The sequence below is a fragment of the Macaca nemestrina genome, chromosome 11, assembly GCF_043159975.1.
Source record: "Macaca nemestrina isolate mMacNem1 chromosome 11, mMacNem.hap1, whole genome shotgun sequence".
Classification (NCBI taxonomy): domain Eukaryota; kingdom Metazoa; phylum Chordata; class Mammalia; order Primates; family Cercopithecidae; genus Macaca; species Macaca nemestrina.
Genome location: NC_092135.1, coordinates 105,013,593 through 105,085,681, shown reverse-complemented (window position 1 = coordinate 105,085,681; position 72,089 = coordinate 105,013,593). Strand labels below are relative to the sequence as shown.

Sequence of the window (72,089 nt, the reverse complement as noted above, 5' to 3'; positions counted from 1 at the left end):
GCAGTTGAGTAACTATAGATGTTGTTAGATTTAATTATTTTTAGGGCAATTCTGTGGTGGTTATGACCTTAATCTTGTGTTGTGGTTCTGTTTCTATTAGGTTGGTGCAAAAGTAATTGTGGTTTTTGCCGTTACTTTCAATGGCATTACTTTCATTACGTTCTCTTTTTTTTTTTTTTTTGCCATAACTTTCATTACTTTCTCTTCATTCTGGATGTTCCAGGACTCCAATGTTTCTCAGTACTGCACAACTTCCTATTTCTCCATTCAGCTCTCAGTCCCACAGCAGCTGTTCTCTACTAGACCTTGTTGGGTCTTGCCTTGAAAAAATCTCAGTACATTCTTGTCACGGACCTATAGTTAATCCTCACACAGACTTCTGAGACATCTGCTTTTGGAGGTCTCTCTTTTCTGGTACCCTGCCCTGCAAATTCCAGTTACTTCTGCAGCCTGAAATTTTATTTTCTGCCTTTTTAACTTGGCAAGATTGCCGCTCCACTTGGGTCCCAGTTTTCTACATTGTGGAAGGAAAGTGCTTCCCCAGCAAAAAGCTACAGAAACCTTGTTTGTTTCCCTTCTCTCAGAAATCATAATCTTTCACTACCTGTTGTTCAATGCTTGAAAACAGATGCCTCATATATTTTGACTGTATTTATACTTGTTTATGGTGGGAAGGAAGATTCATTACTAGTTATTCCCTAATGATTGGAAGCAGAAGTATGAAAATCATTTGTACCTTTAAGATATTATGACAAACCACAATGGGTTTGATAAAAACAATGAATTAGGAGCTGAAGACTGTCTCACTGACACCCTCATCCCACTCAGTCATCTGAAGATTCTGAGCTCTGATTATTGTTGGGTGTTCCAATGTCACTAAGACTGTGTGGACAAGACAGATCCCAACAGTATTTTAAATTTTTTGCACAAGTTGCCATTAATTAAAAGTTTGAGAAATTTCACATAAAAATTCGGAGTTTTTACTTTTTTTTGTAAGATGGAAAGATAAGGTGGCACTCAATGAGCATGGAAATAGTAGTCTGAAGCAGTATAGCAGTTCCCTTCTTTAGACAGGGTGTGTATTTTCTGGTCTGCCCACAGTCCCATGCCAGTTCATTTTAGTCAGTTATGTTGCCTGTCTGATCCCTGTAGCTATTTGTATGTGTGACCTCAGCATGTGGGCAGAAAATTTTACAGATAGATGGTGTCTTAGTCCATTTTGTGTTGCCATAAAGGAAAACTTGAGGCTGGGTAATTTATAAAGAGGTTTATTTGGCTCACAGTTCTGCAGACTGTAGAAGAAGCATAGTACTGGCATCTGTATCTGGTGAGGACTTCAGGCTACTTCCACTCATGGCAGAAGGTGAGGGGAGCCTATGTGTGCAGAAATCACATCGTGGGAGAGGAAGCAAGAGAGAGACAGAGAGAGACAGAGAGGTGTCCGGTTCTTTTTTTAACAGCCAGCTCTCAAAGGAAAAATATGCATGAGGAATTCACCCCCATGATTCAGACACCTCCCATTAGACCCCACCTCCAACACTGGGGATCAGATTTCAACATGAGTCTTAGAGGAGACAAACATTCAAACCATAGCTGGAAGAATGCTCAGAATGTCCAAAATGATATATTCCATCACTGCCACATTCCCCATGATAAGTTTATTGCATGAAAGCACTCAGTTTTCCTAAGCTCCTTCTGGAGATGTAATATCTCAGTAAGGAAATGAAACAAAGGAACATGGAGTAGAGATATGGAATGGAGTTAAATTTGACCAGTGTATCCTGGTCTTCATGCAGGTGGCAGTTCATTAGTAAGTGGTCAGAGGCCAGCCATGCTGTCTGCTCCCATTCTGGTTCTGAGGTTGAGATGTGTTTATGCCTTTCAGCCAACAAATCTTGCTCTTCTTTAAAACTTTCTCAGGTATTGCTTTCCTGGAAATTCAGTTTGGCCCAGCTCTGAATTGTATACCCATGGTTTTACTTGAAAACTCAAAGAAATGAAAAATGTGTTTTTTCTTATTGCTTTTGCAATAGGGAAATTGGTCTTGGTGCCTTATAATCAAAACTTTGCTTTTAAAAAATGTATTCTGTACGTGTGCATGTGTGTTTGAAGGGGTAATGGTATTAATTAACATGTTTTATTACTAGGCACTCTGCTAAGCGTTTTATATGAAAGATTTTTTCTATCTTCAACAACAATCCTGTGAAGTAAGAATGAATGTTATTCTCTTTTTACAGATCAGAAAGGAAAGTGCAGAGAGTTAAATATCTTGCCTGAGATCAAATGGCAAATAAGTAGTGAAGCTGGAATTTCAAATATCTGAATTAAAAATACCTGAACCAAGTGCTAACCAGGTTATCCCCTCTGACACTCTGAGTATAACAGTCCTGAGCAGCAGTGCCAAAGTCTGCTACAGACTGCACCACTTCTTCCTCCCCAGTCCCCCACCACTGTAGTAGGTCCTCAGGTTACACAGTCCACAGGTGTCTTTTATACCTGGAGCTGTGCAGCCTGGAGGCCCTGCTCACTTAAGTATTCTCTATGAAAAGGAACCACTTAAAGTACATGCCTTTTTACAGTAGATATCAGCAAAACATGCAGAATGAACCACAAAATGTCACAATGAAATGTGCAAATGACATGGGAAGTGAATATCATCCGCTGTGCTCTTCTCTGTGTATTGACCTCACATCTGTTAGGCTCAGAAAGCAGGAAGAACTAGGGCTTGAAAGAAAACCCTGCAAGTGTTCTCAGGGCCAAAAAGCCCTGGAAAGGACTGGCTGCAGAGACCAGGTAAACTTTGATGAATGTTGTCTCTTCTCACGCAAGGTGATAAAACATTAAAGCTGGAAGGGGCCTAGGAAGATGTTTTTCTCTAGCTCTCTCATTTTACAGATAGGGAGACTGAAGGCCAAAGATAGGATCTGATTCCCCAGCTACTAAGTTGGTGATGGCAGAGTCGAGACTTCCAGTCCAGCCCAGGTCTTGCAACTCTCCAATATAGTGCTCTGTGCATAGCACTAGGGTGATTTGGCTGGGAAGAACTTAAGGTCTGCTCAGAATATGACCCCACTCCACCTTCTGGCTGCAGAAGAAGGGAAGAGCAATGCATACAGAAAGGAGGAACTGGCAGTGGGAGAACAGTGATGATTCAATCACGAGCCAAAATACCAAGTTATTAAAAATAGAGCTAACTTTTTCCCTTCTATTACCACCCAAACTTTCATAGACATCTCCAAGCTGTCTTTAGGAACTGGAAGTCAAGGGAAACAGAGGATGCTATTTTATTTTATTGGTTACCTCTCGTACTAATCCGATGATTAGTGATAGGAAGCAGAGGAATTAACATTGTGGGGATCCTGAGGAGGACCCACTGTCTAGTCTGTATAACATTTTGTTTCAGTACTTTGACATGGCACCTGCCACTGGAAACTCTTTTATGTGTAGTGAAGTGAAGAAAATGGGTTTGCAAAGGTGAACTGATTTTCCTAAGGTTGTAGAGTTACTGATTTCAGAGGTAAGACCTAGAACTTCTGTGCATTTTCTTATTCTTTCTGCGGATATGCAATCATACATCATATATATTATATATATACACACATTTAAGGGAGACATCAGTGTGGGGAGGCAAATTTTGAGTGGTGGATAGACCTGGGTTATTGTACCCATGGACAATTACAGGCTCACTAGCTGTGTGACTATGACCAGCCACTCAGCTTCAATGGGCTTTCATTTTCTCATCTGCAAAATAATAACACAAATATCTGCCTCATGGGACTAATATAAGAATTAAGTGTTATCCTTACACTAAATAAAATGATTTGCATGTAGCAAATGTTCAAGAAATGTTACGATTTTTTCTTTGCATTGATAATCAAAATATTGAAGAGTAACAGAAATAAAAGATCTGTAATTGGTTAAGCATAATCAAGATATCAACAGAAATACCTAACCATGACTGTAGTATGCCTTCTGATCAGACTTCTCTCTGGAATAATTATTTGTTTGCCTCTTTTTTTGATTTTTCAGATATTCCTATTGGCATACAATAGACAGAATATAGCTCTTTAATCTTTCCCAACCTCTCTGTTTATCTAGAATTAGAAATCCTTTGGGTAAAATTTTGCCTATACTAATTTTGATACGCTAAGTTAGTATGTGTATGGTTCTAAAGAGAACAGTTGAAAAGAATGAAGATTATAGATAGGCCTTTATTCTAAGGGTATAGACTTTGGGAAACACTTATATCAGCCATGCTCTTAAGTTTTAGATATGGTACATAGAGATCAAACATAAATTCTACCTAAGAATAAGGATATCTCTTATGGCTTGCAACCACAGAAATGATCATAAGTGAAAGAATTTAATACATTGCCAAGAATGAATATAATGAATTGGAACCAAATTTGTAGTAGAAGACCTTTTGGTATGTGTTCCCAGCCCCTTTTCTGGGAACTGTTCACCCAAATGGGTGGACTCTTGTAGCTATTTCTGTACTGACCAACAGTTACTTTACTGGTCATAGCTGATTGGAGCAGAGATGGACACCTGCCCCAATCTGGGCCAATTAGATTCTCTGTCAGAAGTTTGGATCTAGTATGGTCATCAGTTACTTGGGGGTCTTGATGCCAGGAAGCAGTGTGATGCTAGGGCTGTGATAGAGATGTCTCTCCATGTGCAAAATGTATGAAAAGAGAGAAAAATAAAGTAGGCACATGGAGGGAAGTAGAGGCAAGGAGCACTAGTGCCACAGAAAGATTTGCAATAGCTCCCTTGGTCCCTACTGATTCTCCAGGCTCTGATTTCTTCTTTCCTAGAGATGAAGGGTTATTGAGTTCTGTGTGATACACATGGGTCCTTCCAACAAATTCTCACTTTCATGCATTGGAGTCTGTTACTTGTATCAGAGATCTCTTTAATGAGATAGGGTCTATGATGATTTAGTGGTCAAGGTTATTATTCAGCCAATCTGTATTAGAAATGTCTTGTTGGGAAGGATGAGTTTCTTATGCAGCCATACAAGGAAGCAGGGCCTCGGCCAGAACAAAGCTACAACAATCTCTTTATTTAAGTTCACCCACGGTGTATTTCTGTTTTTCCCTCCATGTACATGTATTCTCCCCAATTAAGCTAGAATCTTCTTCTGGAAGATGACTCTCCTACTCATCTTGTCATCCCCTGTAACACCTGCACTGTGATGTTATTGAATTTGCTGATGGTGTTCATGTAAAATGAAATTTTTAAAAAACTCCAACTTTCTGCTTCAATAATTTTCCATTTGGACAAAACTTCTTTTGCTTCAATTTGGAAAATAATCACATTTCTTTCTCTTGTTGTTGTAACCAATCTCTCTTCGCTGCTTTGTGTCAATGAGAAGATAGGTTTATTTAGCCAGTAATTTCCACTGCAGAAAATCTTGGGCCCAGATTGCCCTGCAAAAGCAATATGTTCTGTTTTATTTTTATATTACATTATATTTATTTTAATTGCATTCTCCATCTGGTCAAAGATGGCATTAGGCACCGTAAATGGAGAAAAGAAACAAAGAGATATCTAACTATGATAATAACTGGGATTATTATTTTAAAAAATCATCTAGGGGCACTACAACCTCCAGGCATGAGGCAAATTCCGCAGCCCTCATAGGAGAGAGCTCCAGAAGGGCTGCGGAGAGGAAGAAAGATGAAGAGAAATAGACCAGATCATGACTTGCTGTGTCCCCCCTGGGCAGCCCTCCGTGGACTCTTATACCCAGCCCAGGCCTGGAATCAGTTTTAGGACAGCACAGGGCACAGTATGAAATGATACATGTAACTCCTAAGCTATCTGGAGCACTTTTATAATTTCCAAAGTAGTTGCAGAAGGACATTAATGCACAGTTTCAATCAAATGTTTTATTAATAAACTTTCAAAGAGACCCCCACGGGAGAGGTCATTTTCTTCTCATTTCAGGAGATGTTTCTGCACAGCTCTGCTAACAATTGGAGGTCTTCCAAATGAAGCTGATGTTATTTCAATGGCTTAGTATACCAGAAACCAGATCCTAAAATCAGATGCCTGCAGTGGAAGGCTAGGCACTCAGCATTCAGGCCAGGATGCTTTATGAAGGGTTATCGGGGATGCTGAATCGTCTGTTCCGGCTTTTAAATCTGAACAAATTATGAGACTTAAGGGGAGAGTTTACACATGAAAGTTTGCCAAAAACAAGTGGGTGGTGACATTCCCCGACTGTAATCTATTCCTCCTCCCACTCGCTGCAGTCTATCACTTAGGATAGTTTATGTTTCAAAAAACAAAAACCCATTTGAAACTAGCTTGAGCAAATAATGGAATTTGTTGGTTCACATACTGATGGCTTCAAGGTATTTGGCTTCAGGTATGGTTTGAGGCAGAGACTCACCATATTCTCAGGGGCACCATGGATTTGAGAGACTTTCATCCACTTTGGGTGTCAGATCTTTTCTTCAGGTTGGTCCCAGGCTGAGGTTCCAGAAATGGCTGTATGTCTCCAAACATCACATCCTTTCCCCATGCTGATCAGAAGATGAGAAAGCATCTTTCCTTAGTCCTCACCAAGAGCTAGGAAGCATTTTCCCTCTGGAACTTCAAAGTCTCCTTGCATTTTGTTGGTTCAAATTAGATTATGTTCTCATCTCAAAGGTAATTGCGAGGCCTGGGAAGGGGTAGATGGAGTTTGCAGATCAGCTTGCGTCAATCGGAACTCACCCCTGGAACAAAGTCAGATCACTTCTATTGGGAGCGGGGCTTTTTCCCGAAGGAAATCCGGGGTGCTGTCATCATGAAAGGGGGGGAAATGGACATAGGCAATAAAATCCCAGGTATCCTCTACAATATGCAGAACCATGATGGGCAGCACCACCCACCCCTGCCCTAATGGGCTTCGTATAACGGCTTCTACTCTTGATACGAATTACAACATATTTTACAGAATAAAATAAATAAATATATATATATAAAAAACAACAAAAGGTAAAAAAGGACCACTGGGATTCATCAGGTGCTTTTTGTCCTGAGCAGTCTGAGAGGACCTGTCCCTGAAGTGGCATGCTGGAAGAAGGAAGATGATGGAATAGTTAGAATGAAGAAAGCTGCCGGGCGCGGTGGCTCAAGCCTGTAATCCCAGCACTTTGGGAGGCCGAGACGGGCGGATCACGAGGTCAGGAGATCGAGACCATCCTGGCTAACACAGTGAAACCCCGTCTCTACTAAAAAATACAAAAAACTAGCCGGGCGAGGTGGCGGGCGCCTGTAGTCCCAGCTACTCGGGAGGCTGAGGCAGGAGAATGGCGTAGACCCGGGAGGCGGAGCTTGCAGTGAGCTGAGATCCGGCCACTGCACTCCAGCCTGGGCAACAGAGCGAGACTCCGTCTCCAAAAAAAAAAAAAAAAAAGCAAGCTGTGGTAGGCTTGACGGGCACCCCACCCTTATCCCTTTCATGAGGCTGCAGGGCCCTTCCCCAGCCGCTAGAGGGCTGCTGGGGAGTTGCTAGTAACTGACGGCAGTGCCTTGCCCACCTCCCTCCCTGTCCCCCAGTCAGTTGCTGACAGACAAGGCACAAAAATCCAGCCCCTTCTCCCTGAGCTGGGGACGATCTGTGGTGTATTTGTCTTCTGATCCTCCTAGGCCTCAAGCCAAGTCTAGACTTCACCTGAAACCACCTCCTGGCTCAACCCTTTCCCTTCCTTTTGGTCCTCTCACTCCCATACAGCCATTTCCTGAAGAGCACCCCTCCATAAATCAGATCACTAGAACCTCAGGCTCTGGTTCTAGAGAATCTGGCTTTAAACAGGGACTACTTGGTAGAGAGAAAGAAAAACCAAAACATAAGCTAACAAATAAATGGAATAGAAGTCAGAGCCTTGGTTCAAGGTGGGTTTGATGAGTAATGGGTTATAAGAATCAGAAGATGCTTCAATTAATTAGGACTCTGTGGTTTCCCAGTAACAGACAGCCCTCTGAAGTGACTGAATGCAAAAAGATGATGTGTTTCAAAGCATAAGGGTGCAGGCTGGGCATAGTGGCTCATACCTACAATCCCAGCACTTTGGGAGGCTGAGGCAGGTGGATCACTTGAGGTTGGTAGTTCAAGACCAGCCTGGCCAACATAGTAAAACCCCATCTCTACTAAAGATACAAAAATTAGCTGGGTGTGGTGGTGCACGCCTGTAATCCCAGTTACTTGGGAGGCTGAGGCACAAAAATAGCTTGAACCCAGGAGGTGGAGGTTATAGTGAGCCAAAATCATGGCCCTGCACTCCAGCCTGGACAACAGAGTAAGACTCTGTCTAAAAAAAAAAAAGAAAAGAAAAAAGAATTGGGTTGCCACAGAGGACCTATGGGCTGTAGGTCAGCCGCAGTAGAAGGCCACCCACATTCTCCTCCTCTCTGTCACCTCTGCACCTGCTTCACTGTTTTCTTCACTGCCCACCAGGCCTGGTGGAGGAAAGCACAGTCACGATAAAGCTCTGAATATTTCACTCTCTTCCACTTGGGAGATTGGACTGGACTCCGTTGTCCCAATTTTTGGTTCCAGTAGAAGGAATGTTTATTGGTCCTGTGTCAAGTTAGCCCTGGACCAATCAGTCTTAGCCAGTGTAGGGTACCTGAGGGCAGTGACTTAAGCACACCCCTAGAACGACCCTGGATGGTAGATGCATCTGAAGGTGTGCTCCAAGCTAGGGAACTTGAGACTGGGCAACATGGAGATCATTCCTTGTCTATGAGAAACATCTGAGCCCCAGACCCATCCCCTGGGACACAAGCTCTATGGAGATTGAGGTCCTGAGTTTTGGGTTAAATCAAGGTTACCAGGTGGAGGTCATTTAGGGGAGGGTGTTAAGTGAAAATGCTGTATAAACTGCACGCTGTTTGCAAGCAGTTACCCATCGGGCCATATGGGTATCTTATCTGGCACCACTGGGCTATAGGTAAGGCAGATATCCTGTACAGCTCAACCACTGCTGTACTCTCTCTCTATGTAAGCCTCTAATAAAACCCTATGTCTTGTTTGCTGGTTCTAGGTCTCTTCTTTGGCCTCTTGAAGCTGGTGCCTTCCTCACTGAGGTAAACAGGAGTTTGGCACAGCAACCAGGAGCAAAGGTTTGGGGCAGATATAGCATTGTACAAACACACCCCAGAAGCCTACTCCTGTGGCCACATGAAAGAGAAGAGATGGTTCTCCAAGAAAGGCCATTGGCAGATAACATTACGGATGCCCACTATGCTAGTGAAAGTAACATGCCCCAAGGGAATGTCACTTTATGAATTCTACCACCCTGAACGTGATTTCTATCTTTGCCCTAGTCAAAACAGTTATTAATGATGAGGGCAGCATGCTGATTAGATTCAGGGGACGCTTTAAACTGGGAGAAATAGTTAATATGTTAGGTGACAGAAAAAGGACGCTGAAAGTTTGGTAGACTTTCCTAGTGCCCAAAACAATAATATCATATATAATGGGATAAAGACTCTTTAATTAGGTTAACAATTGACTTGGCAATAACAGCATGGAAGAGCCTTGACTTGACAATGATTCGTTTTTTAAAATCTAAGAATTTTAGTTGACCACGAGCTGGTTGTGGCACGACTTGGCTTTAAATAAAAGATTTGCCATCTCAGGCTGCATTTACAAGTACAGTATCCATATCAGATCAGAGTAGGGAGCAGGGAATATGGGAGAAGTTGGCTCCTTCTGTGCTCTGTGCTTGTTAGATCAAAGGTGTGTTCAGCCCTAGGGTCCATATTAAAGGCCTCAGAAATCTGAACGCAGGAGTAGAGGAATGCATATTTATTTAGCACCTACTAATTACTAGTAGGTGCTACTACTGGCACCTACTAATTACTAGGTACTACGGAGAGATTTTAAAACACAGTCCCCAGGTTAGATGAGTTGTCTAGAAATTCAATTTTATGACACCTGAAACTGAGAATGTTTTTCTGAGAGGAGAGAAGACCTCTAGAAGGAACAGGATAGCTGTGTTCAGATATATGATAGATTGTCATGTGGAGGAAAGACTAAGACTGGTCCGCGTTGTTCAAGAAGGTAAAAGAAGCACACCAAATGCCTAATAGACGGAAGCTAAGGCAGATTTATGCTGAATAAGAAAGAGTTTGCTGCAATTAGAGATGTTCTGTGTGATGAAACTGGTTTGTTACCAAGTGAGGAGTCTATGCTGCCTTTCGAAGTGTCCAAGAAGAGACAGAAGGTTAACAACCATCATACTAGCTTGCTATATGCCAGTTTCCATGATACGTGCTTTATATACACTACCTCAAATCCTTACAATAATCTGTCAAGGTAGAAAAAAATACTACTACTATTTTACAAATGAGGGACCTGAGGTCTAGAGGGGTTACATCACTTGCTTAATATCTTATTACTTGTAAGTGGCACAGCCTGAATTCAAACCCATGTCTGTGTAGTTTCAAAGTAGGGATATAGCCAAGTGAATTCCTGCCTTAGAAGGTGTATTAGTCTGTTCTCATGCTGCTAATAAAGACATACCCAAGACTGGGTAATTTATAAAGGAAAGAGGTTTAATGACTCACAGTTCTATGTGGTTGGGGAGGCCTCACAATTGTGGTAGAAGGTAAGGAGGGGCAAAGTCACATCTTACATGGTGGCAGAAAAGAGAGTGTGTGCAGGGGAACTGCCCTTTATACAACCATCACATTCATGAGACTTATTCACTGTCATGAGAACAGCACAGGAAAGACCCGCCTCCATGATTAAATTACCTCCCACCAGGTCCCTCCCACCACATGTGGAAATTATGGGAGCTACAATTCAAGATGAGATTTGGGTGGGGACCCACAGCCAAACCATATCAGAAGGAGGTTGGAGAAGACAAATAGTAAGGATTGGTATGCTAATTTTACCAGCTTACCGAGCTTCAGATTCTGCCCAGTAAAGTCCATGATCTCTGTATGGGTACAGCATACTCATAATTCTAAGTATTTTTTTGGAAGAACAAACAAGATATTCTTCTATGAGGTCAGAGTAAAAGAAAATAGATAGTAAGGATCTGCTAAACTGCAGAAATAAACAATCCCTAAATCTCAGTGGCTTAACCCAATACCACCTGCAGGGATCGGCAGGGGAGTCTTCCCATCATAGTCAGGGAGCCTGGCTGGCACAGGCTTTATCTTGCCGTGTGCTTACCTCATCACAGCAGCTGCAGACAGAAAGCATCACAAACTATGCACAGTCTCCTAACACTTTGCATGGAAGTGATGCACAACCCTTCCACTCACATTTCTTTGGACAACACCTGGTCACACCTAACTTCAAAGAAGCTGAAGAAGTACAATCATATGAGACCAGAAGTAGAAAGTCATATGGATTTGAGACACTAGTGATTTCCACAATCAAATTTTGATAGCAGTCAATATTGAGTTGATATTTAAATTATAACTATGATCATTAAGAATGTTTGAAGGAAATATTGGTGGAAAGATGGTGTGGAATGCATGCCCTGAAAATGTGGGGAATAATAAATTAGATCTCATGATACCAAATCTTCAGAAGATGAGTCACGTTAGTGGGTTCCATTCTGTGTCGTGGAATGTCCCAGACACTTTTATAACGGGTAAGGGGTGGGGCTCCAGGCTCCTTTTCTTTCCTCTCCTCAACTTTGTTCATCTGTTTTATTTGGTGTGTGGGTGCATGTTTGTGTGTGTGTGTGTTTGATGAATTTTGGTTTCTCAGCACCCAGTCTTCTCTTCTAACAACTCCCAAATTTCCATGTGAAGAATTACATCCTTCATATTGTATAAAGCCTCAAGATGTCCTGACTGCCAGCCACACAGGCTGTTGGTTTCTATGAGAAGCTCTCACCACCTAGGTACAGTTAACATGTGACCCCAGCTTAATCAGACTCTCTCCCCTTAGATTTTGACCCTCACATCAACAACTACAATGGCGAAAGAAAACGTGAAAGTTCATTCATTGCCACTTTGGTTGTTCAGTATTAAATTAGTTTTCAAAATATGGCTTTATGTTTGAACCCCAATCTAAGGAATCAAGCATTTGCCTGATGCTCAAATATCTGAATCCAGATAGTTCCTATTGACTATCTGGCAGGAATGTTATATCATTAGCCATATTTAAACTCATAAATATCAGCCATGAAGGTGGAGGAGATGGTGCTAGGATGATACAAATTAGTCATGGAAAATGGTGTCGCTGTTGCGCAGAAAGGGCGCAATCCTAAAAAGCACCTTGTTCAAAGTCAGTAAGTGTGTGAGACAATGTTCTTCCTCTTCATCACAAAGAAAATTACCTGTATATTCAAAGCCCCATGTTTACATTCTCTCTTCAATCATGTGCAAGCATTAGTATCTTTCAAGTGAATTTCCTTATGCTTTAGTTAGCTCGTTACTTTCTCTTGCCTGCAACCAAATAACCCTAAGGGTATAAAGTTTTATCAAGGTACGTTTTTGCTTTCTTGCTTGGTTTTTGCAAAGAGTTCCATGCTAAAATATTAAAGTTTGGACCAAATGATTTTAGATATTGCTTCTAGTCTTATGCTTTTAAGCTTAAAAAACAACAGAAGAAAATGCGTTTTGCAGATCTGGCAGCTGACTCAATGCAAATGTTACCACCAACAGGAACCACAAAGAAACCTAGGTCAGTAATATGATCATGTAAAAGATGTCTCAATCTCTTTCCCACCAATCTTCCTGCACTGGCCTGTGAAATTTAACTCTTTCTTAATATTTCTTAAATGACGTTTTTCTTAAATGTTTCTAAATATTTAAAAGCTGCAGGCTTGCTGCACGTTCTGGAGCTGTGTGATACGGGTTTCTCTTGTAAACCTCGCTGTATACTTCTCTCTGTGATGAAGAATAGGAACATTATCTCCTGCACTCCTGCACTTACTGACTTTGAATGAGGTGCTTTTTAGCCACGCCCTTTCTGCACAACAATGACACCATTTTCCATGAATAATTTGTATCATCCTAGTGCCACCTCTACAATCTTCCTGGCTGATATTTCTGAGTTTACATATGGCTAATGATATAACATTCCTGCCAGAATGTAGGAAATACTGGATTTAGATATTTGGGCATCAGGCAAACGCTTGATTTCTTAGATTGGGACTCAAACAAAAAGCTATCTTTGGAAAACAATTGAATACAGGAATCATAAACATCATAGTGAGCTGAGGGTAGACCATGCATTCCTCTCACTAGAGTGGGTAGTTGGTATCTCATTAGGACTGTTGCATATCTTAGAGTTCTAGCTGTGTGTTCTGTTTGGGATTCCTGTTACTGTACAGGTTGCAAAGAGTTAACATGCATTTTCTCTGTGATCTATCCAGTGTCTACTTATTTTGTTTATAGGACCTTGCTGCCTCACCATAATGTTTATAGGTTTTCTTGATGATTTCATTGCCTCTAGGGAATGTACTGCATCTCACCTCTTGCACATTACTCTTCTGTGGGAATCTGAACGTTCTGTGTCTTGCACTGCCCAGAGGAGTCTACATTCCACTCCTGCCTTCTGCTGAGTCCCCATGCTGAAAGCCCACCTGCTTCAGTAGTTCTCCAGCCTTCCCCTCTCTGCCCCCCTCACTTGATGATTATTGATGAGCTTTCTTGAGCTGCCACCACCCCATTGAATAACCCAGTTCTGCACTTGGTGAATGGTTTCCCATTCTCTGCAAAATAGGCACTTCTCCCTTCTTGTCCAGAAAGCAGTCTGGTCGCTGCTAGGAAGGCCTGGCCTCTTGGCAGAGGGCCATAGGAAGAACATCACCCCAGCACTGAAAACCAATTTTTTGGTGTGTAAATGTTTTGTTTGTTTGTCTGCTTTGTTTTCTAGCTTTAAAAACATCACTTGGCCATGGGAAAGGCAGGCATATTTTGAGTGCTATCAGCAAGGCATAGAAACACTACTTCTGTACATTCTCAACATGGATCACTCTTATAATTAGGTAAGAGAGTTGAATAAAGAGAGTTTTGCAGAAGAAAGGATTTGTGGAGACTATGGAACAAAGTTCCAGTGGAAGAGTGTGGAGGAAAGCAGAAAGCAACTAGTTTTCTAAATTAAAGGGAAACCACATACAGACTCTGGATGAGTTCAAAGGCATTTAAAGGCTGGGCTTTTTTTTTCTTTAAGCATCATTTTTGTTTGCACAGATTTCCCAAGCAATCCACCTGGCTGACTTTACTCTTCTCTCATCCATATGGAGGTCTCTGGCTAAGTCCAAGGAGCCATAAACAAAAAACTACAAATAAGAACTGTGTAAACAGAAAGTCAGGCTCCCAAGCGAGAAACGTGTCTAGTAAATGATGTGACAATACTAAGAAGTCATTGTAGCACTCCTTGCTCTGATCTTATCGAGCTCTTTCATTTCTGTCAATGTGCCTGCATAAACCAGCACCCCAGCCAACAGCCTGTTGCAGGGGAAAGACACCTGCCTAGCCTCCCTCTTGTTCCTCCATCACTTAGCCTGTCCCGAAATGTCATTGTCAGGTATTGGGAATTACAGAGTCAATCTGCCCCGCCTGTGATAGACTCCGTGTGAATACATCTCTTATGTGTATTTCACACGCACGATCTGGTCAACAGCCAGTGTTCTTTTTTCTCCTCCCTCCTCCCACCACCATCATCCACACGTGGCCATTCCCCTCACTGCCTGGTATCTGGGGCCAGCCTTACGTCTTAGGGGAGAGACTGATTTGCTTTGCTCTTCACCCTGAACCTTTCAGGAGACCTTTCATTTCCAAAGGGAAGATGCTTTATTTCTCTGTGAATTAGAATAATGAAATATTTCTTGTAAACCTGGGAATTAAAATGCAGACAATACGAGTCCTTCAGTTTCTTTTATTGGTCTTCAGAGGTGAACCTGGGAGCAGTTGTAAATATGCATCAGGGTATCTCCTGGTCTGATGGTATTGAAACTCCACTCACAGCATTGCTAAGTGTCGCTGCTGGATTTGTCTCCAAGAGCTCCCTCCCATTTCTCCCCACCCTCTACCTCACTTCCAGCTCCCTACCCTGGTTACAGTGACTTTGAAACTAGTAAGAAGCATTTTGAGGTGACACTCGAGTAGCTGTGTGGTCTGGAATGCATTATAATGTTATGTCTCAATTACAATATTCTTTGGTTGATACACAAGGCAGGCACAGCCAAGATTCAGCCTTAGGGCACACTGCCACCTCCTGGAAAGCCTCTGTGTGCGGCGCCTGCTATATCCTTCCTCCAATGCCACTGACCAGAAAACAAGCACTTGTTCATGGCCTTCTGTCTTTAGAACCCAAGATGTGGGCACACCTAGCCATCTTATCCTGCCCCTTCAAATTGGAATGTACTAATTCCTGAAGGAAATGAAAAGGTGTTGCATTGTCTTTTTTTTTTTTTTTTGAGACAGAGTCTCACTCTGTCGCCCAGAGTGGAGTCCAGTGGCATGATCTCAGCTCATTGCAACCTCCACCTCTGGGGTTCAAGTGATTCTACTGCTTCAGCCTCCCGAGTAGCTGAGATTACAGGAGCGCACCACCACACCTGGCTAATTTTTTATATTTTTGGTAGAGACGGGGTTTCACCATGTTGGCCTGGCTGGTCTCCAATTCCTGACCTCAAGTGATCTGCCCGCCTCAGCCTCCCAAAAAGCTGGGATTACAGGCGTGAGCCACCGCGCCCGGCTGCATTGTAATCTTAATTAAAAACAGGTAACTAGGTTGGGGAAGCCACTGGTGCAGAGATCTGTGATCATTACTCTCACCTTCTGCTCCCGAGGCTGGTAACAGATGCTGCTTACTGTAAATGAGTGCCTGGCACCAGTAGGATCCTGCCCTCGGGATCTCTGGAAGAAGTGCCAGCATTATTTACACCATTATGCCTAGTGTTCCATTATTGGAACGCTAAGCATGTGGAAGTTATTTATATCCCACTGCTCAAGGTCATTGCCAAGGTCTGATCTCAAAAATTCAAAAAATTGCAACCTCAGGCATAAATGGGTTAAGGAGGACCAAAGACTTGGAGCAGAAGTCACATGCACAGGCAGAGTGTTGGAGTGGAGGAAACCCTGAGTTATTCGGCCCTATTGCTCCGTGGTGATTGTTTGAGATTCCACCTTACCAGCGTGTAGAGACATCTAATGAGATATTTTGAGAAAACACCAAAGACACAGAAAAGTACCTATAGGTTTCCATTTAGACTCACAGCAAATGAAGGCCAGCACACACAACTGTGTTGTGTCTTCGAGGCACACCCTGCTGACTAGAGGAGGCTAGCTGTCAGGTTTTGACTAGAAAAGCAAAAATACATTTGGGGACATGTCAGCCTCATCATCATGAAAAAGAATGGGATAACAGATTTCTCTATCAACAGCTTTCCTTTCAAATAACAAAAATATGATTATCAGGCAAGTAAGAACATATTCTCATTAACCGAATTGATTGATTTCAATTAATTACCTGAATTGCTTAAATTCAACTAGTATCCCTTTGAGTCAGCAGTTCTTATCTTTTGAAAGGGGGTTTAGAGACTCGTTGAAAAATATTTTTAAAACGTGAAAATGTCTGTATGCTTCTTCCAGAGAAATGTATATTTTTTCTATCATTTAATGATGTCTGTGAAACCCCATCACCACTGCCAAAGTGATCTGAACAGCTCTTAATTAAAAATGCCTCTTGTAGCTAGCTTTCTCTGCAAGCCTAGGTTCAAGTTTTGGGCATCCTGGTTAATTTGGGGAGAAAAGAGGGGCCACAGGAATATTTGCAATAAGCAGATCCCTGGGTTGGGCACCTACAAGAAATGGCCAAGGATATTTCCACTTCTCTTCTGTTCCCTGGTCTCACACTGAAACTAGATTTAAATGTTCATCGTTTGAAAATCCTGGACCTTCAGAGACACACATCTGAAAAGCTCAGATAACACCTTGCTTCAGCCCAGGCTCCAGGAAAACAAAGCTGAATCAGGGTTCTGCCACAGCACCTGTTTGGACACGTTCTCTGTCTTTACCCCTAGAGAGAAACCCTAATGAAAGTGATTTGGGAACATAGCCTTCCTTGTGGCAGGAGCATCAGACACCACATTTTCTGACAGTATCATTAGTATTAATAGTCTTCACTCCTAATATATATATATATATTTTTTGAGATGGAGTTTCGTTCTTTTTGCCCAGGCTAGAGCGCAATGGCACTATCTCAGCTCACTGCAACCTCCGCCACCCGGGTTCAAGCGATTCTCCTGCCTCAGCCTCTCGAGTAGCTGGGATTACAGGCATGCGACACCATGCCTGGCTGATTTTTTTATTTTTAGTAGAGACCGGGTTTCTCCATGTTGGTCAGGCTGGTCTTGAACTCCCGACCTCAGGTGATCCACCCGCCTCGGCCTCCCAAAGTGCTGGGATTACAGGCGTGAGCCACCGCGCCCGGCCTTCACTCCTAATATTTATGGAGCACTAACATTGTGGTTAGAGTAGGTGGTCTAGGGTGGACAAGTCACTCTGTCGTGGAAAATCATTCAAAGCACTTTACAAACATTAACCCAATTAATCTCCCCAACAGCGGTGTAAGGTAGGTCCTCTTATTATCTGCATTTTATCAGTGAGGCAGTTGAGACACAAACATGTTCTGTGACTTGCCCCAGGTACACAGCCATGAAGTGAGTGGGTGGAGCTTTACCTGGGCAATATGGCTTCAGAGTTTTTGCTGTTAACACTTCCCTACAGTGTCTCTCACTTACCTGAATCCTGGGAATGGTTCATGAAAATAGATTCCTGAAGATTTTGTGTAAGGGCAGAGACATGGCTGCTACAATTAAGTAGACACTGTGAGTAGAATGCACTGTGACTTTGCTCTGGGGGATCCTGAACCTAATTTTGAATGTATGTCCATCACATAGCTGAGAAATAAATGGTTTTACCTTCTTTTTGAGAATATGACACTTAGAATCTGCTAGGGTAAACTCTGAGACTTGTAGAAAGGCCCTGTGCTTTTTCTGGGATAGGGGGCAGCTATCGCTTTTTTTTCTTTTTCTTGAGATGGATTTTTGCTCTCGTTGCCCAAGCTGGAGTGCAATGGTGCAATCTCGGCTCACTGCAACCTCCGTCTCCCCGGTTCAAGCAATTCTCCTGCCTCAGCCTCCTGAGTAGCTGGGATTACAGGTGCATGCCACCACGCCTGGCTAATTTTTTGTATCTTTAGTAGAAACGGGATTTCACCATGTTAGCCAGTCTGATCTCGAACTCCTGACCTCAGGTGATCCACCCGCCTCGGCCTCCCAAAGTGTTGGGATTACAGGCGCGAGCCACCCACACCCAGCCAGTTGTTGCTTTTTAACTGACCAGTGTCTGCTCACTCTTCTTCCAACGTAAGCGGCCTGATTTTATTTCCTATCTCAATCTATGTAGTTTGGGAAGCTGGTCTATGAGTGACCATGTGACCTTGGCTGGGACAACAGCATATTCCAACTCCTTGACTCATGGAGGCCCATTCAGTCCCTCTTTGGGAATTGTATTGGAACCACTATTAAGAGAAACACTTTTTTTCCAGGGTTGTGGAGAGGATAGGATCCAGGACTAGAGCTGCAGGGAATGGGTGGGAGGACAACAAGGGCAGGGGTTGCATTTTGCTCCCACATGGAAAGAGCCTGCTTTAATAAAACCAACAGAAAAAGGTCTAATGCAAAATTAAAATATGGAAACTCATGAAATTCTGATAACATCTTTGGAATCCCTGGATCCTTTTATTCTTTCACTCTCTTCAGATCTTTTAGTTAGATGAACCAATAAATTTGGGAACAGAAGCTAACATCAGATGGTTGACTTTCTGAGAAGTAAAGAGCCAGAGACAACCAGGTTACTTCTTGACTGCGATTTAATTCCAGCCTCTTCTTCCTCACTCTGAGGGAGGGCGTGTTCAGGTTTAACCCCTTCTCCATTGCTTCCCCTGCAAACCCCTGATTCTCAACACTCCTCCCCAACTACCCCATCCTGCCTCATAAAAGATGTTGAGATTATTTTTAATTACAAATGCAAAATTAACTGGTATATCCATGGCTATTATCAGGATCTGAAATTAAAGACTGTGTCTTGCACAGAGTGCGGATCTTTTAAGCCATCAGACTACTTCCAAGTTACTCTCACATTCTAAGAAAACGAATGAACCCTTCCCTAGCCCCCTCCCACGCCCATCCTGCAGAGGCTGAGTTAATGGCTCTTCTCAGTTAGTTGCCTGCACGCGGTCTTCATTTGAGTACTTATTTTGTGAGGTGTTTGTTTACTTTTCTGTATTTTGAACTAGACTGAAAGATCCTTAAGGGCAGAGATGTTTGTCTTTATTTTGTATTTACTTCTTTTTACTCAAAAACTAAATCAAGATACCTCTGCTTACCTAGTGGCAACTTTTCCTAATTATGAGCCAAATGCTCTAGTGCATTCCCCAGAGAAACAGCATCAACAGTACCTGGGAACTTGTTAGATATGCAGATTCTCCACATTCCCTCCTTCCGTCCCACTACTGAATAAGAAACTCTCATGGGGAGATGGGACCCACCAGCTCAGGTTTTAACAAGCCTTCCAGATGATTTTGATGCCCACTAACATTAGAGAATCGCTACTCTAGCTTCTTGCCACTTGATGTGCAGTAGTCTGAGGACCAGCAATATCAGCATCACCTGGGAGCTTGTTAAACATGCAGACTCTCATGCTCTACCAGTGATCTATTGATGTGGACAAGAATCTGTTTTAACAAGCTGTCCAAGTGATGTCTGTACTCTAAAGTTGTGCTAACTAAATTTTCAAGAGCATCAAATTACCTAGGGATTTTGTTAAACGCAAGCTCTGATGTCGAAAAATTTGAATTTCGAACGAGCTTTCATCTAAAACTAATGTTATTGGTCCACGGACCACAATTTGAGTAGTAAGTGCTTCAGATCTGCAGGGAAATTGGGGGACGGGGAGTACCTTTAGACCCATTACCCAGCCTTCCCAAATCAGACAGAGCAGTTCTGTTTTTATCTGACTTATATTTTATGCTTCAAGGTAAATTTTTATTTGAAATAAGAATTCTCCTGCAAAACAAATCTTTGAAGCAACAGCCTTTGAGAAAATAGTCAACCTTTGAAGTGATAGACTTGCAAACCTAATTATAAAGTAAATGTCATAGGGTGAATTAGCGTATGTGTAAGAGCAAACTGATGGAGATTACAGTTTTTAATTTTTTAAAAACTTTTTCAAGTTTCCATATTGAATGAAGTTTGAAATATGAGATTGAAATGAAGGTTGCATGTGACTCAACACCTGACTATAAGATTGAAAACTAATCCTGAATTTCAACTGACACCTCAGCGTGACAATTCTGCATTCCCTATTTCCTATCTGACACCACATGGCTCCTCATTTTTCCATTCTGCTTCCCTTCTGGATTCCGTAGGTCTATCAGTCAATTTTCAGCATTATTATACTTTCTTAGGCAGGGATGAAACAAAGATGATTGAAGACAAGTTCTCATGATCTTATAATACTTGAATCCTTCTGAATAACCTCTCTGATTTCTGTCCCTTTGTGGGGAGATAATGGAAATTTCTGTGTCCACCAACTCAATGTAGTTGTTATTCAATTCATATGTGTATGAAACCACCTTTGCAAAAATCATAATAGTGAGAAAATCATGACAGTGAAAGGGATCTCATCTAACCAACTCCATCTTGCCTTTAACTTCCAAAATGTCCTTGGTCATTCCTGGGCATAGGTCAAGCTAACTTTGGGAAAAATTTAGTTTATAGTTTAAATGATAATAGCCCTTCCCCAAACTAAACCACCTTTGTAGAACTAATGGACAGCCACCATGTTAGGAGGATGAGGGGCCTGATTTATGCTAAGACCAGCCTTTATTTTGAAGATCGTAAGGTTTTCAACTTCCCCAATTACTTCTGTAAATATCATCTCTATTGTAAAACTTAAGATTGGCCCTTTGAGATGTCTTTTCCAGCTTTTGCATTTCTGATGATGCCTCACCTGGACTAGTGACTCTTCTGTGGCCCCCACCCAGAAGCAGACTCAGCACAATGAGGGCCATTTTCCATACCCCTTTGATTGCATGCCCAACCAATCAGCATTCCCCCTGTCCTAGCCTCCTCCCAAACTGTCCTTGAAAAACTCTAGCCTCCAAATTTTCAGGGAGGCTGATTTGAGTAATAATAAAACTCTCATTTCCCGTTTAGCCAGCTCTATGTATGTTAAGCTCTTTCTCTATTGCAATTTCCCTGTCTTGGTAAATGAGCTCTATCTAGGCAGGGGGCAAAATGAACCCACTGGGTGGTTACATGCCCAGTATAATATTTTCTGAACTGTTTTTCCTGACTTCTTCCCTCTAATAATTTCACCTTAGATCATCCTTCCAGAGTGATCTTTACTTTTTACTCCCTCTACTTCTTTACTCCTTTACTACCTCTGCTAGTACTCCCCACAGCCTATAGGGAGAATGTTTAGACGCTGGTCTGGCATTCAGGCTCTTCAACCACCTGATCCTAACCTGACTTTACACTTCACCTTCTCAAGATCCTCTATCTAGTCAACTGGGTTTTTGTGGGTTCAAACTCATAGTGTGAAGACACGTTACTCTTTGCCTCCTTTGTGTCTCTGTAGTTGCTTTTGCACCATCTATGTAAATAAAAAGGACACTGTTCATCTTTTATTGGAAGCATCATTTTGGAGCTGACTTTCAAAAATGTTTTTCTTTTTTTTTAAATCCTCAGCAAAAACATAATAAGAGCTCTGTAGGAAAGGAACATGTTGGCAGGATAAGAGTTAATACACTCACCATTAAAGTTCTTTGGAGCTTTATTTTTTAATTATTTTAAATGAATAAATCCTGAGACAGAAATAAAAGTCCTTTTTCAGAGTAGCTGAGAAAAGACTATGCAGTCTTGATTACAGTAGAGTGGAAAACTATAATAAGTGTCTATTATTTTCTCATAAAGTCTTATCGTAACACCAAATACTTTAAAATTTACAAGTCCATAAAGACTAATCTTTTTTTTTTTTTTTTTTTTACTGTGCCTTCAATAAGAGGTTCAACTAAAAATGCATGTTATCCTGAAATAAAAGTCTTATCTGGAATAAGAGTCTTCGTGTTCTAGAATGAGAAAATATTCAAAATAGAAATATTTCTCTTCATACAACATTTGTAATCTCCAGGCATATTCTGAATATTGAGTAATAGTAATACTTGTATTAAAGGTTATTTTAGGAAATTAAAAACTTATGATGTTTTGGTAATAATTCCAAAACACTGACAATTACATTGGGTTCCCTACAGGCAGGTCCAGATGTGAGGAGTCATGCATAAGTGATTTATTAAGGAGGTACTCCCAAGAGAAACTAGTAAGGGAGTGAGGAAGCAAGACAAAGAAAGGGAGGAAGCCAAGCAAGGTTGCAACCTCAAGGCAAGTTCTTTGGAGGGTAACTTTAACCTTATCCCACAGTATCTCTGGAACAAGTTACACTTCCCACTGCAGGAGAACTGGGCTTTCATACCCCTGGACTCATCTGTTACCCTCCAGGCAGAGGCTGGGGGTTTCTGGTGGTAGATGTATTCAATCAAGTTTAGCCTAAAGCTGCCTTCTTACATATTTTAAGTTCATCCTAAAGGTTTCTCTGTACATAGTGAACTAGAACCTAAATGGAGGTATGAACAGACTGTAACCTATTCTTGTGCCAATCACAGAGTTTTGGCCAATCAAAGGGGGCCAACTGTTCAAACTGTGTTCAAATAAGGCAAATGCCACGCTGTAACCAATCTGACTGTTTCTGTACCTCACTTTGGGTTTTCTATATGTCACTTTCCTTTTTCTGTCTATAAATCTTCTTCCACTATGTGACTGTGCCAGAGTCTCTCTGAGCCTGCTCTAGCTCAGGAGTCTGCCTGATTTGTGAATCATTCCTTGCTCACTTAAAATCTGTTGACTTTAATTTGACTAAGGGTTTTCTTTTAACAGGTGTCACTGTCACACACTTCTAACTCTCTGTAGCTGTAGGCAAAGTACATGCAGTAGCTCAAGGGTAGCCACTGGAAAAAGTCATGCAAGTATGAGCCATTGGAGGTAAAAACATGTCAAAGATGGAGAGGGATTCAGGAGAAGTTACCTGAAGGAGTTTTGGCAAAGCACTGGCAGTATCCCTTAGAGAGCACTTCAGACATCCTAAAACTGGAAAATTCCTATTCCAATACAACTAATCAATCATTAAGAACAGTGTTGCTAGCCGGGTACAGTGGCTCATACTTATAATCCCAGCACTTTGGGAGGCTGAGGTAGGATTGCTTCAGGCCAGGAGTTCAAGACCAGCCTGGGCAACATAGCTGTCTCTACAAAAAAATAAAAAATTAGCCACATGTAGTGGTGTGCATCTATAGTCACAGCTACTCAGGAGGCTGAGGATGGAGGATCCCTTGAGCCCAAGAGTTTGAGGCTGCAACGGGCTATGATTGTGCCACTGCACTCTGGCCTGGGGCAATAGAGTGAGATCCTGTCTCTAAAAACAAACAAACAAACAAACAAACAAATGTGTGCCCATGACTGGGCGTATTTCTTAACCTGTCTGTCCCAGTTTCTTCATCAAATAAATAAAAATATCTAACTCAAGATTCTTATGAGTATTGTCAGAGGCATGTGAACCAGAGCAACTCCATCTTGAATAGGGTCTGAGTCAAATAAGGCTGAGACCTACTGGGCTGCATTCCCAGACCGTTAAGGCATTCTAAGTCACAGGATGAGATAGGAGTTTGGCACAAGATACAGGTCATAAAGACCTTGCTGATAAAACAGGTTGCAGTAAAGAAGCCGGCCAAAATCCACCAAAACCAAGATGGCGATGAGAGTGACCGCTGGTCGTCCTCACTGCTATCCTCCCACCAGCGCCATGACAGTTTACAAATGCCATAGCAACATCAGGAAGTTACCCTATATGGTCTAAAAAGGGGAGGCACGAATAATCCACCCCGTGTTTAGCATGTCATCAAGAAATAACCATAAAAATGGGCTACCAGCAGCCTTTGGGGCTGCTCTGTCTATGGAGTAGCCATTCTTTTGTTCCTTCACCTTCTTGATAAACTGGCTTTCACTTTACTCAGTGGACTTGCCCTAAATTCTTTCTTGCATGAGATCCAGGAACCCTCTCTTGGATTCTGGATTGGGACCCCTTTCTGGTAACATCTTCACACAAGATAATACACATAAAATATTTCAATTGTTGCACATCATAAAATAAATAATTATTAATTTTAGATTTTTAAAAAACTCTGTATTTAGTACCGCAATTTTATGTTCTTGAGCAGTGGGCTTCTCTTAGTGCCATAATAAATTTATACCAGATTCAAATTACATACATAAGATATGAATAATACTGGGGTGATATAAAGAATATATTTTTAATAACATCAGGAGACTGATAAACTGCATAAGGAAGAGAAATAGGAGCTTTGTCATACATAGTGAAAATAAAAATATAACTCACTTTGATAGTGCTGTAAAAAAAAAAACCCTAGAGCTAGAAGCTTGTATATCATCTGCATTTATTATTTTGCATCATTTTAAACTCTAAATTCACCTGTAAGTCAAGAAGATCTAGATCCTTTGTAGGAATAGTTATGGAAAAAGCACTGATAGAGTTTGGTGGAAAGACAGAAATAGTAACGGAAAAGGCAGAATAGTCAAACTTCCTAAAAATAAAAGGGGGAGGCATTATAAAAGTACTTTGATTAGTACTGAGATAAACTTAAATTGAACCATGTAAAAATCACCAATACTTGAACTTTTTTGACCCACAAAAGCAGCAATTTCATAGGATTCAACCTGACACATAAAACTTAGTGGGAGACAGTCCTTTAGAGCCTCTTTTTCTCCTGCACATCTTCCTGGCTGGGCCAAGGATGCAAGGCCCTGACCACTTTTACCTGGGCCATTTCTCAGTTTTATTTGCAGTAAGCAAGCACCTTGAGTGATGGGGACATGTCTTCTTCTGGGATAAGATCAGGCTTCTTACTGCTTGCTGTAAAAGCAGTGAATTCCAAAGCTTAGTGTTTCTCTCGGTTGCACAACTCGCTGCATGTGCACGTGGCATCTGGGCTCTTTGCATCATCCTCTTGGAGCTTGGGAGAAGGAGGAATCCCTGTAAATATGCTGATGCTCATGCTGCTTCATGTGCTTTGGGAAATAGTGTCCTTTGACTCTGACTGGGAGTTTCAAGTCTTCTACTAACACACATGAAGTATTAACAAGCTAACTTCTTAGCTTTAAAGTATGATAAAATCAAATCCCAGACCCAACCAAACTACAACCAGGATACTCTCGAGATTGCATTAGTAGCATCAGCTGTGAAGTTTTCCCAAACAAATATCATTTTCCACCACGAAGTTGAAAACATTCTTAGAAAGATCAGTGTGGTCATTCACCATCTTTCTATCCCTGTTCTTAGGATCCTTTCACAGGAAATAAAAAACTTCCAGAAGCAGTAAAAAATGTGTCATGTTTCCCAGTACCTTATTCCCCCAGAGACAGGTGAAGTCCCCTCAAGGAAACTATGATCGCATCCTGGAATCTGGAAAAATCCATGTGGAAAGTTTCAGGCAAGCTGATCGATTAACTGAGTTTCTCTCTATTCTCTTCTGACTTTATTTGCCCATGAGCTCCATCTCTAGACATAAATTAAACTTTGTAGATCAGAGCTCCCGTAGTACTCAGAGGTTCGAGTTATTTTTAAAATAGCCTTGGAGACTAAAACCCAGGCTAGATGAACACTGATAACCAGTGTCTGTAAGCACAGATCCCCTGCTTCCTTCTTGAATATAGCATTGGGTGGTCACACTAGTTTTCTTCCTTTCTAGGCTGACCGTTGATGAAACCAAACCATTTCCTCCTGACAATGCCACAATTGTGGAGTTGGCATTTTTATGTAAATAGCTGTTCTCTGATTCATTAAACCCTATTGCCTCTGACATTTTCCTTTCTGACCCTTATCAGCCACACACTAGCAAAACATGAAGAAATAAAGACTACAAAGAAAGGCAATAAAAGGGTTACAACCAAGAAGTGTATTGTGACTGTGACCAACAAGGATATTTGGCAATGGGTGACTGAACACCCAAGGATGCCCTGTCAGCTGGTCACAACTACATTTATTCGAAGCCTGACAACTGCTTAGCACCATTTCAAGGTGTCACGTAGAGATACATAGGAAATGACAGTCATGGCTGCTACTTTAACAGCACTTACAATTTAATAGATGAGATAGCACAATTAAATGCCTAGATATCTGTACACGTACAATGTGGGCCTTCCTCTCCTCTCTATTGACTTTTCATTTCTTTCATAGTATGTGTCACAAACTGCAATATTTAGTTTATTTATTTGTGTTCTTGCTTATTGTATTCCCCTAGAGCTGGGATTCACCTGGTATGAAATAGCATGTCCATTCCAATTATTTATGGCTGCTACTCCTGATCTCACCCATTGGAATATAAATTTAAAATAGACAGGGACCACATCTATCTTATTCACCATTGTAATCCCAGAACCTATCAAAATGCACCTAGTAGATCCTTAAATTTTTTTAATGAATAAATAAGTAAATAAAACCAACAACAGTCATCAAGAGAGATTGTATAACTTATCCTCTGAATGCTGCTACTAACTCACTAACACAAAATTAAGAAAGCAAGAACCTGATTCAAAAGCATAAGCAAAATTTTTGAAGAATACAGATGAGAAAAAATTCTCAGACACCAGGGTAGAAGACCTATTCCTACTTCATTTTCCTTAGTGAATGTTAAGATCATAAATCAAAAAAATTAGTAGAACACAAATGGCCCTATCAGAATCTCATCATGTGACTTTTAATTAGATTTCAAGAGCAGTGGGGTTCCACTGGAACTCACAGGTTTCTCTGCATTTAAAGCTGAATAGGATAATAGCCATCTAGTTGAGTTGCCTCGAATTGTAGCTGAGCTACCGACTCTGAAGCTAAGCCAGTGAAGGTCAAGGGTGCGATATAAACACCAGATAGAGTCATTTCACTGATGGCCCCAATTCTTCACTCACCACCTTCTGCTCTGTTCCACCCCTTGATGCAGAGCTCAGCCATGTGACTTCCTCTGGCAAATGGGATGTTAGCAAATAGGATGCAAGCAGAGGTTTGAAAAGTGCCTGCACATTGAGACTTGCTCTCCTGCTGCTTTTGCTCCTTCACCATGGCCATGAGTGCATGGTACCAATGTGCTGGAGGAGAAGATACAGGGAGCAGAGACCCCATTCCTCATTGCAGCTGAGGCTATCCTATATTAGCCTACAGTAGCCAACCCCCAGAGTGAGTTCATCCGAGATCTACCAGCTGCCCTGAAACTGACCACGGATGCCTAAGCGAGCACAACCAAGATCACTGCATCATGACCTGTAGATTTGCACCACTTGGTTTTAGAGAGGTTTGGTTTGTAGCATTATTGTACTAACTAATACCTAACTAATTCCTTGTATAAAGGAATAAAGCTCAACTCACAGAAAAACAAATATTAAAACGCAGACATGATTTTTCCTTATTGAAATAGGAAGTATTTTTAGTTAAATGATTTGGTTTCTCTACAACCACAGCACACTGTTCCTCCAGCCATACCCAAGCCACTGGGGTTGAGCAGGCCTGGGCGGGATGCACTTAGAGAAGAGACATGCAGGACACCAGCAGACCCAGCAGCACAGTGGCAGATGTCACCCTTCCAGCACTGTCCGAGTCCCAATGTTTTGCATACACATCATCCAGGACCGACAGCACAGCCTCCATGGTCTCCTCACAAGTGGGCTGGATCTGAGCTTCTGGCAGAACAAACCCGTATGTTCCACTGTCCCTCAGCTCAAACGTATATGAGAAGGGAATCCCAATGTCTCGGGCCCAGTCTCTTGAAGACCCTGATGAGGCATCTACAGGTGAAAACATGAAGGCAGAGGTAGAAGTCGCACTTTGAAAGAACAGATTCCTATAGCCTTTTCAGGAACTAAAGGTTCACTTAGGTAAAATAAAGAAGCTGTTTTAGATCAGGGTCTCAGGAATAGCTGTCTTCTCTTTCTCCTTGGTTGTAAGCCTCTGCAGGGCGGGAACCACATCTTATTTAGTGTCTCTGTCCCCCATCATACCTGACACTGTGTCTAGCACATGGGGAGGTTTGGCTAAAGTTTCTCAGCTGAGTCACTGACTTGGCAACCTAATATTGCCTGGCAAGAGTGAACTGAGTCATATAAAGAAAGGAACAGAAACAAAATGACCCACAAGAAAAATATTATACAAGTATTTAGAGGGGGGCTTATGGAGGGTGGAGAAGGTGGAGGTTGGGGTTGGGAGAAATAGCGCGCTCTCCTTTCAACTAAATTCTTGTCTTTAGGTATTTTTCTCCAGGGCTTTCTTAGCTTGATGGGTCCTCTGGGAACTGAATTGACTGACCAAAGGTCAGTGGACAATGTCCTTCCTGTTACCTCCTGTGCCTTCTAGCTTGCCAGCTCTTTTTAACTGAAGCCAGGGGAAGTTCTGGTCTGAGCCAGCGCATTAATTCTTTTTCTTTTAGTTCATACCTTATCCCTAGAGAGTATAATTCTGAATTTGTACAGACTCCCTTTTATCCTTGGTCATTTTGATTTGTACAACTCCCTGTTGATCCCAGGAACTCTTCTGTTCCTCTCCCACCTATCTCACCACCCAAAGTCCACTGACTTCTTTTGTGCCTTAGATACTATTGAAGAGGCAAAAAAAGATACTTACATAAAATATCTGCACTCGATCCAACTCTATAATTGGTTCCATACTTTGCTTTCAATGCATTTGCTGCCTTCTGTCCAACTTGAATCTGTAGGTGGGAAATGCAGAGACAGATATCTGGTGTTTAAAATAAATCCAACAATCCAAGCGTTTGGTGTTTTGTCCAGATTCATCTCCAGAGTTTTAGGCCACCTTTCCAACTTCCCATTGGACGTCTACATCTAGGTAGCCTGCTGGTACCTCAGATTCAACACGCTCAAATCCATTTTCACCATCTATCCCGCTAATAAGGCTGCTCTGACTTTCATATTTCTGGGCTTGCATGCTCTACCAAACACACATGTAGAATTCTGCAGGCATCTCTGATATTCCATCTCTAAAACAGTTGCCAAGTTGCATTTCCAGTGTCATCATTCTATGTCGGACTCTACCTCTGAAATGGTCTGTGGCATCTTTTTTTTTTTTTTTTTTTTTGAGATGGAGTCTCATTCTGTCGCCCAGGCTGGAGTACAGTGGCACAATCTTGGCTCACCGCAACCTCCGCCACCCGGGTTCAAGCGATTCTCCTCCTGCAGCCTCCCAAGTAGCTGGGATTACAAGTGCCTGCCACCGCACCCAGCTAATTTTTGTGGTTTTTTAGTAGAGATAGGGTTTCACCATCTTGTCCAGGCTAGTCTTGAACTCCTGACCTCATGATCCACCAGTCTCGGCCTCCCAAAGTGCTGGGATTACAGGCGTGAGCCACCGTGCCTGGCTGTCTGTGGCATCTTCTAATAGATTTCCATTCCTCTCACCAATCCTTCTTTCAAGTTCTCCCACCTGGCTTCCAGATGAAATTTTGTAGCATACAGCTATGATCAGGATCCTGTGGAAAAGTCTTCAAGAGCTCCTGGTTGCTCACTGAATTAAGTACAAACTTCTCAGCCTAGTTTTTGAGATCCTCTCCAATATGACTCTACCCCACCTTCCCAAAACCACATTTTGTCATCCCCCCAGATGATAGTCAAAAACTCGTTTTCCTACCATTCCTCATCCTTGCCCCATATTCCTCAGCCTCTATCTTTCCTCAGGATGTTTCCTCCACATGGAATCCCTACCTCTTTTCTCTGCTATTGAAATTCTGCCCAGCCTCAAAGGACTTTTTCAAATGCCAACTTCTCCAAGAGGCCTTACCTGATCCCTACAACTGGATTCTATTTCTTCCCACTTTGAACCCCCATAGCCCTTTCTTCATATCTCTCTCTGACTCCCCTCTTTGTTTTCCTTATAGTGTTTATCTCTCATAGTATTTCAGAGCTGGAAGTCATACCCGTCCCCACACCTACCACCACTTCACCTCTGCAGCCCCTTTCCTGAGATCAGAGTCACGTTAGTGAGGCCCAAGTCTACTGGCTGGGCTCATTGACCTTCTGATGCATCTCTTCTAGGTTTGCCGACAGACCCTCTAGGTATTCCCTAGCCTAGACATGTGTGTTCTACCCGTCAGATGGAATATCCCACTGCTTCCCGTGATAGTCTCCCTCCCTGCCTGTACTGTGATCCACCATAGCTTTACCCCTCAGGGCTGACTGACTGCACTCCAGGTGCACCAGCTCCCTGGATACCTGACTAGGGACAGGCCTCATTTTAGATTCTCTTTCTCCCAGCTCTGTATTGTCCAGCTGAATCCTGAGATGTTGCAGAGTAGTGCTTGTCTAGAGAGGAAACTGGCCAAGCGAAATTCAAAAGGAACAATATTTCTGTTGGCAAAAAGGCAATAAGGATGTTGGGGGGATCATACTGGACGGTTGTGGGCAGTGTTCTTAGGCACTTGAGGCTTTCTGTGTATGACTAAGATCAGAGAAAAAACACTCTGTCAGACATACTTGCAAGTCACTTGCTCTCTCTCCACTCACTAAGAATGCCATTTGGCCATTCACCTTCTCCCTCACTTCCTAAAAAGGGATTCTGAGTCTGCCTCAGTTCCTGGGTTTGTGTTATCCAGAATTGAGATAATGGGTAGGGAGAGGCTAAAAAAGCTGGTTTAATCATTTACACTGGGAGGAGGTCCAAGAACGGTCTGCTGGAGAGAGAAATTCTGGTAAGGAAATGAGAGTGAGGGGTGGGCAGGATTCAGGGTAGCTGCTGTATGTAATGAAGTTGAGAGAAGGGGCCTGGGAAAAGCATTGTGATTTACCAACCACATTCCCTTCTGAAGTTCTTTAAGAGTCTCTAGCAGAGATACGAATTGCTTTTAATTATTTTTAATTCCCATGTGGGGTGTTTGTGTGTGTGTGTGTGTGTGTGTGTGTGTGTGTGTGTGTTTTAATGGAACACCATGCTAACTGGTCCATGTGAGGCCTTACCTTTCATTTGAGATATATGCATCAGACCCAGACTATACTTGCCAACCAAATGGTTCCTTGCTTTTTTTTTCTCTTTCCTGCAGCTCACCCTTGACAACAATTTTTTTTTTCTCATTGCCAGCCATCATTTATTTTATCTGACATCATTCCCTTTCCTCAAATCCTGGCTGTGGAGTAGGAAATAGTCTTTCCAGTTTACCCTTCTTTGTTGATAAAATAACTTCTGAGTTCTATTTTAATAATTCCATGAGGAATTACTATGGAGAAGCGGAGAGGAGTAAGAGATAGATATGAGAGGCATTCAGTTGTGATCCTCAGCTTAGCTATTTGGGCCCTTCTGAGAAGATAAAATGGAAATCCCCTAGACTTCTGAATCCAACTTCTGTCTCTGGAGGTGGAACTCCTGATTGTACTTCTCTCTCCTGACACTACATTGCAAGGCTATGATAGAGCCAATTTCTTTGCTGCCCTTTTTTTCTCAGCTTACAGGTACTTCCTAATAAAAATAATAAAAACTCATTTGCCAATAGTACATAATATACATTTCTAAAAACCTCTGGCCTGCTTAACAACTCCTTCTCTGGGCCCAGAGAATTTCCTGTAAGCATATATTCAGAGGCAGGCCCACAGAATGGTTGAATAAAGCCCTGGTCTGGTAGGGGTGGTGGCAACAGAGCTTGGGATGGAGTACAGAGGCTGATCCGAAGAGAATTCAAATGGAAAGAATGTAAGCATGTAAAACATTAAAATTCTTATAGCTCTTCTAATTTCCAGAGCAGTTTAGAAAGAGTCTATATATAGTTATGTTTCTCCTACATAGTGATTGCCAAGCTGTCTATCACGTAGTATAATATTTACCATGATTTCTATAAACTTTTGGTTTTGTAAATAATAAAGATTAATTACTAGTCTCTGTTGCTTGTAAATAGTACTAGAAATGGAAATCTCCTTGGAGCAGTTGGCTTGATTCTGTGTCTTTGTGCACTCTATCAAAGCTTGCCCCCAAGAACCTAAAAACACTGCTAAGTAGCTTCAATAAGGTAGACATGTGGTAGTGAAATATTCACAGTCTTTTTATTGAAAAGGCTTGGAGATGACTGTTTATGTGAACTCTTCAGCACCTGAGACTGTAAGAGACACAGAATTGAAGCCATCTTTCTCAATTTGATTTACTGTTTTCTGTATATAGTGCTATGAAGTTGCTAGTTATTCCCTTCTTAGAGTTACTGTCCGGCAGTGGTGGTGCCATTGCCTCAGGTCCCTCCTGCTGTCTTGCTCCTTCTAGCCTCTGGCCACAGCACAGGGCTCTAACCAGACAGTCAATCAGCAGTAGGAGACCCTCCAACCTTTGAATACAAACTTGCAAAATGGTCACATAGTATCTGTTTTCCTGAACCAATTAGAGAATGAAGTACCCAAGAAACCTACTGGAATATACTAGCCTCCTTTTTCTGTTGGTGGAAGACCCCTTTCCATCAAACATCTCTAATTACCTGTCTTTGGAGATTCATTTGTGTTTGTCACAGACCCCTTTAAGCAGAAGGCAGGAATCTACAACAAATATCCCCAAAACTGGGAAAAAGGGAGCATTCTGGGCTTCTTGACTGAAATATCTGCTTCTGTATATTTCTTTATTGAAGAAATAGAACTTCCAGTTCTCACAAATGAGAAGGAAATAGCGCATAGTTGACTGGGAATCTAGCTGATAGACTCCTAGAAGTTGCACACCCTTTCTGAGCAGAGAGAGGCAGTGTGAGGTAGTGGGATGATGAATGTGTCCTCTGGAGTCTAAAGACATGAGTTCCAGCCTGGGCCCCACCACTTTCTATTTATAGAGTTCTGAAGATAAAGTTAACTCAGAGTTTCAATTTCTATACTCCAAAGTGAATGTAATATATTATCATGAGGGTCAAAGGAGATAATAGCTATAAATCTCTCTGTAAATTGTAAAGATCTAGGCAGATGTTAGTTATTTCCACGTGTTACAAAATGATCATGCAGTACAAGTGTTCCTGGACCAAGAAAAGAAAGAATAATTGCAAGAAAGGTACTTGAGTATTGTTGGATATTTTTGAGTGTTGGGAGAAGGGCTCCCTCCAACATAGGTCTATAGTAGTTTTTCTTTTAGTGTTCAGGCCTTGTGTCTTCCGGGTTGTGCTCCAGAGGGAGATGTGCAAGAGGTGTAACCTAACCAAGAGGTCATCAGGCCTCTGTGATATTAAGAACAGGGCAAGCTTAGCCCCACTCCTTCTCAGCATTTGCATATAAAGAGGAGCATGTTTTTTTAAAAAATAAAAAGATAAACAGAAAATAACAAGTGTTGGCAAGAATGTGGAGAAACCCTTAGGTACTGTTGGTGGGAATATCAAATGGAGCAGCCTCTATAAAAAACAGTATGCTGGTTCCGCCCAAAATTAAAAATAGCGTTGCCATGTGATCCAGCAATTACATTTTGGATATGAATCCACAAAAATTGAAAGCAGAGTCTTAAGAGAGATTCACACACGCATATTCAGAGCAGCATTGTTCACAATAGCCAAAAGGTGGAAGCAACCCAAGTGCGTCCATTGGCAGATAAGTGGATGGGATGAACAAAATGTAGTGTATACACACAGTGGAATGTTATTTGGCTTTATGAAGGAAGAAAATTAGGATACACCCTACAACATGGGGAAACTTGGGATAATATGCTTAGTGAAAGCCAGTCATAAAAAGACAAATACTGCATGATTCTATTATATGAGGTATCTAGAGTAGTCAGATTCATAGAAACAGACAGTAGAGTGATGGTTGCCAGGGACTCGTATAGGAAGAAATGGAAAGTTGTTTAATGGGCATAGTTTCAATTATGCAAGATGAAGAAGTTCTGGTGATTGGCTGCATAACAATGTGAATATACTTAACACTACCAAACTGTATACTTTAAAAATGGTTAAGATAGTAAATTTTATGTTTATTTTACTACAATTAAAAATGGAAAAAAAATAAAAAATAAAAGGAAAACAAATATTGCAATTTGCAATTCTAAATTTACCCTCTCTTTGATTTGTGTCTGTTGTCCTCTGGTTCACAAAAGGGCAAAGAGCCCAGTCCTTCTCAGTAATTCTGCCCAACAGTGCTTGGGTAAACACAGCTTCAGAGAAGGACCCGGATAAGACCAAAAACAGTTTCCCAAATGCAAGCTCCAGCTTGCATTTTGCTGGCACTTCCCCTTACAAATAATCCTAAGCAAATACTGAAGGAAGAGTTTAGAAGAAAATAGAGCATTGTGTTTAGCAGAGAAGAGAGCAGATATTATTTAGCCATGTTATTTTAGATATGCCATATTCCACTAACAGCTGGCAAGTTCTTGAAAGCATGGTTCAAAAGCTGTAATTGCTGAACGGAGCTTCAAGAGAATTTACAGAAATGAAAGTGCATTCCTGCAGATTATTAACATAATCATCTCATTTATATTATAGATGAATACCTAAGATGTCTCCCAACTTGACACTTTATGAAACAGGTAGTTAATTAACGTAGGTAAAGCAGCATTTAACCCAAAGCCTTCCCAGCAGGCGTCTGGCAAGGTGCAAAAGCAGGAAAAAGAATATAGGGATAAGAAGAGAGAACAAAAGGGCAACTGGAGCCAAAATCTTGGAAATGGAAATCAGAAAAAGGAAGGCAGAGGTCTTGCTGAGGTTTTTCTGGAGGCCTTCGTGCTGTGGACTCACCATTTCTGGGTGGTTACTTGATTTATTTTTGGTGTAGCCATAAGGTATGAGAATTAACTGCCCATAAGAGTGCATGGTCAGGAAGCACAAAATATCGTCCTTCTTGCTCTCTACAAAGCTGGCAACGGCTTTAGTCTCTGGTTCAGACACTGGCCCTGTCCCACAGAATGTTTGATCTTGGCAGTTTCTAGATGCGCCAATGCCTAGAATATGGAAGAAACCACAAAGAAGGCTGCATGATCTCAGTTTGGAAATGACCAATGGCAAGGAGTCATCCATACTCAGGGCATCTGTGAGTAGAATCAGCGCCTGCCCTTGGTTGAGTTAGTCTTGGCTAGATTAGTCAACTTGTATAGTCACTGAAGGATAACCATTCTAGAAGGAACTCAGAATGGCAGAAAGGGATAACGTTAGGATTTAGAAACAAACTCCATGCTTCCATGGCCCAGGAAAGGGGCTACAAAAATGAAATGGCATTTTAGTATACTTTTACTTAAACCTGTGGTGGGCCCTGAAACAAATGCCTGGAAAGCAGTTCTTGGGTTCCTGGGTAAGGTTCTGACGTTGTCTTTTTGATTTAAATCTCTCCTTCATGTCTTACTAGCTTGAGTCTCATTAGAGCTATTTAGCAAGGACATAAGTGGTCTGTAATCCTCATTAATAATAATAAGAATGATCAGCTGAGCACCTCTTATCTGCCAGGTACTGTACCCAACACTTCCTAAGTAGCATCCCATTTAATCCCCACAACAACCTACTGATAAGGTAGGGTTACTGTGACCCACATTTTACATAAAAGAAAACTAAAGCAGAGAGATGAAGCAATTTTTTCAAGACCACACAGCTGCCAAGTCTCAATTTTAACCCTTCCCATCTGGTTAATGGCAATGTTCTCAGCCATTCCTCCTTCTTTATTTGCTTCCAATTCACTGGGCATATTGAGATTTGGAAACATGAAAATGCCATAAGGAGAGAAAAATGTTTGGTTTGTTTACTGCCCACCCCCTGCTATGAAATAATCTGCAAGGATAAGTCTCTGATTTTTCTTTTCTTTATGATAATTCATATATTTAAAAACAAAGGGATGGATTTGAAATATATCCACACTGGTCTAAGTCTACTTTGTTCTTGTTTAGCCAGCCTCACTTGAAGAGAGTCCTGTACTGGAATGCTGATAGCTCTTACTATCTAGATGATATTATCCTGTTAGAGGGAATAAAACTCATTAGGAAGCCCAGAAAGCTGTACCATATTAGATGTTTATTTTCAAAAATTATACATTTAGTAATTCATCTCTTTTCTTACTTCTCAGCTTTATATTTGTTCATAATTCATCTACTAAGCAGGTACTTACTGCACCAAGATGCATTGAAATTTCGATTGAGATCCGTCCCAAAACATGTGCCATTATTATGGGGTGAACGGGATTTCCTCCAAAGACGATCCTGTAGCAGAGGAACATAGGGATGTTGCTGTTCTAAGGTTTCATAAATCACAGTGTTGGTGATGATAGGTGGTCCTTGAACATGAAAAATGTTTCCTGGGATTATCTGGAAGAACTTCCCTTTAACATGAGGCAGCTTGTGTGTGTAATTTTTAGTCTTACAGATGGGCTAGCAGCCCCCAATAATAGGAACATCTGTACAACCAAAAGTATACATACATGTAAACAATTAAATTGGAGGAAGTAGTTTGGCCTTTTCCTCATGAGCAGATTAGCAGTGCCTGTGGACGTGATCTGCTTACTCAGGGAACGTTTGCTTTGGAGTCATTTTTTACGTCCAAGTGATACGGGATGAAAGGGAAATAGCTTGACAGATGGAAAAAGGCCGTTCCAGGTGTGTCAGAGATGGTCTCTGCACATTTCTGGAAGCTGAAGACTGATGAATGGAGATGGAAATAAAGACAAGTGTCATCAGACAAGCACAGAGGGAGGACTCGATTCACACACGAGGCCAGAAAGGCTATTCCAGAGAAAGGGGCCCCTGAAGTCCTTAGGGGAGCAATGGAAAAGAGGAGGCAATGAATACTCTCTAGAAATAGGGGCTCTTATTTGAGGAGTGATAGACTTCAGGGACATTTTAAAGAGACAGTTGTCTGCTGCATAAAAAGCCTTTATGTGATGTTTGCCCCCTGTGTGAATGAGTGCATTGAGAAATGTAGGCTGGTTTTGTGTTGATACATTATTCATTCCCTTTATGCTTCTAGAACTGATTTGACATGGATGCAAGTTGGTACATGAATTTTTATCAATATAATCCTAATTGGGTGGCAGGCAATCCACAAACATTAAGAAGATGGAAGAGAAGAGGAAGAAACAAAGAAAAAACCTGTAATGGACTTCAACTCTAAAAAGGCCTTAGGCTTCCTCAGGCCTAAACTTAGTGTAGGTGGTTTGATTAAAGATGTTAAGCTGATTTTTATCCCAAATGGGGTTCCTTTCTTTACATAGGTATAAAATATTTTTAGAGCTGGAATGGCTAACGCTGACAAATTAACCTGAATTGAGCTTTAGTTCATGAATGCATCCCAAGACCAAACATGGTGTACTCACAGTTGTCCAAGTGTAGATATAACCATCTATGTTAAGAACTGGAAGGACATAGAAGTCCAGGTTCCTAAGGAGCTTGCGTATCCTTGAGTTGTCTTTATAGTTTTGTAGAATCTGGAAATTTAAGAAAGAAATGTTCAGAATTATTTTGAGAAGAGATCTTTTCTCTCTTAATTTCCTACCAATTTCAACTTGATTATAAGAGGTGACTGCACATCAAACATCCACCCTCCAGCCCCCAAGCCCTCCTCCGTTGTCTTATTATGGTAGTTGTTCCCAAATTTTATCACACATCAGAATCACTGAGGGACCTGTTAAGACACAGATTGCTGGCCTCTGCTCTCCCTTACCCCATTCACCTCCCGCCATCCCTGTCTCCGCATGTTTCTAATTCACTAGGTTTGAAATGGAGCCCAAGACTTTGCATTTCTAGTAAGTTTACAGTTGGTATTGATACTGTTGATCTGGGGACAACACTCTGAGAACTACTCTTGATGGGTTTCTCTGTGTTTGGGTTTCTGAGAAAACTGACCAAGAAAGTATTCTGTATTACTTTTAAAGGTTTCTTATTCCCTCAAGGGAGGATTATAAGTAATACACAAAAATTCACTATGCTGGGTATTTTCTGTATGCTAATCTCTTAATCCACACTACAGACCCATGAAGCAGTTATTTCATACTCTTTTTACAGATGAAAAACTAGAAAATTGGCCAGGCATGGTGGCTCACACCTGTAATCCCAGCACTTTGGGAGGCCAGGGCGGGTGGATCGCCTGAGATCAGGGGTTCCAGACCAGCCTGACCAACATGGAGAAACCCCATGTCTACTAAAAATACAAAATTAGCTGGGCATAGTGGTGCATGCCTGTAATACCAGCTACTCAAGAGGCTAAGGCAGGAGAATCGCTTGAACCCAGAAGGCAGAGGTTGCATTGAGCTGAGATAGCCCATTAAACTCCATCCTGGGCAACAAGAGCAAAACTCCATCTCAAAAAAACAAAAACAAAAACAAAAACAAAACCTAGAAAATTTGCCAAATACTATTAGAAAGAGGCACAGACAGGATTCAAACTCATCTCTGACTCCACAGACATTTGTTCTTCTACATTTAGATATGTTTACTCTCCAATAAAAATTATTTTGGATGCACTGGAAATAGATCAGAATATTGTTTTCAGTGAAGTTACTCATTAATTTTATTTCACTTGAGGTGAAGGATTAGCACAGTAAAGAGTTGCATCACTAACATGTGAAAGAAGCATGGTTTGTAAGTAGCCAAGAAGTGACAGGTATTTTATGGGGGTGATTTACCAGTATGAGGAAGCTAAAGATACTTACTTCTTTGACAAACCATTGGCAAAAAGCAGGAGCAATCCATTCTCTGGCGTGAATTCCACAGTCCATCCAAATGATCTTTTTGGGATTACCAGATGGTTGGCTGATCTGGAGAAGACATCCATGCCCCATTACCAAACAATTGCTGATTATTGTAAGCCACTGTGCAAAGTTATGAGATTTTTAATTCCCCTAGAGGTCCCTTTTTAAAATCCACTCTGTTGTTTCAAGAGGGAGGCAAGGATGCTAATGAGACAGCCATCAATATGATTCTTTCCTCTGCTACTCTTGTTCTCCTGCCAGTTACCCTGATGGTTGTTCTCAGGACCATGCACTGACTCCCCATGGTACCCACCCCAAAAATGATCTTGCCTATACCTTAAATTATTCCCTAACTATAGATAAAAGTATAACCTCTAATCCACAAGCTAAGAGGCTAAATATGGATAAACTTTATAAAACCTTTGCACTTAGAGTTCACTTAGAGTGGTGAAGTGCACAAGAGGTAATATTCAAGAATCATAGGTCTTTAAAATGAATCCCAATCTCCACTCAAAATTCTTGAAATTTCAAATGGATTCAATTACACAAATTCCCCTTCCCCTGAGAGACTCCCTGACTCCCTGCCAGCCCAATCTTCTTTCCTTCTCCCCATTTGCTATTCTCGTACATCAGTGCAGCCTCACTCTAAGGAAGATTCCCCTCTTTCAGAGGGGTGGGTGGGTGGGAATTAATCTGCTAACTGTGGATTCTCTTTGGTGAAGAGGCTGTTAACACTCCCATGCTTAGAACAGTCATGTCTGTTTTGGATTTGTAAATAGCCTAGACCATGGCTATTTGTTGAAAACCACTGGGAGCTGGGGTGATGAAGGCTCCCTTCCTCTCTATGAGAAACTTACAAAATTAAATAAATACATGACTGGATCTATCATATTCAAGGAATTTTCTCCTTTTAGCCTCATCTATTTTCCAAATTGTCAGGACAATTCCTAATCCACCTCTTACCTTAATTTTTTTTTTTTTTTTTTGAGACAGAGTCTCGCTCTGTCACCCAGGCTATTGTGCTGTGGCATGATCTCGGCTCACTGTGACCTCCACCTCCCGGGTTCAAGCGATTCTCCTGCCTCAGCCTCCCAAGTAGCTGGGACTACAGGCACGTGCTACCACGCCCAGCTAATTTTTGTATTTTTAGTAGAGATGAGGTTTTACCATGTTAGCTAGGATGGTCTTGATCTCCTGACCTCGTGATCCACCCGCCTCGGCCTCCCAAAGTGCTGGGATTACAGGCGTGAGCCACCACACCCTCTTATAATTCTCTTATAATTAGCCTTTTTATGAGTACATGTATGCTAACTACATGTTTATCTTTATCAACTCTTTATTATGTGCATGTTCTATTCTTTATAATATGCCCCAGGCAGAGGATATTTAGATGTCTTTTTGGCTGCTTTAGCATAGACTTGGATGGCCTATGGAAAATCAGGTAGGCAGGTGCTCCATGCTTAATATATCAACCAGTTGCTCACATAATCCCTGGGTAAATTCTATTTCAGAGCCAATAATTTTTAAGAGTTGTAGTTAACTCTCAAATTTAGGGCTGTGCTTTGTAAATTAACACACCTACACTAAGTAGTAAGAGAGCAGTGAACTAAGTAACGCTGGTTCTTAATGTCGTACTACTTTAGTAGTGGTTCTTAAACAGTGGTCCAGGACCAGTGGTATCAGCATCACCTAGGAACTTGTTAGAAATGCACTGTGGTATCGCTTCTCAGCCTTTTGGCTATGATCAAGTGTAAAAATGCACTGTGGTTCTGAAACTTGAGTGTGTATCAGAATCACCTGGAGGAAGGCTTGTTAAAACAGATTGTTGGGCTCCAACCTCTGAGTTTCTGATTTAGTAAACCTTTGCAGGGACCTGAGAGTGTGCATTTGTAACAAGCCCTCAGGTGGTGGTGGTGGTGGTGATGCTGCTGCTGCTGCTGCTGCTGCTGATGATGATGATGATGATTTAAGTGCTGCCCTTTGAAAACCACTGGTTTGGTGCAGAGATTGTCAACTCTGGCTACACATTAGAATCACCTAGAGAGTGTTCGAAGTACGCCCGGTCCCATCCTGAAACAACTGGGTCAAAATCTATAACCAACTTAGGTGTAGTCTAGGCATAAGGATTATTGGCAGCTCCCAGGTGATTTTAATTTGCAGCCCGAATTGAAAAATCACTGGTCTAGAACCAGGAGCCCAAGGGTCCTGGCCCTGTGGAAAAATGGCTTTTTGGTCCCAAATACTTTTGATCATGTTGCATGCAAAAGGGGTAGGAGATGCTGGAGACCTGGTTATACCCCTGGCTATACTGACATCTGGCTATGTGGCCTTTCACAAGTCACCTCACTTCTCTGGATCTTTGTTCCCTTAACCATAAAAGGAAGAAGCTAAAAATGAAGGTTATCTGTGGTTTTCAAACATGTTTCTTTTTTTAAAAGAACGTTTTAAAATTTAAAAATATAAACAAAATAACAACTTAAAATACAGATGAGAAGTGAACGGGCTCTGGTTGAAGCATGAGTGGACATTGTCCACTTCTGGGCCCTGCTGGTTTTCAGCCCTACCCCATGGTCCCACTCAATTCTCCCAAATTCTCTTCACTCCTGAACTTGATTTCACCCAGATGATTAAGGCAAGAACATCTACGAGTTTTGAACTTTAAGAGCCCAGTTTGGGGTGGAAAAAGCGAAGTGATTCTGCATAGCCTCTTTTCCACACTTCTGATTAGAGTCTCTGAATAGTAAACACATATCCTCAGATTGGATAATTCTCCCGGTAAGGTAATTCTCAGCCTTCTCACTCACCTTCAAATAATACATGGGGTGGGTCTCATAGGTCACTCCTAGGAAATGCTGTGTCACCACTTCCTTGTACTTCTCACTGATCTCTCTCATCCACTGATAGATCTGAAACAGCAAGGGAGGACTGTGGCTATCAGCAGGAAGATTGTTTGCATGCCTCTGATTAAGATAACTGCTTCTTTCACTGACACATTGAACTCTGTTATCTTTGCTCTAGACTGCAACAGCCGTGTGGTAAAAGAAACAGAAAAGTAAACCTCCCATCTTTCCCTTTCTTTTACAATCTGTTCTCTCACCAAGTCTTAGGATCTACCATTGCACTTTCAAATAAGTTACTAAGAATTAACAGCTTGAATAACCCACCAGTAACACTTCAGAAACATTGTGTAACAGTACATCCTTCAATTGACCACCAGCCTTAGCTTTCATGTGGCACACAATCATGCCAGAAATTTCAGGTCAGGCTTATTTTGTGAGATTTTCTTCCATCTTTATGGATCCCAGTGATATCTTTTGCTGATATCCATGCGATATGGTTTGACTGTGTCTCTACCCAAATCTCATCTTGAATTCTGTAATCCCCACATGTCATGGGAGGGACCCTGTGGGAGGTAATTGAATCATGGGTGTGGGCTTTTCCCATGCTGTTCTCACGATAGTGAATAAGTCTCACAAGATCTGATGGATTTAGAAGGTGCTACCCCCAACCCCCTTCGCTCTGCACTTCTCCTTGCTGCTGCCATGTGAAGAAGGACTTGTTTGTTTCCCCTTCCACCATGATTGTAGTTTCCTGAGGCCTCCCCAGCCCTGCTGAACTGTAAGTCAATTAAATCTCTTTCCTTTATGAATTACCCAGTCTCTTGTATGTCTTCACAGCATTGTGAAAATGGACTAATACAGTATATTAGTACTAGTAGAGTAGGGTCCTTCTATAAGGATATCTGAAAATGTGGACACGACTTTGGAACTGGGTGAAAGGCAGAGGTTGGGAACAGTTTGGAGGGCCCAGTAGAAGAAAGAAAAATGTGGAAAAGTTTGGAACTTCCTAGAGACTTATTGAATGGCTTTGACCAAAAAACTGATAGTGATATGGACAATAAGGTCCAGGCTGAGGTGGTCTCAGATGGAGATAAGGAACTTGCTGAGAATTTAAGCAAAGGTGACTCTTGTTATGCTTTAGCAAAGAGACAGGAGGCATTTTGCCCCTGCCCTAGAGATCTGTGGAACTTTGAACTTGAGAGAGATGATTTAGGGTATCTGGAGGAAGAAATTTCTAGGGAGTTAAGTGTTCAAGAGGTGACAGAGCATAAAGGTTTGGAAAATTTGCAGCCTGACAATGCAATAGAAAAGAAAAACTAATTTTCCGGGGAGAAATTCAAGCCTGCTGCAGAAATTTGCGTAAGTAATCAGGAGCCAATTGTTAATCACCAAGAGAATGGGAAAATGTCTCCAGGGCATGTGGGAGACCTTCACAGCATCCCCTCCCATCACAGGCCTGGAGGCCTAGGAGGAAAAATTGGTATCATGGGCCAGATTCAGGGCCCCCCTGTTCTGTGCAGCATAGGAACTTGGTGCTCTGTGTCCTAGCTGCTTCAGCCATGGCTAAAAGGGGCCAAGGTACAGCTCAGGCCATGACTTCAGAGGGTGAAAGCCCAAAGCCTTGGCAGCTGCCACATGGTATTGAGCCTGCAGGTGCGCAGAAGTCAAGAACTGAGGTTTGGGAACCTCCACCTAGATTTCAGAGGATGCATGTAAATGCCTGGATGTTCAGGCAGAAGTGTGCTGCAAGGGCAGAGCCCTCATGAAGAACCTCATGAAGAACTGCTAGGGCAGTTCAGAAGGGAAATATGGGGTTGGAACCCCACACAGAGTCCCCACTGGGGCACTGCCTAGTAGAGCTGTGAGAAGAGGGTCACCATCCTCTGGACCCCAGAATGGTAGATCCACTGACAGCCTGCACCATGCACCTGGAAGAACTGCAGACACTCAATGGCAGCCCATGAAAGCAGCCAGGAGTGGGGCTGTACCTTGTAAAGGCACAGGGACAGAACAGTCCAAGGTTGTAGGAGCCCACCTCTTGCATCAGCATGACCTGGATGTGAGACATGGAGTCAAGGGAGATTATTTTGGAGCTTTAAGATTTAATTACTGCTCTATTGAATTTCGGACTTGCTTGGGGCCTGTGGCCCCTTTGTTTTGGCCAATTTTTTTTCCATTTGGAATGGTTGTATTTACCCAATGCCTGTACCCCCATTGTATCTAGGAAGTAACTGACTTGCTTTTGATTTTAAAGGCTCATAGGTGGAAGGGGCTTGCCTCGTCTCAGATGAGACTTTGGACTGTGGACTTTTGAGTTAATGCTGAAATGAGTTAAGACTTTGCGGGACTGTTGAGAAGGCATGATTGGTTTTGAAATGTGACAACATGAGATTTGGGAAGGGCCAGCGGTGGAATACATTGGTTTGGTTGTGTCCCCTCTCAAAACTCATCTTGAATTGTAGTTTCCATAATCTCCATATGTCATGGGAGGAACCTGGTGGGAGGTGATTGGATCATGGGGTGGGAGACAAGCTTTCCTGAGTTGTTCTCATGATAGTGAATAAGTCTCAGGAGACCTGATGGTTTTATAAAGGGCAGTTCCCTTGCACACACTCTCTTGCCTGCTGCCCCCACGTAAGACATACCTTTGCTCCTCCTTCACATTCCACCATGATTGTGAGGCCTCCCCAGCCATGTGGAACTGTAAGTCCATTAAACCTCTTTCCTTTATAAATTACCCAGTCTCGGGTGTGTCCTTATAGCAGCATGAGAATGGACTAATACACCATGGTTCCAAGATTAGAGAAGACCTGAGTATGGCCTTCTCACATGTTCTCACATGCCAACAGAAGTTTCTGTATCAAGTCCTAAGCTAGTTGTTTTGATTCAATTGAGTAGACCTGAATAGTGGCTGATTTACTTACAAGTCTTATGTTGTGCTTAGAAAGAGTTCTTACACCTTGGTCTGGAAGTCCATAACTTGGGGTTCCGTAACAGTGAATGCAATAAGAAAATTCACAAACATAAGACATATTCAGACAATCAGCAGCATTTCACACCTCTTACAATCAATTTCTATATAGTTGATGTCTCTGACAGACAACAACCAAGAGTTATAGTAAATATAGTAAATAATATATTTATTATTATTTACTAAATATAGTAAATAATATACAGTTATTATATATAGTTAATTGGCCAGGTGTGGTGGCTCACACCTGTAATCCCAGCACTTTGGGAGGCCAAGGTGGGTGGATCAAGAGGTCAGGAGTTCAAGACCAACCTGGCAAAGATGGTGAAACCCTATCTCTACTAAAAATACAAAAAAATTAGCTGGGCATGGTGACTGGTGCCTGTAATCTCAGCTACTCAGGAGGCTGAGGCAGAGAACTGCTTGAACCCAGGAGGTGGAGGTTGCAGTGAGCTGAGATTGCCCACTGCACTCCAGCCTGGGTGACAGAGCAAGACTCCATCTCAAAAAAAAAAAAAAAAAAAGTTAATTGAGGGATAACAAATATCCTATTTGAAAATTGTTATATCTCAATTGACATTCATTTTAGCATGGGATAGGTAGAGATAAAATTTATTATAACAGTAATAATACTTACTTGAGTGAGGGTATTTTCATTTCAGTCTATTCACTGAAAAGAATAACAGCTTACCACAAGCGTAGTTGCGTTTATATCTGTGATGGGACTAGGTCAGATGCAGATGCCTTAAGTCTTGAGAGAGCTACAAATAGCAGCCAGTAGCAGCAACAAATATTTTTTATTTATTGCTTGTTCAGTACATAGTAGTATTGTTTATTTCATTTACTCTCACAACAGTGCTACAAGATAGATACTACTATTTCTGTTTCACAGATGAGGAAGCTGAGGATTAAAAAGTTTAAGTGTCTTTGTGAAAGTCACACTGCCAGCAAGTGCTCAAGCCAGGTGTGAACACATCTCTGATACCAGGTCATAAAGCGTCCATGGGCCATACTGGACCTTTTCAGAACTGTAGAACTTTCAGTACTTTGGGGTGACTACTATATAAGAAAGTGTAAATCTTTTCTTGTACTTGTTGAAAAAAATTTTGGAAAATATGAATATATTCCCAAATGCTGAGAGAATAAATTGGTAAAGGTCATTCGAAGGGCAAATTGTGCATTTATATAAAAATGTAGACATGCAATGTGACCCAGTAACTCTATTTAGAAATTTATACCTCAAAAAAGATTTGCATAATGTCACATACATACACACATGTACATAAGTAGAAGCTAATTTTTCACTGTATCCAATTTTGGAAACCACCAAACTTATCTTAATAGCAATACAAATATTTCTTTTTTGGGGAGAGAAGCTATGATTCAGTTTATTTTCATATAAATTGTAAAACATTAAATGATATTTTGACCTTTCCAGTTTTACTGTATGGAGATTACAGAGGGTGTGGTTGTAAGGTATAATTTACATGGTCTTGTCTATTTATACTTAAAAGGTACATTCAACATAATTTTTTTTGGTTCCATCCCCTTTTTTTAAAAATTATACTTTAAGCTCTAGGATACATGTTCACAACATGCAGGTTTGTTATATAGGTATACATGTGCCATGTTGATTTGCTTCACCCATCAACTCGTCATTTACATTAGGTATATCTCCTAATGCTATCCCTCCCCCAGACTCTCACCCCGCTATTGGCCCTGGTGTGTGATGTTCCCCTCTCTGTGTCCATGTGTTCTCACTATTCAAATCCCACTTATGAGTGAGAACATGTGGTGTTTAGTTTTCTGTCCTTGTGATAGTATGCTTAGAATGATGGTTTCCAGCTTTATCCATGTCCCTGCAAAGGACATGAATTCATCCTTTTTTATGGCTGCATAGCATTCCATGGTGTATAGGTGCCACATTTTCTTAATCCGGTCTATTATTGATGGACATTTGGGTTGGTTCCATGTCTTTGCTATTGTGAATAGTGCCGCAATAAACATATGTGTGCCTATGTCTTTATCATAGAATGATTTATAATCCTTTGGGTATATGCCCAGTAATGGGATTGCAGGTCAAATGGTATTTCTAGTTCTAGATCCTTGAGGAATCGCCACACTCTCTTCCACAATGGTTGGACTAATTTACACTCCCACCAGCAGTGTAAAATCATTCGTATTTTTCCACAACCTCTCCAGCATTTGTTTCCTGACTTTTTAATGATTGCCATTCTAACTGGCGTGAGATGGTATGTCAACATGGTTTTAAGTTGCATTTCTCTAATGACCAGTGATGATGAGCATTTTTTCATATGTCTGTTGGCTGCATAAATGTCTTCTTTTGAGGAGTGTTTGTTCATATCCTTTGCCCACTTTTTGATGGGGATGTTTTTTTCTTATAAATTTGTTTAAGTTCCTTGTAGATTCTGGATATTAGCCCTTTGTCAGATGCATAGATTATAAAAAAATTTTTTAAAGTTTTCCCCTCTTAAGAACTACTGCATGTGTCCTGTAAATCCTACAAAAAATACATTTCAGCTAAATATGATTCAATCAGAAGGCTTCTCCACCTCACACTCATGTAAACAGCAATGCTGGCCAGCTTAAACTTGCTAAGAACTTGACAAACAAAAATAAAATTTAATTCTGGTTCATGTTCACAGCAGCAAAACTGGCTCATTGGGATGTTCTTGACCATTTTCTTTTTGTTATTAATTTTTTAAAATTTCATATCACCAGCTTTTATAGCTTCAGTGGTGGTGGTGGGTAAGGAGATGTTCAGGAATCCCTTGAACTCAATGTATTGACAGATCTTAACACCACATTTTCAGCCTCTCTAATGCATGGATATTAATAGTGAGCCATTCTTTGCCTGTTCGAAAGTGGGTTGTGACCACCACCAACCTCCCGCCATGTGTCCTTCCTTACCTCTCCCATGGGGTGGTATATGTTATAGGAATACGTCTCCAGGCTCCGTGGACTGACTGGCTTGTCCACAATCTCTTGTCTGTGTTGTGCTAAGGATCTGCAAAGGGAAGAAAGTAAGAGGAAAAGCAGTGATGAAACTGGGATATCCTGAGGGTTGGTGGGTTGATGAAAAAGGTAGTAGAATCAGTGTGCACAGGATTTGGAGGACAAAGGCCTGTGTTGGAGTCCTTGGGTCTGTGACTTACTAATTGTGAGACCTTAGGCAGCCATTGAGCCACTCTGAGCTGAAGTTTCTCCATCTGTAGAGTGAGGACAATTATTCCAACCTTGCAGGGAGGCTAAGATGATTTGACAAAATGTTGTAGATACAAATAAAATTTGTATATGAAATAATAACTAAGATTTATTGAAGTGAAACTTACAAGACATGCACTGTTCTAAGCAATTTAAATCTCATTTACTTCTCTCTAAAACTCTGAGATAGGTACTCTTGTTATCTCCGTTTCAGAGATGAAGAAACTGAATCACAGGGAAAGTGTTATTAGGGATTTAAACCCTGACAGTCTGACTGAAGACCCTGCAATATTAACTACTCTACTGCATATAATAGTGAGAACTAATATTTTTTTGCAATGGTATATCTTTTTAAAAATAAACTTTATTATTTAGCACACTTTCAGGTTCACATAAAAATTAAGCAGAAAATACAGATAGTTCCCATTTACCCGCTATTCTCACACATGCAGAATCTTCCCCACTATAGACATCCCACACCACAGTGATACATTGGTCAGAATCAATGAACTTACTTTGACACATCATTATCACCCAACATCATCCATTGTTTATATTAAGGCTCGTTCTTTGTACATTGAATGGATTCTGACAAATGTTTGGTGACACATATTTACCATTATAATATAATACTAAATTGTTTTGTTTTGTTTTTGAAACAAGGTCTCACTTTGTCACCCAAGCTGGACTGCAATGGCATGATTATAGCTCACTGCAGCCTTGGGCTCTGGACTCAGAATATCCTCCTACCTCAGCCTCTCAATTAATTGGCACCACAGGTGCAAGCCACTACACTCTGCTAATTTTTAATTTTTGTAGAGACAAGGTCTCACTGTGTTTCTCAGGCTGGTCTCAAACTCCTGACCTCAAGCAATCCTCCTGCTGCAGCCTCTCAAAGTGCTGGAATTATAAGTGTGAGCCACTGAGCCAGGCACAAAATAGTTTTAATGCCTTAGAAATCCTCTGTATTCTTCCAATTTATCCCTCCCTTTCCCTAACCCCTGGCAACTACTGCTCTGTTTACTTCTCCATAGTTTTGTCTTTTCAGAATGTAACATAGTTGGACTCATACAGTATGCAGCTTTTTCAGGTTGACTTCTTTCACTAAATAATATGCATTTAAGTTTCCTCCATGTCTTGTCATGGCTTAATAAGCTAATTTCTTTATTAGCACTGTGTGATATTCCATTGTTTGGATATACCACAGTTTATTTATCCTTACTCATCTACTGAAGAACACCTTGGCTGCTTCCAAGATATGGCAATTATGAATAAAGCTGCTATAGTCATCCCTGTACAGGTTTTGGTGTTGACATGTTTTCAGTTCATTTGGATAAATACTAAAGAGTGCAATAGTTGGATCATATGGTAAGAGTTTGTTTAGTCTTGTAAGAAATTGCCAAACTGTCTTGCAAAGTGGCTGTACCATTTTGAATTCTCACCAGCAATGAATGAGAGTTCCTGTTGCTCCACATCCTTGTCAGCATTTAGTGTTGTCATTTGTTTTATAGTGTTTTGGATTTTGGTCATTCTAATAAGTGCAAAGTATTATCTTCTTGTTTTATTAACAAATATTATTATCTTGTTTTAATTTGTGATTCCCTAGTGACATATGATGTGGAATATCTTTTTTTATGTTTACTTGCTATCTCTATATTTTCTTTGGTGAGATGTCTGTTCAAGTCTTTTGCCAATTTTTTAATCAAGTTATTCCTTTTCTTGTTGCTGAGTTTTAAGAGTTCTTTATATATTTTGGATAACAGTCCTTTATTGGATGTGTGTTTTGCAAATATACTCTGTCAGTTTGTGGCTTGTCTTCTTGTTTCTTAACATTGTCTTTCGCAAAGTAGAAGTTACCAATTTTAATGAAGTCTAGCTTATCAATTCTTACTTTCATGGGTTGTGCCATGTGTATTATATCTAAAAACCATCACCATAACCAAAGTCATCTAGGTTTTCTCTTATGTTATCTTCTAGAGTTTTATAGTTTTGCATTTTCTATTTAGGTCTATTATACATTTTGAGTTAATATTTGTGAAGGTGCAATGTCTATGTCTAGATTCACTTATTTTGCATTTGGATGTCTAGTTGTTCCAGCACTATTTGCTGAAAAGACTATTTTGTTCCTTTGTCAAAGATCTTTTGACTATATTTATGTAGGTTTATTTATGGGATCTCTGTTTTCTCCCTTTGATTCGTTTGTTAATTTTGTTGCCAATAACATCTGTCTTGATTACTGTGGCTTTATATTAAGTCTTGAGGTTGGGTACTGTCAGTCCTTTGACTTTGTTCTTCTCTTTCAATATTGAGTTGAATATTTTGGGTCTTTCACTTTTCCATAAAAACTTTATAATCAGTTTGTCAATAACCACTAAATAACTTGCTATCAAGTTGGGAAGAACTGACATCTTAACAGTATTCAGTCTTCCTGTCTATGAACATGGACTTTCCATTTGTTTAGTTCTTCTTTGATCTCTTTCATTAGAGATTTTCAGTTTTCCTCATACAGATCTTGTACAAATTTTGTTAGATTTGTACCTAAGTATTTTATTTTGAGCCATGCTAATGTAAATGGTAACTTGTTTTTAATTTGATATTTTACTTGTCCATTGATGTTACATAGGAAATCAATTGACTTTCTAATATTAACTTTGTATCCTACAACTTTGCTATAATTGCTTATTCCAGGAGACTTATTGTTGATTCTTTCTGATTTCTGCATTGATAATCATGTCATCTTCAAACAAAGACAGTATTATTTCTTTCTTCCCAATCTGTATACTTCTAATTTTTTTCTCTTGTCTTATTACATTAGCTAGGACCTTTAGTACAATGTTGAAAAAGAGTGCTGAGAGGGAACATCCTTGCCTTGACCTTAGTAGGAAAGCTTCTAGTTTCTCATCATTAAGTATAATGTTAACTGTAGATTTTTTGGAGATGTTGTTTATCAAGTTGAGGAAGTTCCCTACCACCTTTTTAATCACAAATGTGTGTTAGATTTTGTCAAATGCTTTTTCTACATCTATTTATATAATCATGTTATGTTTCTTCTTCAGCCTGTGGGTAGAACAGATAGTATTAATTGATTTTTTGAATGTCAAACCAGCCTTGCATACCTGGGACAAATTCCACTTGGTTATGGTGTCTAATTCTTTTTATACATTGCCGAATTTGATTTGCCAATATTTTATTGAGGATTTTTCTATCTGTGTTCATGAGAGATATTGACCTGTAATTTTCTTTTCCTTTAATTCTTTGATTTTGGCGTTAAGATAATACTGATCTCATAAAATGAGTTAGGAAATATTCTCTCTGCTTCTATTTCTAGAAGAGATTGCAGAGAATTGGTATAATTTCTTCCTTAAATGTTTGGCAGAATTCACCAGTGAACCTATCTTGGCCTGGTGCTTTCTGTTTTACAAGATTATTAACTATCTTAAAAAAAATTTTTTTTTTAATTTTAAAATATTTATTTATTTTGAGTCGGAGTTTTGCTCTTGTTGCCCAGGCTGGGGTGCAATGGTGTGATCTCGGCTCACTGCAACCTCCACCTCCCAGGTTCAAGCGATCTTCCTGCCTCAGACTCCCGAGTAGCTGGGATTACAGGCATGTGCCACCATGCCTGGCTAATTAACTATCTATTCAATTTTTTAATAGATATGGGCTTATTCTTAATGTCTATTTATGCTTTATTTTTTAACAAACAGCTTAATAGAGCTACTCAGTGCCACCTCTTTACCAGATACTGTGCTCACACCTAAGAGAAACATTCATGCACAGTATATAATTTTATTCTCACTACAACTCTGTAAATTGTTATTCTCCATATGTTACAAATGAGGAAACTGAGACCAAGAGAAATTAGGTAATTTGCAAAGAGTCACAAAGCTAGTAAGTTATACAGCTAATATTCTATCTCTAAGCCACACAAACATTTGTTGAATTACTTAGTTTCCTAGTTTAAATGCTTTATGTAAGCAAGAAATGGGGTTATATTTTTATTGTCAGGGCATATTAAGTGGTAATTCATTTACCCAGCAAATATGTACAGAATGACTACTATGTTAATGGCATTGGAGTATGAACTTGTGGAGCTGCTGGGGTACAAACTTTTGTATAGTGATACTGAGTTGCAATGCAGTGTGTTAGAGGTCTAATTAGCTAACATTTCTATGACTTTTACCTATTCTTCTACATTTTCTTGAGCATTCAAAAAATGCTCAAAATAGTATTGTATCTTTTCTTTCTCTAAGTCTTCCATTTCTTTATTTGTAAAATGGGAATAATAATAGTACTTTACCAAGGGATTTTTATGAGGATTAAATAAGATAATCTGTGTTTAACAATGAGCACAATTTCTGACACATAGTCAATTCCTAGTAAGTGTTAAAATACAATTCAAAACAAAGCAGCAGCCCTATTTTGCTTCATATTAAAAATAAAAATTGTACAAAGAATAATTTAGCCATCCAACTAGTATTATCCTCAAATAATGCCAAACTACAAAATATTTTGATAGAATTAATTAAAACACAAGTTCCAGTTATATCTATGTAAGTCCTAATTTTATTTTTTTTCTGGTTCACTTAGCATCATGTACCACATTAAGCTACTTGAATGGAAATCAATTTCTCCACACAATTCCACTACTTTAAACTTAGAGTTAGATTTATTATTAATTGTTAGTAATATTAATAATAATTTGAACTTAACAGAAGCTCTTTGTCCTCAAAATTAAAAATGTTTTATTACATTGTTGAATGAAGTTTGCCCTATTAGCCTGTCCAAATGAAAAGACAATCTCAATGTCTTCATGAGATAGGATTGTCTAAATAATTGGTTAAAACAATAAAAATGAATTTTAAAAGAAGATTAAAAGAAATAAATGTTATTTATATTGTAATAGTTGAGAAACACTTATCTTCTTCATGTTATTCACAAATGTGTTTCTAATATTTACCATTCATTTGATTTTTTTAATAAACAAAGGTGCTTTGGAGTGAGAAATTTTAATACAAAAATATATACTAGTGGAAGTAATATGTTGAGGCTGATTGCTTTACAAAAGGGTATCATTTTGTAAAGAAAATACATGTATTTTCTATTGTATTTAAAATTCATAAAAATTCATTCTTAACATGCATTTTCAGGAGCACATTTCATGTCTTTATAAACTAATCAGCAAATATGTATATTTTATACTAACAATAGTTAACCCTTACTGAGCACTATATGCTAGGCACTGGCCAAAGCACTTTATATTATTATCTTATTTAACTCACTCAACAGCCCAGTGGCTATATACTCTTACTACTCTATGCAAAAGTAGTAATAGGTAGTAGTAATTGAAAAGAAGATTTCTTTCTTGCAGAATTAAAAATCTGCTTAAGACAATATGACATAAACACATCAAAAGCAAAATAACTTAGCCATTAAATAACAAGACATAAGGTATAAGCTAGTGTCTGATTAACTACCCATTAAATGGTGCACAAAGTATATTAAGGTCAGGAGAGGCAGAATTCCAAACTCAAGCATAGCCAATAATAACAACCAATATTTTACTAGCAATTGTGTATGCTAGAAACTGTTCTAAAAACTTGATATCTGTATCATGTCTGTCCATCTATCTGTTTATAATCTATCTATCTATCTATCTATCTATCTATCTATCTATCTATCTATCTTCATTTGATAGTAACAATAATTCTTAAGGTATATACTACTATCCCAGGTTTTTTTTTTCCTGAAGACTTTGTGACATATGCTTAACTATTCTTTTATTACATCCTAGAAAATAAGGGTGAAGTATTAATTAGTCCACTTTTAGGGGCTAAAAAATCATCCAAATTGTCTATCTCTGATTGGGACTATAAAGATAGTAAAAATAAGTATTATAAAGTCACTAGAAAATCATTTTAATCCCTTCTCAGAATGGGGAGAGGAGAGGGAATGAAGCAAATGAAGAGGATATTCTTTTAACTTCCCCCAACCCCCCCACTCCCTGTCTCTCATTCCTCACACTGGCTGTTTGGCCCATCCTGTCCTGCCAGGAAATGAGATCATTGACGATGGTTCTGCAATGGTGTTGAAAACAAGGATGATGGCTGCTCTTCCTTCCTTCACATAGTTTAGCAAATGTTTGGGTTTTCCCTTATCATAGTTATCTACTCAGTGGTCTAGGAAAGTGAGTACACTAAAAAGTGGGGTTTGCACCTGGTGAATTCCTGTTTCAGTTGGGCTGGGATTCCCTGGCAATGCCATAGCACTGATTAAATAAATTATTATTTTATTATATTAATTTATTAAAAATAAATTAAATTTATTTAATTAAATAAATTAAATTTATTTAATTTAATAAATAAAGATAACCTAACATCCTCAGGCATTTGCCTTACTCTTGGCTGATGTCTACAAATTGTGTGAGTCTGTTACTCCCTAAGCCCAGCACTAAACTGGGTCCATTTCATATGCAAAAAAAGTGAATGGTCTGGGATTTAAGTGAAAGCCCCTGATATTAAAAATCCTTATCACTTGTATATGGAACTAAAACACAATACTTAAGCCTCAGAAACTTGAATACTTTGTTCAAATGAATGCTTAAACCGTATACTTAGAAAAGGCTATTCTCTGTTTCTAGGCAATTTCTTGGGTGATGCATAATACATGTAGAAAGGAGGGGAAAAGTTGGCTATCTCCCAAATTATCACCGGTCTCATCTCACCGATCAAATGAAAAGATTATTGTACTTTGTGTATTCTTTTTGAACGGGAATTCATAAAATGTTTAATAGAGAAAATGATCCTTTGGGGTACATTATTAATAAAGTCTGTAGATCAAAGATGATGGTCTGATAGCATTTTGACTGGAATGTATAAAGAGGCAAAAAAATCTTAATGAATATTGAGGCAAATTTTGTGTTTTAAATACTTGGTGAAGAAATAGTTACATAAATATTTCATGATAGTTCTGTATTTTCAGACTTTATTTTTCTGCTTACAAAATTAACATATGCCTAACATGGAAAATGTAGAAAGTATGGAGAGGTGAAAAAGGAAGAGAAAAATAGAAAAGAGAAGGAAGAATTATCAATAATTACATCTTGTTGAGTAACAACTACTGATATTTTGGCATATTTCCTTCCAGACTTTAATCTGTGCATTTATTTTTCTTAAATGCCGTACAGATTATATCTATATCTATATATAATTTTGTATTCATTTCTTTGTATTCTGTATTCTACCAAAGACATTTCCTCAAACCAATGAAACCTCTTTAATGGTTGCACACTATTTGACAGTAAGCATATGTTACATAGTATCATTTATTTAAATATTTTCTTCTATGCTGGATATTAAAGCTATGTCCCTTTTTGTTTTTATGCTATTGTAAATAATTCTAGAGATAATAGCTTTTTGTGTAAATCTTTGTTCTAATTTTCTATTGTTTCCTTAAGCTACATTCCAGAAAGAAGAATTAGTAGATCAAAGAGGATGAACATTTTCAAGCCATTTGATTGATATTGCTAAATCCCGCATGATTATACAGAGTTGCACTTTTTCAGGATGTATGCAATGTATAATATATGGGAGACTACCTTCCTAAATGTTCAAGAGAAATATTACAAAGCTTGTAATTTTTATTAATTTTAAATTTTCTAGACTACTACCGCGCATGGTGAATAAAGACCATCAAAAATTGCAGCTAACATATGTTTTGAGTTGGCAAGAGTTACATAAAAGGGACCATTATTTTATATCAATAACTAATAATTTAAATAAAAACAGCCAATAAAGACAAGCATGGTCAAGTGCAGTCATGAGGAACTGTGCAATGGAAGCTGTCTTATCTGAGTCCCACTGCCTGAGCCTAATCACTTCCATAATTTAACCTGGGCTTGGAATCTAATTTTTTAAATAAAAGTTTTATGTCACATTCATTGCACAATGTTTGCAAAATGAATAATAGTTGAGGGAAGGGAAAAATATCACCAACCAAAGATAACAATTACCATTTTAGTACATGCTTTTATTTTATTTTTTAAAGTACTCCATTAGATTTATATGCAGCCTCTTTTCTTTAGCATAAAACACATATTTTCCTATGCCATTAAAAAGTTTTATACTTATTTTTCTGTTGTATTAATAATATCCCATTGTCCTATATTACATATCAGCGTTTATGTAACCTAACATAGACATTTCAATTGTTTCCAAATATTAGAATATATATATTATAAATAAAGCTGCCTCTCAGAGCTGCATAAAACTCTTTCAGACTTTAGTTTATTTCCTCACTATAGATGTCCAGAGGCAGGAACACTAGGCCAAAAGATTTATGTTTTAAGGCTCTTGATATTTTTAAGCAGCCTAATTTTTTTTTTCATATTTTCCTGTAAAATGTAAGAGTCTTCGTTTCCAATTTATGGATGAGGAATTTCAGAAAGGAAAGTAAATGCACTATGTATATGAAACGAAGTAAACTAATGGAAAAATGAGAAAGAAATATTCAAACAGGTTTTTGATATTACAGAGATCCTGGACTCTGTACATATCTGAAATTGAACTGTCTATAAGGATAAGGAACAAGCTGAGGTCACACAAATATTGTTGGACAAAAATTGGAATGAGTTTCTATGTTATGTGAGAGCAAGTTCATTGCAAGATTTCTTTAACGGTGAAGCAAAAGAGGAAATACCAATTATAACCACATATGCTTCATGAGATATGCTAAATCAACAAAATAATTATTTGTGTACGAACAAGGGAAATACACACTTTCTGTGGAAACTATACACACACACACAGACACAGATTTCAATAAAATGTATTTAGAGAACTTATGATTCATTAAGAATAGGGAGAGACCACAAAAATGGGCAAATGACATTACTGGGCAATTTATAAAATGATAAAATTAGTAATAAGCAAGACAAAATATTTACTCTTATTATAAATCAAAAAATTCAAAGGAAGTCAACAATGTGTATTTTTTACTTGTCAATTTGCCAAACACTTAAAAAGTGCTTTCATACACTGTTATTGGAAGTGTAGATTGATGTAATCTTTCTAGAGGATAATTGGGCAATGTATAGCAAGATTCTTAGATTTTCCTCAGCTACTGACCCAATAATTCCACTTCTTAGAGAAATAATCAAAGATTTGAAAAAGCACAAAAAATTGTGTAGCTGGATGCTCATCACAGCATTATTTGTAAAAATGAAAGAGCAAGAATTGACTAAATGACAGAATATTATTAGCAATTTCAACTATGTTTTAAATAAATTGCTAATGCCATAGGAAAATTTCTGTAATACAATTTAACTGAAATATTTCAGAAATAGTGCTGCATACATAATTAGCTAGCTATCTGAAAACATTAATAGTACTTATCTCTAGATGAAATTATTTGGTCATTTTAACATTTTTCTTAATAATTAGGATAATGTGATTTACCAGTTGAGATACTATGAAAATGAGGGATATAGAATTTGCATTACAATTTTCTTTTTCCAATCACAAAACATGACATGTCTACTGGTATATGTCATGCATTGTGTTAGGAAATGTTTGTTAGATATTTATTCATTTATTCAAGGATTATTAGAGGACTATTATTATTCAGTGATAAATTTCAGTGGTCTTTATTATTCTCGTCTCGTGGCGGTATATATGAGTAGTAAGGAAGGAGAAGCCAGCTGTCTTGGTCTTAAAAAAAAAAAGCATTCAATGTAGACAATCTAAATCATAATAATCAGTCCCTCTTCCCACTTTACACTCACCTATCGTATCCCAGCCCTCCAGGAACCAGCATCCCCAAAAGATAAAGGGTTTCAAGCAGAGGCTTCATTCTGCCACAGAGTAAGTTAGAAAATTCTGGGCCTCTCTGGCAGTGGATCAAGTGTCCTTGAGAATGAATGCATCAAGACTGTGGCTCCCACAATCAAGATGAGATAAGTCATTTAGTGGATGTCTCAGCAGAAAGAGACTCGGGCAATTGCTTTATTAACTCTATCATGTCCTCAAACCACCTTTTCCAATGGGGGAAATGCTGTACCATTTGATATTTCATTTCTTCTCTAAAACCAAATTTATGTGAGCTCTCAACTTCACCAGATCCTGAAATAAATTTCCTCCCTATGTAAAATCACCTCGGAGTATTTCTAGGAATCCCCATCACTCATACTCAAGAGCAGTCATTCCTGCTCTTCCCCTCACACAGGTTGGATGGGAATAGTAGGCTAGTCTTTCTGAATCACGAGCCTATTCATGAGACCAGAAAGAATACTCTGCTCTGGTCATAATGGACATGGTCATTATTCAGAATTTCCTCTTCCTCTTTCAATCTAAGGCTTTGATTGGGGTCAAATGCCTTCTCTTTTTCTGATGAACCACATCACCAGCTTCTTAAACAAACCCAGATCTCTCCAAATCTGAGCAGTGAAAACAATGGCAATCCTTTCCCAAGTGGATTTTACCCCCACGCCCCTCTTACATGAAGGACTCTGTCAGATACTCCACCATGTTTTCAGACGTAGCCAACTTATGCTTGAGTCTCATTGACCAGTAAAAGTAAAGACTCACGTTAAGACCTCTGCTAGTAGTCTAATTGAGCAAGGCAAACTTTAGTGCAGGGCAGGTAGTGTATTTAAATGGAGTCCCTGGCATTTAGGGACCCAGTTTAAATCTTTTGCCCTGTATTCATGCATTCATTCTACAAAAATCTCATGAGCACCACTGTATACAAGACACTACGCTAGATACTTAGGATACAAAGGTGAACAAGGCAGAGTCCCTTCTTTTATGGAACTCACAGTAGAGTTGAGAGAAAAATAAACCAAGTACACAAACAAATGTTACAATTTCAAGGAAAGAGATGCAGTTAAAAAAATAGAGGAGATAAGCGCTTCCATGCTCTCTCCAGGCATGCCATGCACCCAGTCCCTCCATGTGTTTAGCAACCCAGAGGCTCTCCAAACTCTGTTCCCTTGTATTTTTATGAAGACTTCATTACATGGGCATGGTTGATCATATCATTGGTCATTGGTGATTAAATAAAACTCCAGTCCCTCTTTCCTCCCCAGAGATGGGAAGGGATTACTGAAAGTTCCAACTTTCTAATCACATGGCTGATTCTCCTGGCAACCAGAAACTTAGAAACTTTCCAAAAATTACCTGTTCACTTAAACTTAGACATAGTCAAAAGGGACATCATGAATAACAAAAATGGCCATTTCACCTTTATTGATCTTATCACTGAGGAAATTCCAAGGGTTTTAGGAGCTCTGTATCAGGAACCAGGGACAAAGACAAAATATGTATTTCCTATTATATCACAATATCATGATGGTGTTTAAAGACAGTGGGGCAGAGGAGTTCATCTGGGGCGTGGGTATAGACAGAGAAAGACAAAGACTGAGCCCTGGGCTGACCTAACATTTAGAGGACTTGGTAGAAGAGAAGAATCCAGCGAGGGAATTGTGAAGAACAGCCAGTGAGGTAGTTAAGAAATGGCTGACTATTTTGTCCCAGAAGCCAAGTGAGGAGAGCATTAAAAACAAAAAACTGGGAGTTACCCACTGGTCAAACGAGGACGAAGAACTAACCAATCAACCAGCAGGATAGAGGCTCCCAGAGACCTTGAAAAGAGCAATTTCAGTAGATATGTGGTGAGATATGTGGTGGGGACAAACGCCTGCCTGGAGCTGGTTAAAGAAGGAAAGGGAAGTGAGAAAGTGGAGGCGGTGAGTACAGAAAACTCAGCATAGCTTGCCTACGATAATGGCACCTTAAAGAAAACTGCATTGTTAGCATTTTGCATCCTTCCCTTGGTATATAGTTAATTCAAAAATCCTGAATTTGAATTTTGCTGTTCAGAATGAGGGGTAAAATGCAACACCCATGTCACTCTCTTCCTCGCCCAAGTGAGGGGACTGGCAGGCACCTTGGTAGTACTAATTTTGGGGCAAGGATTCTAATGGCACTGTCAGTTCCACAGAAAGAGAGGGGGACCTGGAAGTTAAGGGTGTCTTCCTTCCATACTCTTGCTAATTGGAATGGACTGAGATGGATTCATGGCAGAGGGACGTATGGGTAGTCCCTTTTGTAGGGACTTTTTGTAAGGACTTTTGTAGGCTTCCCCCCACCAACCAATATGTAGTTCCATACAGTTATTCTGAAACAAAAGAATATAAATAAAAGTTTAAAAACACATAAAAATGCAGTCAAATAATACATACAAACTGTTAGTAAAAACCTGCAAATAATTTTAAAAATGTGTTGTGAGGACATTTGGTATTACTACACAGGATTTTCTTAACTGTCACTGATAATTGGATTTTCCTCAATCCCCACGTCCAATTTCACTGTAATATGTGGTCTCCTGCCAACCCCACTGGCCAAAGATTAGCTTTCTGTGACCTTATGAAATGCAAGCAGTAACCCAGGGAACTCAGGGCCAATGAAGTGGAACCATGGGCTCCTCACTAACAAGGGTGAATTATTATCACATCTTTCCTGGTGATTAGATTATTTCTTATCATTGTGTTTTATAGCTTTCTAGTTAGTCATCTCAACACAATTTATTCACAATAATAGTGTTTTATTATTGCTGTTTTATAGTTCCTATAACAGTAAAATTTATTCTCAACTCTATTATTACAATATTCAACTACTAATGGAATTCTTATTTTTATTTGATCGTGTTTTAAAGCCATAACAATAAAATTTACTCCCAAAAATATTACTGCAAGTTTTATGCTCTTTAAACTACTTGATAGAATGCCTGCGAGCACATGTGGTACTTTAAGCCACATGAGAGAAAGCCTGCCAAAATATAAACATTGTTCTAAGGGGAAAAAGGGGGGGAATTGGTTTCTATTATGGTGAAACTTGTGTTCTTTGATAGAGTAAGTAATGGGATGAAAGAAATGAAAGGACCTTAGAGATAGCTGATTTCAAAGAGAATTATATTCTAATTGGTAGAATTATTTGTTTAAAAAATCAGCCTCTTTTTATTACCTGCCAAGCCCTACACATTACCACCGACTTCATCCTCCAAAATAATGTGCTCTCAAAAGGTCCATGATTTCTCTGGGCTCAAAATTGCATGGCTTGTTGCCACATTAGTTGGATAGAGGCTGCTATGAAATATTATTACCAAAAGCCAGGGTCATGTTGAAGGTGAACAGCTTCAATGACTTAAGAACTGGAAGGCACACAGCCAAGTCAGCTCGCCACCTCTGCTGCTTGTCAGTTGCTCTCGTTGACCCTGAACCCAAGGACATTGCAGTAAACTTCATCACTTGCTTGGTGTGCATTGTTTGTGCCTGGAACACTGAATCAAAGCGACTATAACATGAATTACGATCCATCCAGTGGAGCAAAGTACCAGCGGGATTCAAATAATTGGTATATCAGACTGGCAGCAATTAAGGTGTGGTTAAGGGCTTGGTCTCAGACGGATAATACATTGACTTATGGTTACAAAGAGAGCTGGAGGCAGGTTGGGTGGAGATATAAGCTGGTTGACATTCAGAACTTACAGCCTTACTAGCAGAAGAGGCAAAATCTAGATTTGATTTCTGAGGCAGCACCAAGGAGAGGTTCTTCTGATAGAAGCTTCCACAGATTGCTGCCATCATCTAAAGCAAGAAATGAGCGGATGGACGGATGGAAGGATGGATGGATGGATGGATGCATGCATGCATGCATGCATACATGGGTCCACAGATGCATGGATGCATGGATAAATCTGTATCTATGCTCTTGTTATATGGCATAAATCCACTGACTAGATGAAGCCTTTCACATACACAGGTAGGGACTTAGCTTGCTGTGACCATCTTCTTTCCTTTGCCCAGCTGTGGAAGTGTGCAAGTCAGCTCTACCTTCAAGAGAGAAACTGCTGTCAATTTCTGGCTATGAGTAGCTTCAGAATCTGACTCTGTATTCAAGCTGGGACTATGTGCTACCTGGACATCCCCTAACCAATGACTGAGCACAGAACTGGCGTAAGTGCTCACCATTGAACCAATGCAAGGTGACTCTAGGAGCAATCTTCTTGTGGTTGTCCCACAGTCTGAGGCCCTTTCTGGCCAATCTTTCTTTCCTCCCTCTATCTTTTTACAGGTGTCAGATCTGGGTGTAAGGCTCTCCTTGCTTTCTCTTGCTTTTTCTCCCCTTTATCTTTCACAAGAATTATGCCCCTAAAATCTCTTCTATTTTCAACTCCATCTTGGTATCTGCTTTTCAGATGATCCAGCCAATACACCAGCCAGATCCCAGAAAACATGAAAATAAGTGAATGTAATTGATCTTGAGTTATGTGGATCTTTCTGAAACTTTGTGGATAATTAAATTCAGAAACAAAACTGAAATTTGGAAGTAACAGGGATAATCCTACATGGCCAGGCCTTAACAGCCTTGCGACACACAGCCAGAAAGCTACAGAAAATTACATGGTAGCTCAGTAACATTCCTTACCAGTTGGCTTTTTGAAAAAAGTATTTTCTCTCTCACTGCTTGCTCACCCTGGCTAATGTGTGGCAGGCGCAGGGTCCTCAGCCTTTCCGTGAAGATGATCAACGTTGCTCTTTCCCATGTGCTGATGTATTTTCTATTTGGATCATCTGGGGAAGGAAGAGGAGCAAAGATGAAATGTATGCTCTCAAGTGCTAAGAGTAGACGTGGAGGGTGAGGAAATGGAGGAAGTTTTAAAGAGGAGCTGGATTTCCACCAGAAACCCCAGCAATCTGCAGGACATGAGGTGGTGATAGAACTGGGGTGGGGTAGGGCCATCAGCTTGGGCATTAGCCACTGGATACTTGTTCATCTCTTTCTCAGTTGAACAGTATTTCATTCTGCATCAACTACCAACTAGTTTTCAAAAAGAATGCTTCCAAACCATCATCCTGAATCATCATCCTGAAAAACTTGATCGAGAGGGTTACCATTCTGAGTCTCTGCTTCCATCCATTGCTCAGGTACTTAAAGGAAAGACAACCCAATCAGGACAGGTTTCCTTTCCTTATCTACATTTTGCCCCAGGTTGTTGTCCTATATCTTCTCATTTCTGCTTAATATATTCAGCAAGGTCATCACAGATCATCGCCTTCCTTGTCAGAATCTCAGTGCAACGTTAGATGGTCTGGGTGCAGAGTAATGAGTCAGAATTCCGAAGCCTTGGGTTCTGATTCGTGTTCCTCCATTTCTCAACCATGCGATTTTCAGCAAATCTCACTTGTCTTCCTTTGTAAAAAAAAAAAAGAAAAGAAAAGAAAAAAAAATTATACCTGTTCTGCCTTCCTCTCGGGTTGTAGAGCACATTAACTGAAGTAATGTATGGAAAAGCCCTCTGAAGACTGTGATGCCATCAAAATGTATGATATAATTATCATTGACATTAATAACCATGATCTGTGTCTAGATTACAGTGCTATGCAGGATTACTCTAACATAAGACCACACAATACAAAAGAGAAAAACCAAACTCCCCAAAGAGCATAATATGAAGCTGTTTTTTTTTTTTCTTTTACTGTGAAATATCTTAATGTAAAGTTCATCAGAGGATTTTCCTAAAAAAGGGGGGGTGGGTGAAGTTTCTCAGCTTTATATATATTGAAAAAACAGATTTCTGAAATGCATTTCTGAAATACAGCATCTGTTTAAAATAAGCTATATCTTAGCTTCTAAAACCAACTGTATATAATCTACATAATCCTAGCTCTCTGTTTATAAAATAATAACATTTTCCAGCATAATTGGCTTTTTAAATAAAATATACATAATTTAATGCAATTTGTATATTCCTGTTCCTGTGGGTTTACCCTATATCTCTAAAATAATTTCTATAAAAGGATAGACATGAAATTTCTACTTTATTTTATAAATTGAGATTAATTTTACACTCAGAGAAGTAATTGCTACTAAAATTATTATGGGGTTTAATAAACCCAAATACTGTATATTCAGAAGTCCAATTCCACATTTATACACTGAGACTTCCCAGATTTCACAAGATTTCTACTTGTTATTACCATTCCTGGAAATAATATTGTCAATGGAGGGTGGATGTCCTTCACCTTAACTTTCCTATCTCCTTCTTGCTTCTATTATCATCTTATTAACTCCTTAGAAGGATGCCAGGCTATTCTGCAGGGAAGTCTTTTAAAAATTAAATTAAGTGATAGAGTTATAAAAAAGGGTATAGAATTATTACTATGTCCAAGATACTGTACTTTAATGTACAGACACCCTTTGTACTTTAATGTACCAACACCTATGTAGTAGGATCAATTATTGACCCCAATTACAGAAAAGGAGACTGAGCCACAGAGAGATCTTCATTGACCATGCTATTTGCTGTGGTCTAAATGTCTGTGTCCTCCCCCAATTCATTTGTGAAAACTTAATCCCCAGTGCAGTTGTGTGGAGGGGTGGGGTATCTGGGAGGTGATTAGGTTATGAGGGTGGAGCCCTCATGGATGGAGATTCCTGCTTTTTTAAAAGAAGCCCAAGAGAACTTGTTTGCACCTTCCTCCATGTGAGAATGTCCATGTGAGGATGCTGCAAAAAGGCACCAGCTGTAAAGCAGAGCCCTCACCAAACACTGAATCTGCTTGCACCTTTCTTGGACTTCCCAGCCTCTGGAAGTGTGAGCCATACGTTTCTGTTGTTTATAACTTTGTTATAGTAGCCTGAACAGACTAAGGTATTTTTTTTTTTTTTATCATAGTCCAAACTGACTAAGACACTATCTAAAACCTAAAATCTAAAATGAAATTAAAACGTGGGATCAAGACCAGCCACATCAGTATGACCCCAGGCACTGTTAGAAAGGTAGAATCTCAGCCTCCATTTTAACAAGATCCCCAGGTGATTCACATTTTAAAATCTTTGTACTCATTTGTTTATTATAGGTCCTGTTTCCTAGAATGACGGTTTCCAGTTTTATCCATGGCCCTGCAAAGGACATGTTCCTTTTTATGGCTGCATAGTATTCCATGGTGTATATGTACCACATTTTCTTTATCCAGTCCATCACTGATGAGCCTTTAGGTTGATTCCATGTCTTTGCTATTGCGAATAGTGTTGCAATGAACCTATGTATGCATGTATCTTTAAAATAGAATGATTTAATATTCCTTTGGGTATATATCCAATAATGGGATTGCTGGATCAAATGGTATTTCTAATTCTAAATCTTTGAGGAATTGCCCCGCTCTCCTTCACCATGGTTGAACTAATTTACATTCCCATCAATAGTGTAAAAGCACTTCTATTTCTCTGCAACCTTGCCAACATTTGTGTTTCTTGACCTTTTAATAATTGCCATTCTGACTGGCGTGAGATGGTATCTCATTGTGGTTTTAATTTTCATTTCTCTAATGATCAGTGATGTTGAACTATTTTTCATATGTTTGTTGGCTGCATGTAAGTCTTTTTTTGAGAAGTGTCTGTTCATATCCTTTGCCTACATTTTAATGGGGTTGTTTTTTTCTTGTAAATTTGCTTAAGATCCTTGTAGATTCCGGATATTAGCCCTTTGTCAGATGAATAGATTGCAAAAAAATTCTCCTACTCTGTAGGTTGTCTGTTCACTCTGAGGATAGTTTCATTTGCTATGCAGAAGCTCCTTAGTTTAATTGGATCCCATTTGTCAATTTTTGTTTTCATTGCAATTGCTTTCGGCAATTTCATCATAAAATCTTTGCCCATGCCTGTGTTCTGAATGGTATTGCCTAGATTTTCTTCTAGGGTTTTTATAGTTTTGGGTTTTAGATTTAAGTCTTTAATCCATCTTGAGTTAATTTTTGTATAAGGTGTAAGGAAGGGATCCAGTTTCAGTTTTCTGCATATGGCTAGCCAACTCTCCCAGCACCATTTATTAAGTAGAGAATCCTATTCCCATTGCTTGTTTTTGTTAAACATCAGATGGTTGTATATGTGCAGTTTTGTTTCTGAGTTCTCTATCTGTTCCATTTGTCTATGTGCCTGTTTTTGTACAACTATCATGCTCTTTTGGTTACTGTGGCCTTGTAGTATAATTTGAAGTTGGGTAGTGTGATGCCTCCAGCTTTGTTTTTTTTTTGTTTTTTGTTTTTTTGTTTTTGCTTAGGATTGCCTTGGCTATGTGAGCTCTGTTTTGGTTCCATATACATTTTAAAATAGTGTTTTTCTTTTTTTTTCTTTTTTGAGATGGAGTCTTGCTCTGTCACCCAGGCTGGAGTGCAGTGGTGCAATCTCAGCTCACTGCAAGCTCTGCCTCCCGGGTTCACACCATTCTCCTGCCTCAGCCTCCCGAGTAGCTGGGACTACAGGCGCCCGCCACCACACCCGGCTAACTTTTTGTACTTTTAGTAGAGACAAGGTTTCACCACGTTAGCCAGGATGGTCTTGATCTCCTGACCTCGTGATCTACCCATCTTGACCTCCCAAAGTGCTGGGACGTGAGCCACCGCACCCAGCCAGCTTTTTTCTGATCCTGTGAAGAATGTCAGTGATAGTTTAATGACAATAGTACTGAAACTATAAATTGCTTTGGGCACTATGGCCATTTTCATGATATTAATTCTTCCTATCCAGGAGCATAGAATGTTTTTCCATCTGCTTGTGCCCTCTTTGATTTCCTTGAGCAGTACTTTATAGTTCTCCTTGAAGAGGTCCTTCACTTCCCTTGTTAGCTGTATCCTAGATATTTTATTCTTTTTGTGGCAATTGTGAATGGGAGTTCATTCATGATTTGGGTTTCTGCTTATCTGTTGTTGGTGTATAGGAATACTTGTGATTTCTGCACATTAATTTTGTATCCTGAGACTTTGCTAAAGTTGATTACCAGCTTAAGAAGCTTTTGGGCTGAAATGATGGGGTTTTCTAGATACAGGATCACACCATCTGCAAAAGAGACACTTTGACTTCCTTTCTTCCTATTTGAATACCCTTTATTTCTTTCTCTTGCCTAGTTGCTCTGGTCAGAACTTCCAACACAATGTTGAATAAGAGTGGTGAGAAAGGGAATCCTTGTCTTATGGCAGTTTTTAAGGGGAATGCTTTCAGGTTTTGTCAATTCAGTATGATATTGTCTGTGGGTTTGTCATAAATGGCTCTTATTATTTTGAGATACGTTCCTTCAATATCTAGTTTACTGAGAGTTTTTAACATGAAGGGATGTTAAATTTTATCAGACCTTTTCTCCGTGTATTGAGATAATCATGTGGTTTTTGCCTTTAGTTCTGTTTATGTGATGAATTATGTTTATTGATTTGTGTATGTTGAACCAGCCTTGCATCCCAGGGATGAAGCCAACTTGATCGTGGTTGGTAAGTGTTTTGATGTGCTGCTAGATTTGCTTTGCCAGTATTTTATTGAGGATTTTTGCATTGATATTCATCAGAGATATTGGCCTGAAGTTTTTTTGTTGTTGTTGTTGTATCTCTGGCAGGTTTTGGTATCAGGATGATTCTGGCCTCGTAAAAAGAGTTAGGGAGGAGTCCTTCCTTTTCAATTGTTTGGAATAGTTTCAGAAGAAATGGTACTAGTTCCTTTTTGTACCTCTGGTAGAATTCAACTGTAAATCTATTTGAACCTGGACTCTTTTTTTTTTTTTTTTGGTTGGTTGGTAGGCTATTTATTACTGCCTAAATTTCAGAATTTGTTATTGGTTTATATAGGGATTCAGTCCTGGGAGGGTGTATGTGTCCAGGAATTCATCCATTTCTTCTAGATTTTCTAGTTTTTTCACATAGATGTGTTTATAGTATTATCTGATGGTTGTTTGTATTTATGTGGGATCAGTGGTGGTATCCCCCTTATCATTTTTGATTGTGTTTATTTGAGTCTTCTCTCTTTTCTTCATTATTAGTCTTACTAGTGGTCTGTCCATTTTACTGATTTTTTTCAAAAACCAACTCCTGGACTCGTTGATTTTTTTGAAGGTTTTTTTTTTGTGTGTGTCTCTATCTCCTTCAGTTCTGCTCTAAGCTTAGTTATTTCTTGTCTTCTGCTAGCTCTGGGGTTTGTTTCTTCTTCGTTCTCTAGTTCTTTTAGCTGTGATCTTAGTGTGTTGATTTAAGATCTTTCTACATTTTTGATGTGGGCATTTAGTGCTATAAATTTCCCTTTTAACACTGCTTTAGCTGCATCCCAGAGATTCTGATACATTGTCTCTTTGTTCTTATTGGTTTCAAAGAACTTCTTAATTTCTGCCTTAATTTTATTATTTACCCAGGAGTCATTCAGGAGCAGGCTGTTCAATTTCCATGTAGTTGTGTGGTTTTGGGTGGGCTTTTTAATCTTGAGTTCTAATTTGATTGCACTGTGGTCTGAGAGACTGTTATTATTTCAGTTCTTTTGCATTTGCTGAGGAGTGCTTTACTTCCAACTATGTGATCAATTTTAGAATAAGTGCCATGTGGTGCTGAAAAAAAATGTACATTATGTTTTGGGGTGAAGAGTTCTGTAGATATCTGTCAGGTCCACTTGGTCTAGAACTGAGTTCAAATCCTGAATATCTTTGTTAATTTACTGTCTTGATGATCTGTGTAATACTGACAGTGGGGTATTAAAGTCTTCCACTATTATTTTGTGGGGGTCTAAGTCTCTTGTCAGTCTCTAAGAACTTGTTTTATGAATCTGGGTACTCCTGTATTGGGTACATATATATTTAGGATAGTTAGCTCTTCTTGATGAATTGAACCCTTTAGCATTATGTAATGCCCTTCTTTGTCTTAGATTTCTGACTTTTGTTGGTTTAAAGTGTATTGTGTCAGAAACTAGGATTGCAACCCCAGCTTTTTTCTGCTTTCCATTTGCTTGGCAAATTTTCCTCCATCCCTTTATTTTGAGTCCATGTGCGTCTTTGCACATGAGATGTGCCTCTTGAATACAGCACCATGATGAGTCTTGTCTTTATATCCAGCTTGCCATTCTGTGTCTTTTAATTGGGGCATTTAGGCCATTTACATTTAAGGTTAATATTGTTGTGTGTGAATTTGATCCTGTCATCATGATGCTGACTGGTTAATTTTGCAGACTTGTTAATATAGTTGCTTCATAGTGTCATTGGTCTGTGTAGTTCAATGTGTTTTTGTAGTGGGTTTCTTATCCATGTTTAGTGCTTCTTTCAGGAGCTCTTGCAAGGCAGGCCTGGTGGTGACAAAATCCCTCAGCATTTGCTTGTCTGGAAAAGATTTTATTTCTGCTTTGCTTATGAAGCTTAGTTTGGCCAGATACGAAATTCTGGATTGGAATTTCTTTTTTTCAAGAATATTGAGGCCAGGCACAGTGGCTCACTCCTGTCATCCCAGCGCTTTGGGAGGCTGAGGTGGGCGGATCACAAGGACAGGAGATCGAGACCATCCTGGCTAACACGGTGAAACCCCGTCTCTACTAAAAATACAAAAAAAATTAGCCAGGCATGGTGGCGGGCACCTGCACTCCCAGCTACTCAGGAGGCTGAGGCAGGAGAATGGTGTGAACCCGGGAGGTGGAGCTTGCAGTGAGCTGAGATCGTGCCACTGCACTCCAGCCTGGGCAACAGAGCAAGACTCAGTCCCAAAAAAAAAAAAAAAAAAAGAATATTGAATATTGGCCCCCAATGTTTTCTGGCTTGTAGGGTTTCTGCTGAGAGGTCAGCTGTTAGTCTGATGGGCTTCCCTTTGTAGGTGACCTGGCCTTTCTCTCTGGCTGCCCTTAACATTTTTTCCTTCATTTTGACCTTGGAGAATCTGAAGATTATGTGTCTTGGGGTAGATCTTTTCATAGAGTATCTTATTGGGGTTCTCTGGATTTCCTGAATTTGAGTATTGGCCTGTCTTGCTAGATTGGGGAGGTTCTCCTGGATGATATCCTGCAGTGTGTTTTCCAACTTGATTCCATTCTCCCCATCTCTTTCAACTACTCCAATTAATTTTAGGTTTGGTCTTTTCACATAGTCCCATAGTTCCCAGAGGTTTTGTTCATTCCATTTCTTTTTTTTTCTCTAATCTTGTCTGCTTGCCTTATTTTAGGAAGATAGTCTTCAAGCTCTGATATTCTCTCTTCTGCTTGGTCAATTCAGCTATTGATAGTTGTCTTTGCATCACAAAGTTCTCATTCTGTGTTTTTCAGCTCCCTCATGTCATGTCATTCTCTAAACTGGTTATTCCAGTTAACAGCTCCTGTAATCTTTTATCATGGTTCTTACCTTCTTTGCATTGGGTTAGAACATAATCCTTTAGCTCAGCGAAATTCTTTATTACCCACTTTCTGAAGCCTACTTCTATCAGCTCAGCCATCTCAGCTTCAGCCCTATTTTGTGTCCTTGCTGGAGAAGTGTTGTGATCATTTGTAGGAGAAGAGGCTTTCTGGCTTTTGGAATTTTCAGTGTTTTTGCGTTGGTTTTGCTCATCTTCATGGATTTATCTACCTTTGATCTTTGAGGCTGATGACATTTGGATGGGATTTTTGTGGGGGGTGGTCTTTTCTGTTGATGTTGTTGCTTTCTGTTTGTCAGCTTTTCTTCTAAGAGTCAGGCCCCTCTTCTGAAGGTCTGCTGCAGTTTGCTGGAGGTCCACTCCAGACCCTGTTCACCTGGGTATGACCATTGGAGGCTGCAGAACAGCAAAGATTGCAGCCTGCTCCTTCCTCTGGAAGCTTTGACCCAGAGGGGCACTGGCCTGATACCAGCTGGAGCTCTCCTGTATGAGGTGTCTGTTGACCCTTGTTGGGAGGTCTCACCCAGTCAGGAGGCACAGCATCAGGGACTTGCTTGAGGAGGCAGTCTGTCCCTTAGCAGAGCTGGTGCACTGTCCTGGGAGAATCCCTTTTGTCAGGATCAGCTGAAGAGCTGGTGCACTGTGCTGGGAGAATCCCGCTTGTCAGGATTAGCCACTCTCAAAGGATCATTTTTTAATATAAAATCAAGACTCTCACATAAAATGAACATGGGTCAAAGACTTTATTTAATGCATTAATTAATGAGATCCAGTAAGATGTTACAATCAGTTCAAAAGAGAATTCAGAGAATCACATATATACATAGGTAATACAAAATGTTAAAATAAATTTACAAATACCTACAAAATTAGTCCATTGCATTCCACCAAACATTGTTCACTTGCATTTTTAGGGAAAAGAATCATTTGAATTATCAGTCATTTTCTACAATGTGGAGAGTTGAAAAATAGGTCAAAGACAATGAAAGACAGAGATAATCACAAACAATGCTCTAGACAATATCTAGGTTTTCCGTAGTAGATGCCCCATAATCTTTGTGGTGCCTTGCACATTTTTTCCTGACAGCACTCAGTGTTTTTGAGGTCTAGCAACAGATTCTTGTTGGGATAGATAGAACGGCTAGATGAAAACCAAGTAAGAAGTCCCACTTAGGAGTTTGAGTGAGATTAGTTCAGCTAATTGCATCCTCAAATACCTGCAGCCACAGTGAAGCCAAAATCCAAGCTTTAAATGGGATAGCTCGACTCCAGAGGTGTCTATACACATTTTTCTGATGAGGAGGTCAAATTTCCAATGTTATTTGGAAAGGTGTTGCTTTAATCGTCAAACTGGGAAAGAGGAAGAAAATGCACCAAGAAACTCATCCAAGTCTGAAAGATAAGGAAGGGGCTCTAATATTCTAATTGAGTGTTCTTCAGCTTCTTGCATATATAATACCTCATTTAAATTTCCTATCAACACTGAAAGATAGTTACTTTTATCCCTGTTTTTCCTACAAGGAAGCTGCAATTTCAAAGGGTAATGGGATTTCCCAACTGAGGGAAGGAATTTGAACCATACCCATCTTTTCAAGGTTCATACTCTTTCCTATAGTTTAATTTTGCAGATTAGGTTAGTTCATTTATCTGTCATTTTTAGGAGGCTCCAAAACTTTCTTATGGACGCTATAGTTGTCACTCTGAAATAGAAAAACAATTACATGTCAATGCAGTCTAGGTTTATTCTTGGAGATTCAGCAGCAACTTGAAATTTCATTTTTAGTCACCAATTTCACTAATATTTAAAAAATTGCTTTGCAGATATCTGAATGTTTCTCAGATCTACCTTTAACTTCTTGCATTTTTTATTAAGCTGAGATATTTAAAATACAATCACTTCCCACAGGCACTTTACAATTGTAGAACAAAAGGTGCTATAAAGTACCAAAAACTTGGAATGTACAGTTATTATTATGAAGACGCAGAAGTTGAGAGTCTCAATTGAAGATCTGTGTGTTTACTTATTTCTAAGAATCTGTGACTAGTGGATCAAGCTACAATTATACAGTGTGGGCAGCAAAGTCTCTCAACTTTCTTTGGGA

The 72,089-nt window shown here is 39.8% G+C and overlaps 1 protein-coding gene across 1 annotated transcript; it reads right to left on the bottom strand.

The window, feature by feature from the left end:
• Positions 1-27,643: 27,643 nt before the first annotated feature.
• On the bottom strand, positions 27,644-57,726 carry LOC105468015 (carboxypeptidase O). Its single transcript, XM_011717897.2, has 9 exons — positions 57,577-57,726; positions 47,502-47,598; positions 41,564-41,665; positions 38,721-38,825; positions 37,386-37,496; positions 36,186-36,276; positions 34,832-35,034; positions 28,777-28,861; positions 27,644-27,944 (listed from the first exon to the last, which is right to left on the bottom strand). The coding sequence occupies exons 1-9, from the start codon at positions 57,642-57,644 to the stop codon at positions 27,682-27,684; spliced, it is 1,125 nt and encodes a 374-aa protein (XP_011716199.2). The 5' UTR covers positions 57,645-57,726; the 3' UTR covers positions 27,644-27,681.
• Positions 57,727-72,089: the final 14,363 nt, after the last annotated feature.

Coding starts and splice junctions, on each gene's coding strand:
- LOC105468015 (XM_011717897.2), bottom strand. CDS start 57,644: ATGAAGCCTCTGCTTGAAACCCTTTATCTTTTGGGGATGCTGGTTCCT. Junction 41,666..47,501: donor TATACCACCCCATGGGAGAG/GTAAGGAAGGAC, acceptor TTGCTGTTTCAG/ATCTATCAGTGGATGAGAGA. Junction 28,862..34,831: donor CAAGTAACCACCCAGAAATG/GTGAGTCCACAG, acceptor TCCCACCTACAG/ATTCAAGTTGGACAGAAGGC.